At 41.5% G+C, this 72,089-nt stretch overlaps 1 protein-coding gene across 1 annotated transcript; it reads left to right on the top strand.

Moving 5' to 3' along the window:
- The first annotated feature begins 18,793 nt into the window (after positions 1-18,793).
- On the top strand, positions 18,794-55,339 carry LOC148039738 (uncharacterized). The gene is made up of 5 exons (XM_087693574.1): positions 18,794-19,431; positions 23,691-23,727; positions 23,833-24,069; positions 24,186-24,233; positions 54,058-55,339. The coding sequence occupies exons 1-5, from the start codon at positions 19,130-19,132 to the stop codon at positions 54,382-54,384; spliced, it is 951 nt and encodes a 316-aa protein (XP_087549700.1). The 5' UTR covers positions 18,794-19,129; the 3' UTR covers positions 54,385-55,339.
- The last annotated feature ends 16,750 nt before the right edge of the window (positions 55,340-72,089 follow it).

The following is a 72,089-nucleotide window of genomic DNA, read 5'->3' as shown; positions in this document are numbered from 1 at the left end:
TGTGTGCAATTGTATTTATCTAGAGGCTAGAACTATCCACTACAAAGACTTCCCAATGTACTAGGTATGGAACTGTCTAAACCTCATTAGCCAAACTCTTAGTTGCATGCTAAACCCCTTTTTCAAGATGAGTATGCATAGGGGGTCACTCATGAATATATGTATATATAATGTTTAAAACACCATTTTTTACATATAGAAGGGTATCATATAAAGGGATTACTTACAGATCGAATAGAAAAGGGTTGTGTTTTATTTAAGAAAAATTCACAGATTAGAATATTTATAAATAGGCAATGAATGCACATTGTATAGAGAATATATATATAGTGAACCCCCCGAGTATGCATTCAACACATTTGAATAGTGGAGGGTCTCTGAACCTATGGAGGCAATGTTGAATGATGGTCAGAGAATTACTTTTGGTGTAGTTATGGATGTTATTGATGCAAATTCAGGGAATGTATTATTTTTAGATGGCCTCAATGGGTTTGGAAAGACTTTTCTATATAAGTGCTTGCTTGCAAGTGTGTGCAATGGTGGTTATGTAGTAGCATTGGCTACATCCTCGTGCAGCATTTCTACCTTGCTCTTACCAAATGGTCTGACAACTCACTCATAGTTTAAAATCCCAATAGACTTAAATAGTTAGTCTATCCCACTTTAAGGTCCTCCGGAACCTCGTTCTTAGGAAATCCTTCTCATAGCTATAACATTCCTATTCAAAGTGACCTTGCTCAGTTGTTGAGACAGTCAAGCCTTATTTTGTGGGATGAGGTTCCTATGGCCCATCTCTCAATATGCCTTTGAAGGAGTTGATGGAAACTTTAAGAGATGTTATGAGCTATGATACGCCACTTGGTGGAAAAGTTATTTTATTTGAAGAGGATTTTAGGCAGGTCTTGCCAATTGTAGTGAATGGAACACGCAAGAATATTGTTAGTTCTGCACTGTGTTACTCTGATCTATAGCATTATGTGAGGATGTTAGGCTATTTGGGAATATGCAAGTGTCAGCAGCATCAGGCAGCTGGTAATATGGTGGACAATGGGTTCATTTGTTGGATTCAAGGGATAGAAGATGGTTGGGCATTACTAAAAACCGTGATAAGTTGTGTGTTATACTTGGCATGGTGTTAAATGGATACTCTATCGAAACCTTGATTGGTAGTGTCTACGATGACATGTCCAGTGTGGGTGACTATACAATGTATTTCAGTGAGTGATCTATACCTACATCATGGAATACAAAGGTGGCTACTTTGAATGAGTGTGCATTGTAGTTGATGCTAGGGAAGGTTAAGTAGTATTATAGGGCAAACTCGATTGCAGAGACAGATGACTCAATTTTGTACTACATTGAGTATTGAAACACGTTGGACCTTGGAGGTGGATTTCCTCCTCATTATTGTTGCTAAAGGTAAATGCACCTATTATTGTTCTTAGAAACTGTTAACCCTCAAACGAACGAAGGTGGAAAATCTTGAAAAGCTAAAGCAGAAGACAAAGACAAAGGCCAAGGCAAAGAGAAACGGAAGACAAAGACGCACAAGGAGAAGAGTCCTAAATAAGGGAGAAAGGTGCACAAGGAAAAGCGTAAGTCAAAACTTTTGTAAAAGAGCGCAAGCGCATCATGGTTTAATTCAAGGAGCGCCGGGCTCTCACCCGTGCAATTTGTAAATGTAGACGGGCAGTGGAAAGGAAGCTAGGAAGATAGAAGGACAATGGGAAAAAGGGCCTAGGCTACGGCCGGCCATGTAAAAAAGGGGAAAAGGGGATGACCGCCCAAAAGGGATTTAGGGTTTTGTATATAAAGTTGAAAAGTGAATGAGAAGCTCATTCTTGTGTGTGGCCAAAAGTAGCTCTCCTCTTCTTCTTCTTCTTCTTCTTGTTCTTGCTTGCTTGAGCTTGTGCTTGAGAGAGGGAGTGTGATAGTGTGAGCGAGTGAGTGTGTGAGGGTGAGGGACCGAGGAGGAGAAGCTCTCCATCTTCTCCTCTCTTCTTCTCTTCTCTTCTCTTCTCTTCTCTTCTCTTGCTTGCGGCAATGGAGCTTGGCGCATGGAGCTTGAGGATGGAGCGTGCTTGAAGCTTGCACTTGGATCGTGGAGCTATCGAAGTGTGCGGGAGAGGAGGTAACTCGATCAGCATGGAGGTAAGCTCACTACACCCATAGATATGGATGGCGCGTCGGCTATGTGAGAGGTAGCCATTAGTGCTCGGCTTGGAACGCTTGAACAATAAGCAGTCCGTGGGTCTTGGCGGTTGAGCGAAAGCTCCCACATTTTGGTTCCGTTGCCGGGACCAACAGATTCAAGCCTTGAGCGCTTGCGCGCTTCGAATCGAGCATTGGAGTAGGGTTTTCCTTGAATCAGTGCTTGAGGTAGATAGGTAGGAAGCGAGGGGGTTGAAGATGGTATTCGATCTCCTTAGCAAGTAGGTTTTTGGTTTTTGGATTTGGAAAAGCATGTTGGAGTAGTGTAGGTGAATGCTTTGTGATCTGTATGCATTTAGGATAGGAAAAAAAACAAAGAAAAAGAAGCAAACAGTAGGGTTTTCTGTTGCTGTATAACAGGCTAAAACAGGGAAATGGGGGCACAGATCCTTGGAGTGCCGTTTGATTCGAGCACCATAGTGATTCCAGGCATGTCTGGCACTTCCTGGTAGTGTTTTGTACCTATCTGGAAGACCCTAGCCGATTCGGTGTAGTAGACGTTAGTCTAGAGGCATCGCGTGCAACTCGCGGGCCACCGTCCATGCTGTCGGACCAGGCCATCCGAGTCCCAGAATCGGACCAGTCCAAAATCAGACCATTCCAGAATCGGACCGTCCAACTACTTGAATCGGACCACCCTATCCGATCCGACTTCCAGAATCGGACCACTCCAAAAATCGGACCACTTTGAAAATCGGACCACCCTCTTGGTCCGATTCCCAGAATCGGACCACCAGGATCGGACCACTAGGATCGGACCACCAAAATCGGACCAGATCATAATCGGACCATCCTATCCGATCAGACCACTCGGACCAACCCGTTCGATTTTGAAAATCGAACCACTCGGCCACTTGGACACTCGGACTCGAACCACTGGAACCACCCTGTCCGATCGGATGCTCGTCCGATCGAGGCAATCGGACCACCCTGTCCGATCCGATCCCCAGAATCGGACCACTTTTTCGATCCGATTCCCAAAAATCGGACATGACCAAAATCGGACCACTGGGCCGATCGGACCACCCAGAATCGGACGTCCGACTCTGATAATCGGACTCCTAAAAATCGGACATCTGAGAATCAGACAGAAAACTGTCAAAATTGAACAGGTATCTAGAACACAAAATTTGACACATCTAAACCCCGAGATTGACCCCAAAGGCTACGTAGAGCTAAAGGCACATCACAGATCCATCACCGGGCTAAAATTTAGAGCACATAGTTCAAAATTTGGCTATAAACGGTCCTCCAAATTGTGCATGGCTCTTACCGTAATGGCCCTGCGGGCCGGGGGGGACTGCCCCCCCTCCCCCCCCCCACCAGACCCCCACGAAGGGGGCTTTGCCCCCTCCACACCTCCCCCAAGTAGGTTGGAGAGAAAACGCACGCCATGAGAGGTCCTTCAAATTAGACCCCGGTGTAGCAATGGCTCTACACGAGCATGGATTCTCCCTTGCAAAAGAGCAACCAAAAGCCCATGCCTGAATAGAGACAAACAGAGACCCTAGAACCTCAATGGGCCAATCTAGCCATCAAGGGCAAAAAGGCCACACCATGAGAACACAAAGACATTATGTTCATACCATGTCTAGTCAAAGTGAAATGCAACATCAGCAAGCTACAAATGCCAAGATAACTAGACATGACACTCTTGACGAGAGATGTACCTTGAGCAACACTGCACAAACAACCCAAGACATTGGTGGAGAATCCACGTCTGGTCATGCAAGTGGGGACTCAAGGGCATCTGTTAGAAGGCTTAAATTTACAAGCCAGGACCCGGAAGATAAAGACATGTACCACCTGCTTATCTTAGGGTCAAACTCACCACGAAAAGAAAGCATACTATTAATGCTCTGATTGATGAAGGAGCAGATTTTAACATCTTGACCTATGAATCATGGACCCTACTAGGCCAACCAGAGCTCACACCGACTAGTGCAACTCTTAGCCCTTATGGGGGACACCCACAAACACTCATAGGGAAGTGTAAAATCCTTGCGATAATTGAAACGGAAAGCTTGCCTATCCTATTTCATGTTCCTCCAAATAGTGCTAGCTGCGGGAAAGAAACCCTCCTAGGAAGACCCTTCAAAAGGGCGACCAAGTGTGAGGCCGACTATGTAGCACAGAGGATACACCTGACACTACCGGGTGTGAGGATAGTCACAACCTTTAGCAAGGGTGACCTCATCAAACCTCGAGGGAAAGGCAAGCAAGGTGCTGACATAACAGTCAAACCTACAAACGAGGGCAAGGACTTATTGGAAGAGTTGATACAAGCACAGGTCAAACGAAGAGAACCAGTGAGTGAGGCCATACTTGGAACAAAAAGGTCAAGAGACAAGGCCAGGGATTGGGTTTGGACTTACAAATATCATAGAAGACCACGAAAGAAGCCCAAGCCTTATAGATGAAGGTATCGATGGAGAGCTAGCACAACGCCACGATGGATATCCAAGGCGTTGCTTCGTGCTCAAGGGTATTATGCAAGCAACCGATGGATTTGGGTACCAAAACCCCCTGCTAAACCACCTCTGTCAGAAGCCCAAATTATGGCAAAAGCAAAGAGGTGTAGGGGGAAACCTAAACGAAAATCCACGTCTTGAACCAAAAATATTGGAGTGATTGAGCTCTCACGATTGAAATCAAGAAGCCAAACATGACCTATCAAAAAGTAGATCCTCAGTCTAGTGGGCTTAGCAAGCAGATATCAGAGGTAACTATCGAGCGTGCACAAGGTCCACTAGTGCCCAAGGAGCCTTTGACTTCCCAAGAGGATAATGAGCACCATAGGCACAACATTGCTCATGATAAGGTTGATTGCTCAACAAAGCTAATGACAGAATCATCTAACAATCACGAGCAAATTCTCCAGTCAGTGCCAAGCCCACGTAGGAGTCCCAAATCTCCTACATCCTCTTCACCTAAATGGACACGGGAAGCACGGCAGCAGCAGCCTCGTGCCGCTGCTCAACTTACACAAGTGAATGTGCAAAGGGCAACAAAAGGCACGACCACTTCTGATTTGCCTAAGGACTTGACACCGCAGTCTACCAATGGTAGCCAGTCCACTGAACTAGCCACCACTACTTCCAATCAGGGACCACAACAGTCACAATCTTTGGCCGTGACAACACCCCTTGCGAAACTTGTCCTTAGTGGTTTACCTGTGGAGGAGGTGTCGCAACCAACTTCCTCGACAACTCCAGCACTTTCAAAGTGCCTAAAGCTTAGGATGGAGGAGTTAAACTCAAGGGAGTTGGCTGAAGAGCTAGACTCTCCGAAAAGGGAGGTAGTTGTGCTCTCACAACCTAGCGAGGCTATTCAACAGGCCATGGCCATGTCCCATAAGGACACACTAGAGAAAGAGAATGCTGAGGCCCAACCAAGCACATCAACGGTTGATCTAGTCCAGGGTCCTGAGTCGTTGAGCGATGCACCTTCACTGACCAGGAAAAAGAGGAGGAAACAACGAAGACAACAGCAATCACAGGTGGTTGTGAACCCCAAGAGCATTGAGACCAAGAGCAATGGAGAGCTGGGGTATAAAGCATCAAGTCCATCCACCAATGAACCCATTGATGTCTCCCCGGATAGCGGTGAGACCTCAGTCACATCTGTGTGCTCTGAAAAATCAAAGCAGCCTTTGCCATCAACAATTGCTTTCAACACTCAATCCACTGACAATAGAACTCACATCGATCAATCAAGAGTGGATACAACGTCGTCACAACAGGGTGACAAATCTATACCAGTCACATCCGAGAAGAACCATGACAAAATAGCAGCAAAACCTCAGGAAAAATGCACAATCCCTGAGAGCATAAGCAATCCTAGCATTGACCAATCTTGCTCATCTAGGCCTGAACCCGCAGCTATGCTAAAGCCTATACAAAATCCTAGAACCTTGCATGAGATGGCAACTGAGCAAGCCCTCATTGAACATAGAAGTGTCGCAGAATGCTTAGCTGAGTTGGATGCTAAGCTCAAGGTGTTCGCACGAGTCTACGTCCTTGCGGACGTGGGCACCATCCCCAAGGAGCAGCTTGGAGATTACTTGCCCTTCCCTCTATCCTGGGAGGAGCAAGAACATCTTAACGAGCACTACGATAGGCTTCTGCATGAACGCATGCAACTCATCTTTGACGAGGAAGCCGACGAACTGTGCTTAACTGTCACGTTCAATGAAGTGCTCTACCGACCGAATCTCGTAGACATAGAGCAACTAAAGCGACTAACAAAGGGCCGAAGTCAATTTGAACAGTGTTGGTGTGAGAACCGCGTTGCAATGGCCGAACTAGGGGCTCGGATCATGACAATCTCTGAGGAGAGATTGGCCAAATGGCGGTCTCAAAGAGACCCAACCTATGTGGCACCAACTTTCCTTCAAGTGCTAACTGGCATTCAGGGTACGGACTTAGCTGCAACTAGCCTAGAGAGCCCTTTGATTGATAAGGTTCTCACTGAGGAGGAGTTATGCATTGCTAGTAGACTTGGACAAGGTTCCATGCTGCTCGATGTGGCAAAATATCTATCGGTACTAAGTAAGTTGCCACGAGTGCTGGATGCGTGTGCCACGCTCCAGTACAACCCCGAGTTCTACAATTGGTTCTTATCCTCTTGAAGTGACATGGATTCATAAATATGTATATAAATAAACACTGATTTTTGTGTCACCATGTATAAACAATATCAACACACACAAGCAATGATAGTCAAGCGCAGGGAGAAGAGTTGGGTCTGACATGCTAAGCTTCTCAAGTCCTCCTCTCATCACACATTTAAAAGCCGTGTGACCATCCCCACCACCAAGTGAAGGGAATGCAACCCACATTACCGCCATAGGAAGCCTTGACTAACAACTCTGATGATGTAGACAGGGTATAGTCCCTTTCTATACACCTTCTTCCCTTTCTGGTCTATCCTTCCAAGGAGGAGCCTTGCCTAAATCCATGACCGCCAGCCGAGGTAACTCGGCGTGAACCAAGATCTGCTAATGGCAGGAGGCTAAATATACATCACGAGGGCCATCCCTCTACAACAAGCACTGCATGCCCCACCCCTCCCTTTCTCATCCTATGCGCTTGATAACCTGCACTATAATCCCTTACATACGAATGGTCTTATCATGTAACAAATCCTAATTCTTGATTCGCATCTTACAGGCCCCCCGCGAGGAAAACATGGAGAACCAAGGGTAGCTAGCTTGCAAGGATGCTCTCCACAGGTGACGGGAACATGCAGCACACGCCCCTCCGCCGGTGCGCTACGTGCCCACTCTTAAAAGATATGCCAAGAAACGCGGCCCCAAGCAACACCGCCCTAGACGACCGCCGCAGAATCTACGGGCCAGGGGAGTGGACACTCAACGAGGCGCACACAATGTGGCAACACCAATGGCACAAACCCCCAACGTACGCTCAGGCACCAGATGCTCAAGGGCAGAAAGGGCAGCTCGGGATAGGGCAGAATTTAATGAATTGTTTAAAGACATTCTGAAAACAATAGCGGCCCGAGACTACACCATTCATGTCCCAGCCGACATGTTTCCTGCCCAACCTCACGGGAGCCCCGCACCAGCACCGCCCCGGTCGCCTAGCCAACCGGACTCACCCTGCCTAGTACCTATCGACTAAGCCCCTATGATGTACAAGTAGCTTGATAAGTCATCATGCCATAACTTTTTGTTTTTGATGAGTAAAGGGGCAAGATCCCCACTTGTATACACTTCCTTCACCTACCGTTAATGTACGCGACCTTAACAAGTAAGGGGACGAGCATCATAGCATTCTGAAATTTTTTGTTTTAACATGATTGCATTGGTTCGGTGTACTTAACGCAAGCGAGCATATACTCTCAGAAAGTGACAAATGGATGCAGAATGACACAAGTCAATGTCTAGACACGTTTAATATCCAAGTCACCACAAAACCACCAACCCCACAAAGAACCATCATGGAGGAAGTGACAGGAATACCAAGAAACAAAAGCCATGACGGAAACGCAATTGGATGAGAACCCGACACCTCTGCAAAAAAAGCACATATTGCAACTGAGCATGACCAAAGCATAATCATCGATTACCTCCTCCTTCTTGGCCAAGCTCTATGTTCGGGCAAGAGCCACACTCTCAATAAGGGCGAAGGTCTCTTCATCATCCAGGATTCAATTCACAAGATGCTCTGCCCTTGTCCATGCACAGCTCACTCCAAGTGCTACCCCAATTGTTCGATGTCTCACATGTTACAAAGAGGTTTGCAAAATCTTAGGTGTATCTCTTCATCTCAACAATAGTTCCTCTAGCATCAAGGCTGGTGACACAATCATCTCTGTAATATCAATTCTTCATAGCCTTTGAATCCCAACATTTCTCAATCCAAATGAAAGGCTAACAGCCTCAATGTATGGCATTGATTGTATTCACTTTTCTCACCAAAAAAAAAAGAAATAAAGAAAGAAAAAAAAAGGAAAGAAAGAAAGAAAGAAAGAAAAAGAAAAAGAACAAAAAAAAAAAACGCACACGATCACAGCACCACACCTAGGGGTCCTCAAATTAGGTACGTCCAGTGACCTTGGTCGGCTAGCTCCGTCCCTAATTCCCTAGCCCTTTGTACATCCCCCCCAATTGTTCAGGGCACATCAAGGGCAGGACATACCTAACCTATGGTTAGACCTGTCACCTTGAACCACTTGCTATTTCTTTTGCACTCCATCTCAATGCCATTACAATCAACAGTGGTAAGCAAGGCATGAAAGACACTGGAAAAGTACACTATACTTTTCAAGCACTACAAGTAGTCACTAGCTACCAAGAGCTAGACATCAAGGAGCTCAATTATGCTACATGGCCTTGACAAGACCATAATGATGTCTCAAGCAATCTTCAAGTGTACTCCTCGTCTTCATCGACAAAATTTTCCATCAACTTAGCCCCTTGCTTCACTGACCCATTGCTATACAAGGAACCAGGCCGACAGTCTTCTAACTAAGTAATATCTAAGTATGCACAAGCACTCACATAATACCTGCACCGAAGTATATACACAGTTTGGGTCCTCAAGTGTAGGACAATACTCTCAGCTTGCTTAAAGTTCAACCTGTCTCCCAAACTAATTGCATTATGTCTTGTGCACAATAGAGAAGACTGGCACTACCCTTAGGGAGAGACCACATGAGAGGTTTCAATTGCAGGTGTTGAAGACTCCAACTAAAGTGTCGTTCTCTCTTCATCAACACCCAACTCTGAATGCTTATCCCTTACCATCCGACAAGCCCGCAAAGAATCGTGATGTGCAGAATCCCCAACACAGAATAGCCCTACCGCCAACTCCAACAGCCTTCCACCAGCCACCTTGGCCACCAACAGGCCCCTAGGACCATCTGCCACACCACCACCAACACTCCTCCACGGAAACCACAGGCGTCCTTGTCACCCACGTCTTCGGTGCATGCTACACCCCAACACAGAATAGCCCTACCGCCAACTCCAACAGCCTTCCACCAGCCACCTTGGCCACCAACAGGCCCCTAGGACCATCTGCCACACCACCACCAACACTCCTCCACGGAAACCACAGGCGTCCTTGTCACCCACGTCTTCGGTGCATGCTACAGCCTGCTACCTACGACGGTGAGTGCCATTGGACTGGCACTCGTCTAGGAGGGGGTAATGTTAACCCTCAAACGAACGAAGGTGGAAAATCTTGAAAAGCTAAAGCAGAAGACAAAGACAAAGGCCAAGGCAAAGAGAAACGGCAGACAAAGACGCACAAGGAGAAGAGTCCTAAATAAGGGAGAAAGGCGCACAAGGAAAAGCGCAAGTCAAAACTTTTGTAAAAGAGCGCAAGCGCATCATGGTTTAATTCAAGGAGCGCCGGGCTCTCACCCGTGCAATTTGTAAATGTAGACGGGCGGTGGAAAGGAAGCTAGGAAGATAGAAGGACAATGGGAAAAATGGCCTAGGCTACGGCCAACCATGTAAAAAAGGGGAAAAGGGGATGACCGCTCAAAAGGGATTTAGGGTTTTGTATATAAAGTTGAAAAGTGAATGAGAAGCTCATTCTTGTGTGTGGCCAAAAGTAGCTCTCCTCCTCCTCTTCTTCTTCTTCTTCTTCTTCTTCTTCTTCTTCTTCTTCTTCTTCTTCTTGCTTGCTTGAGCTTGTGCTTGAGAGGGGGAGTGTGAGAGTGTGAGGGTGAGAGACCGAGGAGGAGAAGCTCTCCATCTTCTCCTCTCTTCTTCTCTTCTCTTGCTCGCGGCAATGGAGCTTGGAGTGTGGAGCTTGGTTGAGCGAAAGCTCCCACAGAAACCTAAATCCAAGAAGGGGTTTGTGTAATGGTGCACGGTTGATCTGTAAGGCTTTCAATAGAAAGGTGATAGACAGTGAGATAATAACATGAGCAAAAGTGGATGAATGAGTTTTTATTCTTAGGATTACTTTTATTTCCAATCCTATGCAACTACCATTTACTATGAAATGGATGTAGTTTCCCATTCGATTGGTGTTTGGTATGACGATCAACAGGTCGTAGGGGCAGACTCTGGGCTTTATCTGAAAGCCCCAATATCTACGCATGGTTTGTTGTATGTTGCATTTTCAAGGCTGAGATCTTTGCATGGTGTGAAAGTCCTATTGGGCGACAAGGATGGGAACATGACCACAAACATTGTATTCAAGGATGTACTTCGAAAGGTGCAGTGATGTGTGTTGCTATTATCAACTGTGTAGGGTTTCTAGTTTGGCATATGTTGAATCGCTTTTCATGCCATGTTTGGTTAGCATATACTCTTTTGAAAGTGGATTATTTTTCATGTTTGAAAGTGGATTATTTTTCATGTTTAAGTATTTATTCAACTTTTACAGATGCCTACCCTAGAGTGGGGCTATTACCTGACTTTTTTGACTATCAAAAGGAGCTATAGTGCACGTTGCGTGTGGTAATGAGCAATGATATTGTTGGGGGCAAAGGCGCCTCTGCCTAGCCGCCCGTGTATTACTACATTGACAGTACCCGCACCTGCACACTACAAGCGGCGGGCGCCCGTTACCATCACTTTATTCTTTATTCTTTTAGTGACAAATGGATGAAGGGAAGGCCGGTCATACATTGTGACTGTTGGAGTTTCCACATTGTGAGTCTCTCTCTCTCTTGCTCTTGCTCTCCCGCCATAGCTCTCCCATGCAAGCTTCGATCATTCTCACCTTTCACATATCATACGAAGGACGCTTGCAAGAGTTGTTGATCATTTATGTGATGATGTCAACATAAACATTAAGCTCCTGGTTTTTATTGAAGTTGTACATTGTGGATACGCATAATGTTTTTGGGTGCATATGTACAAGGTTAACCACGAGAAGAGGTTTCAACACTCTCACACTGATAAGATACTGAGGCATTGGTTTAAGTATGGGCTCAAGGATTTGGGTTGTTTTGTTACACTGCATCAACGTTTGTCAGTACTACCTGTTGAATGATTCACAAGTGTTCGTTGACCGTGTAACTAAGAATGACTTAGAAATACCATGCCATATTTTCTTATCTAGCTTCTCCCCTTTTATTTTGGAAATGATATGGCATTTGTTAGTTGTTCCACATACTTATGTTGAGATTTTGTTCAGATGCATGTGCCACAAAGAAAGGTAGCACTATCGAATCCCCCATGCGATTACTAGCAGAAATTATGGAATCAACCCATGCTCTACCTTTGCATGTTTTGCTTGAGGGTGGTGATTTTGCCAATGATTCCTCAAAGAAGAGGAAGCTTTATTTCTATCAGGCACCTTTGAAGTGGCGTCTTTTTTGTTGGCATTGGCCATTTGCATGTGGTACTTGGAAACAGTTAGGCATGTATGGATAGAAGATAAGATGTCTTAAACTTGGCCTTCGTGGCTTGCTAATGGAAAGTAGGATGCGAATATGGCGTGATTAGTAGAAAGGGCTAATGATAATGGCATCGAGCTTTGCTTCACCTATGATGCCCTACTTAGAGATGAAAACAATTCACACTTACAGAAAGGTCATTTTGTGGTGCTTGGCCTTTGTTTCAATTGTAATCCATTTTTCAGTATAACATTGCTATTTCTAAGTATCGTTCAAAGCAAGTAGGCGATTTCTTGTTTTTGTGTAAGGGTGAACGCTTATAAGTACAATGCATGGAAGAGATTCTAATTTTTTGTATTCTATGTTGCAAATTTTATAAGTTCCTTTTAGTTTTAAGTTTGATGAGAGAGAGAGAGAGAGAGAGAGAGAGAGAGAGAGAGAGAGAGAGAGAGAGAGAGAGAGAGAGAGAGAGAGAGAGAGAGAAGCATGTATTTAAGGTCATGTAATATGCATAATTTGGTTATCTCAATGTACTTTTCAATATCTCTACAATTAAGAAGAGTTTTTTAGTACAATTGAAGTAGGATCTTTAATCAACCTCGAGTTGGTTTATTCAATAATACATGGAGATATTATTACCAAGCATACATAACTTTCAAATTTTGGGTCACTTTTTAAGGGCATATTTTAAAATGGCACTTGAATAGTGCCAAAATTACAATATGAATCTTAATAATAAGGATGCTACTATAAATATAAAAGTCCAAAAAACCAAACTCTTACACCATTTTGAGTAGGATATATATATTTTTTAATATAGGTTTTCTTTTTTTTTTGGGGGGGGTGGGGGATGCGGGGGTGTGAGCTCTCTATCATGTGGGTTCAAAAGAAGGACTTTGAAAATCCCTCTTTTAGACCTTTTTCACACACAAAGAGGGTATCAAGTTGAGAATGCACATGATCGTAAGGGTTAACATATAGTGAACCTCTTGAGGGTTATTTTAAGTTTTTATACCAATTTGATCATTCATAAGCATAGAGATGGTTTAACGCATATGTTACTAAAACAGAATCAAATGCACAATTAGAAATAGGGTATTATGCAATATATGCATCCAAACTAATTATCATCATGTAGTCTTTGAGCATCGATCCCTAAGGGGCAGCCATTGTGTAAAATGCCAATAGATGCACATAGACTATTCATTTTATCCATCCATTCTAGCAAAATGTGGAAATTATTACATGATGCCCCTTTGTCAAAATATAAAACATTTCAAACTAATACATTAGAAATTGATAAAACCATCCTAAAGAGTTCATAGTTAAATTGCATGATTTGATCCTCAACAAACCTAAACACTCCAATCATATACAAAAGCGAAAATCCTTCTATTTAGTAATCCATCATCTAGAACCAGACACTCTTACACCAACATTATAGTCAAAGTATTTGAGCAAAGATTCATGCTGCCCATGATTACTATGTCCTTTAATCATGGATATAAATAATAGTTCTTGAAATGATATACCTTGAACCACTAAAGGCACAAAGTGGCTATCACAAGTAGGCACTTTTGGGTATTGGTGGAGCTAACCATAAAGGAGTACTACTTTATAGTAGCTATAAAGCACATGTTGATGGTGCTATGAAGAGAGATATATAACTTTAAGTAGTAACATGCTTACTTTTAAGTGCTCGAGTACTACAAGAATAAGAAGAAGAAGGGAAGTAAGAGAAGAATTTACCTTCATGGTTTCTCACTCTCTCTCATTGTCTCACTCCCTATCTCACTCTCTCTCAAGCTTTAGATATAGCGGAAGTAAGTAGGCAGTGAAGGAATCAAGAGCTCAAAAATATTCACAAAAGATGAGAGATTCTATATATTTTATGCATCATATATATAAGGTTTGTTAGGTAAGAAGCCCCGATTCTTGGCCTCTCTCAAGCTTGGTCATGTCTCTTTTACATGCCCATAGTTTTTTAGGTTTGTCATGATGGATGGACTTGCTCATGGGTCTTCATGTTTTGCAAGTCTTTTGTGCATACATGAATAGAAAGTGAAAATATAGAATTGTGACTCCAAGAGAGATTATAATTTACATGAAAGTGAGCATGTTTCTCACTTTTTTATAACAATACATTACAATAGGATCTAACAAAATCTAGTTATCTAATGAAACGTTTTGCTTTGTAATTTCTTAGTGCTTAATAATTTATAATATTTCCCCAAAAAATTTATTGTCACAATTTTTGGCACCCTTTGTGCTTTAGTATGAGGGAGGGATTGATTTGTGCCAAACAAACAATATTGAGACATTATTCTAGAGAAGTGTTCTTGAGGACTGCAAGCTTTTTTATGTCTTTCTTTGTGAACAACCGTATGTAGTGAAGCATGTCTTGCACTATTTGAGTAATACTTTGCACCTTGGGCCATTTTATCCCAAGGGAGATAATTTATGTCATAGTTATATGCTTTTCTAGATTCTAATTGGGTGTATTGTTATGACATTCATGTATCCACAAGTGATTTTTAATTCATCCGTAAAAACACATGCATACCATGGTTGAGCATAAAGCGATGCATTGTAGCCATTTCTAGTTATGAAGTTGAGCTTGCATGAGTACATGGCAACTTTTAAAGTTATGGTTGAGTGTGTTTGGCTCACATGCCTTTTAGTCACTATGGGTGTTGGACAAACATTTGCCACCACCATCTTCAGTGATAATCAAAGCTCAATGGCAGTTTACAAAACCTAGTGTTCCATGTTTGTACTAACCATATTATGGTGCATTATCATTATGCCAAGGAGAAACTAAGCATGTTGAGGTACATTATCATTCAACTTCTATAGGCGGTATGAACTTGGCATATGTTCTAACACAAGACAACCTTATAGGTTTTGTCACAAAGGCTTTGCCTTCCAAGAAGTTTGAAGCTTTTTGTAAAGTTTTCAGCTTACTTCCCTTTCTAGATGATCATAGTCCATCAAGCTTAGCACTTCCTTATACATCAATGTTAGCTCCTTTTCACCACATCACTCTCCAAGGGGATTTGTTATCATATTTTGGTAATTATGCATGTGAACTCACTTAGGACCACCAAGCCACTCCCCCCCCCCCCCCCCCCCCCCCCCCAACTAGGAGGTTTTTTCTCTTGATTTTGTATACATGTCCATTTACTTTAAGACAAACTTAGTTTTGTAAATATTGTCCATTGATACTTCTCAATACACATTGTGTTGCATGTGCTTCAATTTTTTCGCCTCCAAGCTATGTGATCTTGGCTTCCATGTCTTAAGCTAGTTCCGATATGCAAGGCAAATCACCATCTTTCCATATGACTCTCTTGAGGTCTTCGGTGGTGGACTATGCATCTTGCTTAAGAGCTTTGACTTGTTCTTGAAGTTTCTTTCTAACAGCACCCTCCCCTTCTATCTTCACTATCATAATGGTGAAGTTTTGAGCCATCTCCTCATGGTGATGTTCTTTGGCTTGAACTTCTTTGTCATAGTTCTCCTCTTATAGGAGGAGGATGTCTTAGATTTGTTAAAATTATTTCTTTGCAAGGCTAGCTTGTATTGACTACGAGAGATAAATGGTAATGACTAGTCAAAAGATGATGATGATGATAAACTCACTGATGATTGGATGATGTATGACAGGGTAGGTGACATTTGGCAAACCCGATTGTGCCCATGGACACTTTAATGGAGAACTCCAATTTAATAAATGCATGGCATTCACTAGGTTGTGGCTACATTTAGGAAGGCAAACACGATCATTGTAGGAAGCATCAAGGATATCAGTCACTTGATATTGCATGACGAGACATATGATAATGATAGGCTATGTGAATGAGGCCTATTATATATATCATACACACACACACACATAGACACATACTACTATATTATTTTGGTTGTAGGTCTGAGAAGCCTCAAACCTCCAAAGGGCTTCCGGAACCTATCCCCTATTTCAAATTAAAACCCCCTCTCTCTCACACCTATAGGCTCTCTCTCTCTCTCTCTCTCTCTCTCTCTCTCTCTCTCTCTCTCTCTCTCAGATTAAACTTTTTAATTTAAACTTCTCTCTTATTTTTTCTATTTTTCCTCCTCTTTTAATTAAATACTCATAAAAGTCTTTAAAAAATTCATTTTAATTAAAAAAATTAAAAAGATTTTAATTTAAAAATTATTGATATAGTTTTTCGCATACTTTGAGAGAGAGAGAGAGAGGGGAAGAGAGAAGAAAAAAGGAAAAAGAGAGGAGAGAGAGAGAGAGAGAGAGAAGGAAAAGAGAGGAGAGAGGGAGAGAAGAAAAGGAGAGAGAGGAAGAAGAAGTAGAAGAAGAGAGAGAATTACAGACAAAGGAAATATCAAATTTAAAAGAGAGAGAAAAGAAAAAAATTAAAAGAAAATGAAGAGAGAAAGAGAGAGAGAGAGAAGAATAAAAAAGGAAAAAAAGGGTGCACACAGAGTGCCACACGCACACGCACACGCACACGCACACGCACACGCACACGCACACCCACACCCACACCCACACCCACACCCACACCCACACCCACACACACACACACACACACACACACACACACACACACACACACACACACACACACACACACACACACACACACACACACACACACACACACACACACACACACACACACAAATAAGATATACTCACTTGGTGGACCCATAAACATTTTTGCAACAATTATTCTCCAACTTAACGCAACAATGTGGAAAGTTAATGCCCACTATGATATATTATGATCCTTGATAATGTAAAGCCAACTCACTATCACAATAGCTTGATCTCAAACCCTCAAAAGGAGTCTTGAAATACTAGTTAGTAATTCATTTTTCCTTGAATGTCATTTATCATACTCATAATGAGGTAGATTCTGAAGATGATTCACTCATAGCTGGATAGATTTTAAACTGGGAGAAAGGTCAATGTAACATTTCAAACTAGTCAATAGGTGTTCAATAATATTTTACTCATTTGCTCAATGACAAATCAACATACTTTGAAAAAAAAAGGAAAGATGATGACCACAATATATCATTGAGAGCCACTCTAGCAATTTCATATTGGTGGCCATGATGTTGCATTCAGATATATGCATAAAAGCAAGAACTCTAGTTGTGCTAACATGTTTCATACATGACCTCCATAATGGGTAAAAGAAAGTTGGAACATGCTTATTCTAATAATTACACTTAGACAATGAGAAGAATGTTGAGTGAAATGAACTTGTTTGTACATTGCCTTGACAAAGACCTTGACTCGATGTTGAAAAGTACTACACTATGTGCATGGCTTGCTGGTACACACTATAATCATTTGACATATTGGTCAATTTGAAGCATAATTGATTTGATTAAGCTAATGTTGATGGCAATGAGTGTGTAATGGAAGATGCTAAATCCTGGTTGATAATCTCGATGCATAGATTGCATACTACATTGGTTGTTCACTTTCATACAATGAGTATTTAAAGAAGGTAGCACATCCTTTGAGAGGAATCATAGTTTGCACAAAGATCCTAGCTTTTGATCTAGTGGATGGTTAAGCTTTTGGCACCTTTTCCCACATGGCAAGGATGAATCGATGTGGAGAAAAAAGGTAACAATGACTCCTCAGTGCTCGAGAAAAAGTTATTTAATCTAATGAGACAATTTGGATTTATATAAAACGTGAACTTAAATTAAAGGCTTGTCTAACTAGACAACTTGTCGGGTTTGAATTTTCAATAAAAACATGGTTTTTATATCATTGCTTGTAGAAATGAAAAATAAAGCCATGAATTATTTATGGAAATGAGGAAAAAGCCCCTGTAGATTGTGGAATTCATAAAAAGCCCCTCAAGTTTCAAAATGATCAAAATACCCTTGTATACATAGTTTTTAAACAATGCTTTGACATTTGCATAATCCCTTCTTTTATGTAATGAGGACCTACCTTTGGGTGTCTTAAACAATGAATAATAATTACCAATGAAAGAGGTTGAGCATAATGAATTGGTCTAAAGCTATCTTGTTTGTGTATAATGCCACAAGAAACCATCATTCTATCATTTTGTATTCAAGAAAACAAAATTATCCTCATCAAAGCTTGCAAATTATGATGAATTAAATAGTTTTTGCAATGAAATGAAAATTTGTATAGTGGAGGGGAGTAAGCCCATTATCCAAGACATTGCTAAGTTACCAAAAGGTAAACCAAAAGGATTCTCAATCGTCTTAAGGACTTTTTGCAATACACTTAATGTTTCCATTTTTAAAAAAAGTTTTCAAAAAACTATAAGGGTATATCGAGAGTTTGGTAAAATTTCAAGGGTATTGTGAAAGTTTTGACTAAATTGGAGAAGAACATTGGATATTTTGACGAAATATTACATATAGGCTCTGCGATGAGAACAATTCTTGTAGAACTCATGCAGACACATACTCTTGCTCATAGCCACGAAATTTAACAAGTTGGGCTATGCTCTCGACCTTAATATGAGGGTATTTTGGTAATTCTTAAAATTTGAGGTGAAATTCTGTCACCCATCAAGCAGAAGAGGTATTTTGATAAATTCCCCTATCAATTTAGCAAGGCTCGAGTTTTGGAAACGGTTGTGAATTGTGATCGTCGATAGAAATCGAAACGGATAATTGATAACTATAATTCAATTAATTAATTAAATAACGGCAAAGTTTAAGAAGGTTTTGAAACTTTGACCCTTGGGATTACTGTGTTGCATAGTGGGTGCATTGGAATTTGCTCTGTTCCTCGAAGGAGAGCACAAAAACAGAAAACGCGAAACAGTCTGTCTGTTTGATCCTTGTGGGCGCTTCTTCCTGCCCTGTTCTCGGAAGACCCATCTCCTGTCTGTCGCCAATCTGCCTCAGACCAAAAACCCTAAAGTCGACTGAATCACAGAGACAGGCATACAAACACAGAGAGAGAGAGAGAGAGAGAGAGAGAGAGAGAGAGAGAGAGAGAGAGAGAGATGTGGCTTCTCTGACACCCAGCGTTCCTTCAGAGGACCCATCGCGGGCTCTCCTCCTCCTCTTCCCCCCTCTCTCTGCCATGGGGGCAGTCACCTCCTCTGTCGCTGCTAGATTCGCCTTCTTCCCTCCCACACCGCCATCGTACCGCGTTGTCAAGGACGAGACCACTGGCAAATTGAAGCTTTCCGATGTTCCTGAGCGGGATAATGTGGATGTTCTGACTCTTAATACGAAAAGGGGCCACAATATTGTGGCGATGTACGTTCGGCAACCCTCGGCGCGCCTCACCTTGCTGTATTCCCATGGCAATGCTGCCGATCTTGGCCAGATGTACGAGCTTTTTGTGGAGTTGAGCATTCATCTGCGTGTAAACTTGATGGGGTACTCTTCTTGAATTCTAACCCGATTGATTTCCAATGGGATATCATTTGTTCTGCAGAAGGTTGTGAAATCACATTTTAAGGTTATTGCAAAGAGCTTCGATGATATCTCTATTGAGTACCGGTAAATATAGATCTGTCACTTTGCATCTTCGAACTGTAGTCCTTAGAGGATATGCCATGAGAAGCCTGATACACGCACAGAGGTGCAGAGTCTTCCTATCGTGTTCATGGTTTGAAACCACCCATAAGAATCCGTCTTCCAGCAAACAAAACCTGACTATTTGGAACTCCTAAGTAGCCAGATTTGCACGAGGACTTATGTTGATACCTAGTCACGAGGAATTTCTCTCAGCTCGTGAACCTTTGATTAATAAGCCATACCTAGTTGATAGGAGCTCCTCTTCTACTTACTTAGGGAGTTCACATTGAGCAATGCATCTTGAAAGTGCCCCAGCTGCTTTGTGAAGCTTCTGTAAACAATATCTCCTAGTCGTTGTGAAAGAAAACCGAAAAGAAGGAATGCTTTTGCTTACACTGTCACTCATGATGATGGAGGAGAGTGTGAACACACCAGGGTCTATAGAGAAAACATGTAGTATATGAACAACTACATGACTAACAAATAAACTCAGAAATAGAAAGAGAATGAATAAAATGAATTCAATGAACAAACAGAGTATGTGAGAAATGTCCAAGATTATATGGTAAAGTGTACTTTTAAGTTTTGTGAATTTATAAATTGCTGTAAATAGTGCTTAATCAGGTTATTTACCACCCTATCCGAGGAGAAAGATTGGTTACATGGTTACATTGCCCAGAGATGAGAGAGAATGTTAAGGGGAGAGAAAATTCAGACATGCTTCGTGAAGAACTGAAGAAAATCTGTCATTTATTGTTGCTACTCTGTCTCAACAGCTTGTAGATGCAAAGAATTGAAGGAAATCAGTCATTTATTGTTGCTGCCTTGTCAATCTCAATAGCTTGTAGATGTTGTTACTTGTTGTTGATTAGTCTTCTCCTGCCCTTGGCTGCCTCAAAAGATCCTTGCAAATCAGACCATCAATATCTCTTTCCTCTCTCTTGCAAGCTCAAAACACTAAAAATGTGTCTCTAGTCTCTAAAGACGTTTTTCGGTCTTGCATGGGTATTTTTGACAAGTGACAGTTTTCCCAAATGGTTTTTCTAGCATTATCCATAATTAAATATTAATTTTAAGTCTTAAAATATTAAAAATTAATCTAATAATTATTTCGGTGCTTTGAAAAATAATATGACTGGCCAATAAGTAAATTGGCTTGGTAACTTCCATTCTTGAGTGTCTTTACGTTATCTTTGACCATTAGATTGACTTTAGGTACCATTAAACGTCACTTCTCTAGTGTTACCAACAACTGACACTTGTAGCCAAATGAATGACCTAGGTCAACAATTGGCACTAGATATCACCAAGTACCTGCGCGGCATAACTTATAGCAACTTTTGCCTTTGACATCCTGTGGTTTTCTGGAGTCTCGAGCTCGTAAATTTACTCAAATCCCAATTACACCTTATATGTGCAACATTTACTTAACCATGTGATTAAAAATTAATCCATATGTTAAGTGAGATTTCAAAAATATATGTCCTCATGACAAGAGAGTTGTGAGATTATTAAAACTAGAAGGCACAAGAAGAGGCAGACATATCTTCCTCTTCCTTACAAATGATGAGTCCTTCTGAGCCTTTGTCTTTATCTTTGCTTTGGAGGGTTTGAATTAGGGTGGAAGTTGGAGTCAGATGAGGATTATGACTCGTTGTATGAATTTGTACCTTGCTTGTTTTTCTTCTCCTTGTTTTTTTGCAATGCTGCTAATTGCTTGCAATCCTTGTGGAGATGTCTGTTTTTACTACAGTGATAACATTGGGCCTTTTTGTGCTCTCTTCTAGTCATCCCTATCGAAAGTTGTAAAAGCCTCCAATTGGCTAACATATCCGGATGGAAGCATGCACAGTTCCCACGTCTGTAATGCATAAACAGGACATAAATAGTGCCTCATAATAATGATGTACCACATGATACTCATGTAAAGTATACATTAGTTGCAAACCACATGTATCTTAGGCAAATATACTTCTCTTGCATGACTTGCAAATGTACATTGCATACCATCCATGTGTCCCATACATACCTTACAAATGCACATCACATCTAAATGTAAATTCCATGTATTCCATATGCTCCATACATACCAATAGCGTTGCAAATGTACAGTTTCAGAGCTTAGATGCAAATCATGCACATCTACATACTAACTCATAGTGACTTATACATTGGATAGTGATTCCAATGGCAAAAATACTGTCAGCACATAGTATCCTAGATGCAAACTTACTACATGAGAGATCCACTATATAATTGAGCTGTCCATCACGAAGGGAACTGAGGTGCAGCTTTCTCCTTGAGCATTAGGAGATACTTTGGACCTTCTATGTTTTGCTGAACTGAACGAGCCCGATCCTAAGTCGGCTCTAACTAGAATACATCAAGGTAAAGTGCAATATTGAGGATGATTTTCCAAGTCACCCTCCTCCATCCATTTGCGTCTATTAGTAGGCGAAACAAAATGGAAACTTCACCAAGAAGCACATGGAAACTTTACCTCTTAACTCTTCATGCCCCAAAACCATCACTAGTTCTGGGCCTTTTTCCTTTTGGATCACACAGATCCCTAGAACTTTCACATTTGTTGCCAATTGCTAGTCATGCTACCTTGTGCCTCAAGCATCATGCCAACATTACTATACATAAGATTTTGTATCCCATATGTGACTTGCCATACTTGAATACATTGGGCCTTGCATATTATGCATAGATGGCTGCATACCAAATACATTTGATCCTTCTATGCCCATGGCTGAAGCATTACTAGTCAAACAGGTGAAAATAGACCAAGCGCAACCAAAGGATTGTGAAGCTAAAAAATATGCATTACACATTAAGTCTTCACTGGCTCATTGAAACAGCCCTTGACATGAAGAGTCTCTCTCTCTACTGCTGTTTTCTCTCAGCAAATTTTGAAGGATAGCATTGATTTACTGATTTCAGACCTAATTACTGCTGTAATTAGGATTCATCAGCTGTCTTGAATTGCTTGCAATCAAATCTCACCCATGCATGAAGGGGATTTGCTGACAATCTGAGAAATTGCAGCAGATCTATGAAGTATTTCTGATCTACAGCAAGGATGACTGCATGCAAGAGGAGAAGACCAATTTGTATTCACAGTGCTCTAATCGATGGACAAATTTGGGGATTTTGTTACTGGTCATTCTGGATAGTCAAATGTTCTAGATTATGTAGGAGAGTTGGCTGAATCAATAGAGGAAGTGGAGAGTCGAGGGCTTATCTCTTGAGTTTGTGGCAAGGTCTTTCATATTCTTGGGGATTTCAGCCAGGTTCTCAGCTGTACTACAAGATTGTGGAATATAACTTAAAGAAATACTGCAAGGGCTACCAGTATTGGGGTCAATTAGGTGACAGCTGTCTATTTCAAAATGGTAAAGTGTCTGTTTCAGTTTATGTTAAATAATAAATTACTGCTTGCTGTATTTTGCTCCTCTCCGTCAAGGAAGGCTGGTTTCAGTTCATATCTTGACAGAAATGATCAAATTTTGTATTGATTTTCTTTATAAAATTAAGGATTACTTTCAGAGTTCAAAAATAAAAACAAGAACCTTGGGAAGGAGATCCTCAAAAGACCACATTACCTTGTCTCAAATGGATTATGAATAAAAGGAAAGAGAGAATTCACTGGGATGTTTTGGTGGCATAATGCGAGTAATGTAGAGTCTTCTTGATTACGAGTAATGTAGAGTCTTGTGTGATTTCTGAGAATGTGTGAGAATCAGCAACCATAAAATTGGTTGTAGATAATAGAGTTTGCAATAAGAGAAATGTGCGATTCCTAGGCTGTTTCAACTAGGACACTCTTTTTACCACGTGGTGCACTTAAAAGTACTTATCTGCACTCTGTTCACTTCGTGATGTGTGTATAAACAAAGGTAACAAGAACTGGGTTCTTGTCACTTTGTGAGCTGTGTATAATAAAAGGTATAAGGCAAGGATATTGTATAATCTTATCATCCTTTGCCAATGGTCATAGAAAGTTTTCTTACTGATATTTCCTAAGGCAAAGGAAGCTCAGCTTTCTTCTCGTCTTCTAGCCAAACTTTTTCAACAACACATCTGAAGTTTGCTTCTCTACTCCTCATTGACAGGTATGATTATGCGGGATATGGACAGTCCACAGGAAAGGTATAACCAACAGAACTTTTATATCCAGTCTCTACTTTTTCAATCAGTCAAGAAAGTCATTTTATGTTTGATGGCTTATTTTGTTCACTTTTTGAACTTGAACAGCCAAGTGAGTATAATACCTATGCTGATATTGAGGCTGTATATGAGTGTCTTGAACGTGATTATGGGGCAAAGCAGGAGGACATTATACTTTATGGGCAGTCTGTAGGGAGTGGACCAACTTTAGACTTAGCAACACGGCTCCCACGGTTGAGGGCTGTGGTGCTTCACAGTCCCATTTTGTCAGGATTACGAGTTATGTACCCTGTTAAACGAACATACTGGTTTGACATATACAAGGTTAGTGCATAAAAATGGTTTAGTAGTAATTTATACCGCGAACTCAATCTGTGTTGTCGTTACAACACTTTCATCACTGCTTATTCCTGACTAACTGTTATGCCTATGTTCTGCAGAATATTGATAAAATTGTCCATGTGACTTGTCCAGTGCTGGTCATGCATGTGAGTATCCCAATTGGTACCTTGTTTCCACTTGTTGTCGACTTTGCAATCATTGTATAGACTGGTTCAGGTACATGTTACTTGAAAGTTGCAAGGGAATTTTTTACAATGTCAAACTTTTAATGGTACATATGGATCGGCAAAGCGGTGAGCACCTTGTCTTTGACTTTAAAGTGAGACTTGGCCATCTGGCTACAATCCATCTTGGATGCACAACTGCGTGGCTGCCCAGCTAGATTTAGCATTGCTAGTAGTGCTACCAGTGAACCTGAGAATTCTTTTAGTGCAAAACTTTTGAAGTTAAGCTGAGTGTATGAGAATCCCCATTTTTGTTCTGGAGATACAATTATTGAGAGATAATACAGTGACTTGGTTCACAAAGGAATTAAGTGTCAAGTTGCAATAATGGCTAGATGACCTCTTTGAAGAAACTGACATCATGACAAGACTGCATTGGAATGTGGTGATGGTTAGATGACCTCTTTAAAGAAACTAACATCATGACAAGACCACATTGGGGATGCAACAATTAAGAATGACCTCTTTGAAGAAACCAACATCATGACAAGACCACATTGGAATGCAATCATTGAGAATGTTGCAAGCAGCAAGCTTTTTAAGAACGTAGTTCCCTACGTTTGGATAGAATTTAGTTAACAATTGGTTATCTGAATCCTTCTAAAGAACTTCCTAATGGAAGGAAGAATTTGATGAGTGTGAACTATATTGGCATAAAGGGTAATTAAAAATAATCGGTAAACTTATTTGGCTCTAGAATAACCCCAAAGAGGAAAAATTAAATTACTTCTTCAATTTGAGTTTGGCAGTGTGAGACATGGCAGCGGAAGAGAAATACTCCAACAAGAACAAACGATGAAGACAATGAAGAGAGAACTCAGCTGAATGCTGAACACAATGATCAGTCCCTCCATGTGCTGCAGTGTGTAGCTGTAGTGACAGAAACCTTAAAACACTCTTGGGTGGCGTAACCCTAAAGAAACTTTGAAAATAATATTGGGTGACATATCAGGCCAAAAAGATGGATAGACCCAAAAATAGCGACAATAGACAATAGGATCAAAAGTGACCAAAATGAGTGGACCCGGATGTAAAAATGGAAGCATGAAAGAATACTGAAATAGATTGTTGAACACAAGATAGAAGAGAGAGAAAAGAGAAAACACAAGAACACTGCAAAGGAGAACTCAAAGATGTGCTCGGGAAATGAAATCCGTATACCAAACACAGGACAAATCATGTACAGTAGTGAGTCAATGGCTGCATGGGCATTGGAACCGGCTTCCCCTCTCCAAAGGGCATGCACCAGATCTACAAGTGATGAATGATAAGAGCGTGGATGAGGAGCCTAAGTAAATAAGCCAAAAGAATGCCATAAATGTTATCAGGTCGGCCAGCATCAAATGCCAAAATCACCATCAATGTGACCACAAAAAAAAAACCTAAATATCACTAGAATACCTAGTCCACTGGGGGACATGCCCAAACTCACACGAGTTGACTATACAGCTAACACCCTTTGTGCGACCAGGGGTGATCTGATACAATACAATGATAAGGACTTAGCATAGGCCATACAACAAAGACCACCAAAATAGAACCATAGATACGTAAGTAGTGGTTGATCAAGCCACCACCAAGGTGTCTTAGAGAGAACCAGATTATCGATATCGATCGTTCTAGAACATGAAAAAGAGAAGAATCACAGTATCTCTTTGTATTTGTCATCAATGCCGTGTAGTAGCATACATGATTATCCTATCAAAAATGCCTTTGAGCATATGTGAATATGAAGTTCTTGCCTTTGGCCAAGACCGCAAAAGTGTCCCCTCATGTGAGCTTGGACGAGGAGCCAATCCTGCTCTCTGTCAAGCAACAAGCAATAGCCCAATATGAACATGGAAGTCAATCCCAGCTCTAGGATTTTAAAATTTGCTAAACTTTGGTTGATGCATTAGGAAAGTTCCTCTTAGAAACTTGTGCACTTGTCTTGTATAGATGAGGTGTACTTGCCCCACCTCACCATCGTTTCACTCTCTCTCTCTAGCATCGGAGAGTTGTGAGGGATGACCGCATCACCTGCACTAGAAAGTAGGAGGCACTGCCAAGCCCTTCCCACAATCTGAAGAAGATGACTCTTTCTATACCTTGGCCGTTGCCTTGGGCGGAGGATCCAAGTCGGGGTCGAAGGAGGTGGATGACTTAGCGGAGGAGTATGTATCTTGTTGCTTCTTCTTTCCCTTCTTTCTTGAAGTAGCTAATTGTTTGTAATCCTTGCGCAAATGTCCTTTCTTACCACAATGATACCATCGGGCCTTTGACTTTTTCTAGTCACTTCTCTTTGAAGATGCAAAGGCTTCATTGGAGCCACTATACTAGGATGGAAGCTGTTGTTGTAACCGACGAAGCAAAAATGACTAAATAGTATCCTTCGGCCCAAACTTCATTTGTTGGAGTTGTTTATAAAGGGTAATTGCATGCATGGTCGAGGGAGCCTCGTACAACATTTAAAGCTTCGCCCATATCGCTGATGTAATCTTGGAGGAGGTGACCATTGAAAGAACTTCTTTGGAGATATAGTGAAGAAGAGCAGAATATGCACGAGCATCATCGTTATCCCATGTGAGCACTTTTTCATAGTTGTCCTCATTGAAATCAGCTGGAAGAGGAGTGGGATGCTTAGGACGCTTAGAAGCTTTAGAAACAATATATTTGTTAGGTAGGTATAGAGATTGCATGTGTAACCAGCAAGCTATGGCAGATGAAACTTCATGGAGAGAGAGAGAGAGAGAGAGAGAGAGAGAGAGAATACTGTTGCACATATACATTGAAAGAAATAGATTGATAATGATAGATGAGATATATGGGATGAAAGGCGAGCGAGCACCCGGATGGTTACAAATGTATCATTGAACACGTTGATTGGATGCGTGAGGGTGCCAACATGAGCCCTTTAACTTTTTCCATGAAATTTCAAGAGATTTTGAATGAAATTTCATGTGAACAAGCCCCAACAAATGTTTAAACCTTAAAATAAAATAAAATTAAGGTTTAATGTGATAAACCTTCTCTCTTTGGTTTGTGGCATTGTCGAGGCAGGTAACAAAGGCCTTGATGATGTGGCTGTCAAATAGGTAGGTTGATCCATAGCAGGTACACATGGAGATAGATACACGAGAGAGTTGATGGCCGTGCTTGCGTGTGTGGCGATTGCAAAGACAGAGGTGGCACACGCAAATCGTGGTGGACAAGGATGATGTGTGCATGGATGTTGAGGCACCAACAATTGATGGTATCCACAACAAGGTATTGCAGGTAGGAATAGTTTGGTGCATAGATCTTGGACACATGGTCTGATAGTAGCACGAGAGCTTGACTAGCATTAGTCTTCCAAGGTGGAGCTCATGCAACATTGACGGCAGCATTGGAAACATGGCAAAAGGTTTGGGCGGCTGTGCGGGACAGGGAGACACCTCTTTCTTCTTCTTCTTCTTCTTCTTCTTCTTCTTCTTCTTCTTCTTCTAGCATGGAGGAGTTCTTAACATGCTTTGTAGCAAGTAGGGTCTTGGTCAACACTTGGTGAACACACAGGGTGGAGTTATCAAGGTAGCATAAATATGACAGCTGGCAACATTTGATAGTGCTCTGATACCATTGTTGGGTATGGGGATTGCGTGTGTAATTGACATGCTATGGCGGATGAAACTTCATGAGAGAGAGAAAGAAAGAAAAGAAAGTTATTTTAACGTCTACAAAAGGCCAAGTTGGCCTATGAGACCAAAAGGTTACATACAAAATGTCTGGGAAGTTTTCCAAGTCCCAGTAGAGCTACTATCTAGTGTTATGGTGAACTAGGTGAGTAGGTACAAAATGGCATACAGACTCCATACAATCTAGATGCACTTCAAGTGCAGTGTGGAACTGCTCATGGAGCGTGGTCATCTTAAGATGTCCCACATATACAAACAGAAAGAAATAGATTGATAATGATAAATGAGATATATGGGATGAAAGTACAAGTGATAGAGCTTGAATATATAGGCTAAGGTATGGACCTACACATTTGACCCTTATTTAATGCTAAGTGGTGTAAAAGGGGGTGACACCTAAATACACACTTTTACACACACATATAGTACCATAACCATTTCTGCACAAACCGCTTGCATAACAACACTCCATGTTAGGTAATCAGGGCCATGTTATTTGTCATTAGAAGAATATTGGAAGGGGAGCCATTTGGAGAGGATAGAAAGGAAAGGAAAGAAGAGGAGGAGAGAGAGAGTATCAGCCTAAGCAGAATACAAATTGCATTGATAGGAGGTCACACTGTAGAGATAGCTAATCACAAAATAATTGTTGCAAAAGGACAAAATCTGGTCAAATATAGCAAGAAGGTGAAGATTACAGCCAATAGAACCTGGAAATACAGTCATCCAGACTGTAGGAGTGAAAACGCAGACAATAGGTATTAAATGCAGCAATACCACAATAAAAGAATACAAAAATAAAAAATGCAGATTGTTGGAGACAAAACATAGACAGTAGGAGCAATTAATATAGTAAACACATATTGTAGAGGTTGGAAGCCAGGTGATTTGCAATAGATAGGTGTTGCTAGGTTGGAAGGAGGTGGTGGAAGGCAAGGGAAATCACTAATCAGTGGTAGAGAACCTGTAATTGGCAAAAAACAATAGCAGGAGCATAGATCTTGAAATCTGATACAGTGTCAGAAGTGGATGCTGTCACGGAGATTTTTGAGATGCTTTAATCTTGTTGATAGCATTTGATTAAGTTATTAATCAAAATGTGCAAGGTTGTTTAGCATGTGTTGCACATGGCAGTTATTTCAATGGTAAAAGGCCAAGGACCCTGACGATGCAGTGAGTGCCAAAGGCAAAAGTTATAATAAGTTATGCCTATCAAGTACTAGGTGGTACCCGGTGTTCGATTTTGGCCTCGATCGATACTGGTCACTAATGTCAATGGTGACATTAGAGACTAGGCATCAAACAATTAATTAATGCTGGTCTAAGGGCTAATAATTGCTTAGGGATACTTGGAAGACAAATTGGCCTAGTCAATTTAATTATTGGATAGTGAAAGTAATTTTTTGAGCACCAGAATAATTATTAAATTGATTTTTAGAATTAATAAAAATTAAATTAATAAGTTGGGTAATGCTAGAAAATGGGATTAGAAGAGTGCCACTTGGCAAAACTTACCCATGCAAGTGGAAAAAACGTTTCTAGGGGCTGATGGAAGTTTATTTTAGCCATTGTGAGGGGGAAGGTTGTTAAAGAGCAAGGAGAGGTTGCTAATGTGATTTGCAGGCACCAGGGATAAGTCCAACATCATGTGATAGCAGTTTGGAGTCCTCCAAGAGCAAGTGATAGTAGCCTAAGGTTCTTTTGGTGCAGATGATAGTATGCATACGAGAGGGGACATCAGTCTCTTTGGTGGTTCTAAGTTATAGGTGACAGCTTCTATGGCTGTTTGAGTAGGGCAGCGGTAGCTTTTTAGTGTTTCCCGCGATGAAACTTTAAAATTTCTCTCTCTATAGCATTCTCTCCCATCCCCCAGCCATCTTTCAAGTTGTCTCAGTATTTTCCAGTAGTTTGAGCCATTAGAGGAAGAGATTTCAATCAATCTCTATTGTAAACCCTAATTTACAGTAGAAATTAGGATTTGACAACCAACTCGAGATGTGTGCTCAAAGTTGAGAGCCAGGACTTGAATTCGAGTAGCTATAATTGAGGAATTTTAGAGAGATTCAAGAGGCCAGTCAGCCAATATTAAATTTGGGGTTGGATTTGTCTTTCAAGGAGCAGAGTAAAGGCCAATCCTTGAGCAAATCAAGGGGAAAATTGGTTTGGGGAACATTGTTGGTCATTTATGATAGCAAGGGGCATTTGGATTAGTGGAGGAGGTCAGTGGATTTCACTTGTATTCCAATTATTTGCAATAAAAAGTTAAAGAAATACCATGTTTGAGTTTAAAGTGGTAATATTTGAATCTTCAGTTTATGTGAATTTTGTGCTTGCTAGTATTAATCAAGTTTCACCACCCTCTCCAAGAAGGAAGGCTGGTTTTAGATGTAGCAATGAAAGCATGAAAGAATGCTGAAATAGATTGCTGAACATGAGAGAGAGAGAGAGAGAGAGAGAGAGAGAGAGAGAGAGAGAGAGAGAGAGAGAACACAATAACAGTGCAAAGGAGAATTTGTGCTAAGGAAATGGAATCCATATACCAAATATGAGACAATCGTGTATAACAGTGAGTCAGTGGTTGCATGGGTATTGGCATTGGCTCCCTCTCTCCACACGGTATACACTAGATTTGTAAGTAATGAATGATAGAGTGTGGAGGAGGAGCCTAGATAAATTGGCCAAAAGAATGCCATAAATGGCATCAGGTTGGCCAACATAAAATCCCAAAATCACCATCAATATGACCACAAAAAAACCTAAATATTACCAGAATACCCATCCCATTGGGACACATGCCTAGACTCACACATGAGCTGACTACATTGCTAACATTGGACAATATTCCTATTGTCCCTCATTGATTCAGCGTAGGGCTCACAACCAAGAGATGATCATGACCACTAATACATCCTCTTGGATCCTAGATGTGGTGCTCGAACTCTAAAGGGACACAAAAGATAAAGAATCAAAGGAAATAAAAGAGCCTTCATGAAGATATCCTCCACATTATGTATTGTGGGATATTAAACCAGCTTCAGCTCGTCTTGGTTGTGCTCCTGTGTGAGGAGAATACCTTAGGGTTTGTAGAGAAAACAGAAAGTGCATATGAACTCGACTAAAACAATTGAACTTAGAAACTCAAGAAAACATGAAACATAGAAGTGTAAAGTGAAGGAGTAACTCAATAAATTGAATGAAATAATATGTCCAAAGAGCGGAGAAAAACTCAAAGCACTCTATCTCTAGGAGTAGATTGAGTAGAGAAAATTGATGGAGACAACATTTGGGTGATCGTGAAGCAACACACCGCCAAAGCTTGGTTGTCATAGGATGCCATGATAGGTGGAGAGGAAGAAAATGCAGTTGTAGCAATGCTGGAGAAGTTAACAGCAGTAAAAGACAGCCTTTGGAGGGAAAAAAATAGCTGTTTGGATGATCCAGAAACCGAGTAGAAGAGCAAACTAATGAAAAATGCAGCCAACACACTCCCATGATGGTGATGTTAGCAAGGTTGTCATACCAATAGTGCAATGCAATAGATCTGATGTTGGAAATGCTGGATGAGGGGCTGCAAATTGGTCTCCACAGTTGGAATAGGTTGAGGCAGCAAGGGTAGTGTTATTGATTTGCTTGTAAATTTTGATTGGCATGTACATTAGTTGATGTGAAAATTGCTTTTTTGAATGGTGACCTTGACGAGGAGATTTTTGTCATTCAAGCTCTTGGCTTTGTTTAGAATGGCTCGGAGAGCAATGTATGCCAATTTCATAATGGTGTCTATGGTTTGAAATAGATACCTAGGGCATGGTGTGAGAAAATACATGCATATTTGATTGCTCTTAGCTTCAATAATTCACACACTGAAAGCACACCTTATGTTCACAAACATGGATTTTGCTATTGTAAAGGCACATAGACTTTGGGCCTCTTCTATCCTATAGGCACTTCTCTTTGCTTGTATGCCTTTATAGATAGTGGTTGGGCTAGTTATCTTGATATGCAAGTATTCACTACTAGTGGTAAGTGTTTCATGCTTGGTGATTCATCTCTCTCTTGGCCAAGCAAGAAGCAGTCTATAGTGCCCGTATCTAGTAGTGAAATTGAACATAGGACAGCATTTACACCTACATTGGAATGTGTATAGCCACTTGGCACTATGGCCTAGACCTTCTTTTGGTTGATCTTAGTATGGGACAATGGTTACCCACTTCTATCTATGCTGATAGTCAAAGCGCCATGGTAGTTGTGAGGAATATGGTTTTTCATGCTTGCACTATGCGCATTGAGGTGCATTATCATTATGTTAGAGAGAGGCTCCATGTAGGGGAGATTGACTTAGTTTATATTCCTACACAAGACAACTCCGTAGATGTATTTATAAAAGCTCTCTCTAGAGAGAAGTTTGAGGCCTTTCGCAATGCTTTACGCTTACCACCATGATGCCATTGATTTACTGATTCTCTATATTCGTTCACATCATTCACTTGATGGGGGGTTTGTTATACTTGTGTTCCTTCGTAGTTCTGGTATAAACCAGCCTTCCTTCAGTGGATGGGTGGTAATTTCGTGATTACAACTTAATTACACCACCAAGCATTTATTGTAAAACTGAAAATACAAACTTACCTACTAATCTTTGCACAATGGACACGTGGTTGGCCCTAAAATTAGCTCCCCTTTCGGTATTTCTTTAGGTTTATTAACATAGAAGTTGATTTATAATAGGATTCTCCCAATCCCCTTCGCAATCCAAACTTCCCTTGTTGTCCAAAGTGACCAGCAAGTCTTCAATTTGATTTGCCCCTTGATTCGGGCAATCGATTGGCCTTCACCCATTTCAAGAAGAGTGGAAATGCCCCAAATTTGATGGTTGGTTGGTGGTACTCCACCCGATTTCAGCTGAAAATCACCTTCAGCCTTGAATAATTCAGGTCTTGGAGTCTTCAATGTTTGACATGCTTCTTGAGGCAGTTGCCAAATCCTAATTTTTGCTATAAATTAGGGTTTACAGTAGAGATTCACCAAAATCTCCACCTCTAATGGTTGGATTGTTGTAAAACTTGGAGCAAAGTAGGGAAATGGTTGGAGAAAGAAAGAGAATGCTGTAGAGAGAGAAAATATAGAGATTTCTCATTAGAATTTAGTGAAATTGAGCTGTGGACCTAGTTTTCCAGCCCCAAATGGATTCACCAACAGTAAACGCAGCATCAGAGGCTGTAATCTTTAGGAGAAAGTACATTAGCTGTGATCACCAGCTTCCCCTGGTCAATAATATGCAATTGTCTTCACCAAGATGGTCTCCAATGGTTGAGAAATGGTCCTAAAAGTAGGCAGTAGTAGCCCAACCTCTCTTTCCAACAACTCCAAAATACAAAAACGAGACTTGCTTGCCCTTGAACCCCAATTCAGCTTTCCCAAAATTACATGGAAAAGTTTTGCTAAGTGGCAGCCTTTCAAACTAAAATTCCAGCATTATCCAGCCTATTAAATTAATTTCAAAATATAAAGTTTAAAAATTAATTTAATGCTTAGTTTTGTGTCTAGAAAAATAATTTAACCAGCCATAAATTAAATTGGCTAGGCCATCCATCTCTTGAGTGTCCTCATGCCATTTTTGATCATTATATTGGCTTTAAGTATTATTAAACACGTCTCTAGTGATGCCAATTGACACTTATGGCCAAATAAATGACTTAGGCCAATAACTAGTACAAGATACCACCTAGTATCTGTGCGACATAAGTAACTGCAACTTTTGCCTTTGACATTCGTTGATTCCCTTGGATCTCGGGCTTATTAATTTGCACTAATCTTAGTTACACCTCGCATGTGCAACATTTATTTAAACGTGTGATTAAGCATTAATCCATATGTTAAGTGAGACTTGGAAAAATATATGTCCTTATGACAGACCTCCCTCGTAAAATCCTTGCAATCATCCCCGATTGCACTGCTAGATGCATCAAAAGCAAAGTATTGTACTTGAATTTCTACAAGGCATCATAGTCAACACAACATTGTGCTTTACTGTTCAATCATTCTATATGCCCAATACATGTTGAAAATTTCCAGCCAACATAACATGACATTAGACTCAAAGAATCTCCAAAACATTGCCAAATCATCATGCGATGAATCCATTAATCATGAGCTCAATTAATTTGACAAAACTAAACCATTGAATAGCATAAACTAAACCATGGCTGAAACATCAATGGCATCATAACATATGCTACTATCCATAAAATCAGCAGAATGCAGCGAAAATTGATGACCACACACTGAAAACCAGCATTCGATAATCAGCTTTTGATGATCATTAACTAATGCAAATGTATAGTTTCAGAGTTGTAGATAATAACCATTCCATATGCATACCAAGCATAGTGCCTAGGACATTGAATAGTGATCTCCTGGCAAACATGCTGTCAACTATAGTACCATGAATGTATGATGAATACATCCAAGATCCACTACATCTAGAGCTGTCCATCACTGAGGAATGGAGGTGCTAACTCTCTCACAAGCTTTAGGTAATACTCTGGATCTCTGTTCTACTGAACGTGATCGAGCGCGATCTAAAGTCGGCTCTAACTGGAAAGCATCAAGGTAAAGTTGCAACAACTGAGGATGGTCTGCCAAGTCATCCTTCTCCATCCATTTGATATCCATTGGTGAATAGTTTTGAAACTTCACCAAGTGTCATTTGGAAACCTAACTCTTGATCTTCCGTTCCTTGTGTACAAAAATCTGCTCTAGTACATCATTGAGCTCTTTAACCTCATGCTCAATTTCAGGAGATACATGCTTTGGCACATCACCATGAAAAGGCCTAAGCAAGCTCACATGAAAGGCATTGTGTATCCGCCAGTGTGGAGGGAATTTTAACCTATAACATGCATCACTGTGTTAGTAGTCTTGTTTATTATGCCTTATCATCTCCTGTATGTGAGCTTCAGTTTGAGTCAAACGAGGACTTTTGGAGCTCTGATAGGTTTGTCATGTGTTTTGGTGGGGGAGGCTTCTCATTCTAGAGTGGTTATTTGGGTGCATTTCTTTTGTTTGTTGGGTTCCAAATGCGTTTTCCATGAGTAGTTCTGTATTTCCCAGGTTGTTCACATCTGTCGGACATTGTCCTTGCCAGTTGGATTTTTTGGTGTCCATTTGGCATTTTTTGGGCATTATTATGCCACGATCAGCATTAAATGCTGGTCGGCTAGTAATTATGACATTTCCAAATTTTAGTAGGCTAGTTTAGGGGGTTTGTGGTTATTTACAGCCATTTTTGGCAGTCACCTTGGTAGGTGCACACTCTGATTCCATCATCTTCCTTCGTCTTCGGTGTTGTTGTTATCATTAGCTTGATCTGGTGCCCTCATCATTGACGCGTTGGACTGTGTGTACGGACCGATCACTCCATCATCATTGTATTAGCATTCTTCTTCAGTTAGTGGAATATTCTTTGCTCATCTTTTGCTCCCCCTCTCTCTCTCTCTCTCTCTCTCTCTCTCTCTCTCTCTCTTTGCTACTCTATGTTCATATTTCTCTTCCATTGTGCACTCTCACACATTGATTCTCTCCAACACTTGAAATGGCTGGTAGTGTTGCATACTCAGCCTTGGATATAATCTCTCTTTGCTCTTTCTCTTTTTCAATTGTGCATTTTCAAAATGTAGCAATTCATAATCGCCCTTTGTAAAGTACAAAGCACGCTTGTAACGATCAATTGCTCTCGTTTGCTTATCCTATGAGCTTTGAAGCACATACTTAACCTTTTGATAAGTTGCATCCATGCTCTTATCTCCTGTGTACAAAATAGGGGGTGGTTTTTTACCACCCTCTACCATCTTAAAAGGAGCCTTATCAGCGGAACTATGCAATGTATTGTTATATGCAAACTCAACCAATGGCAAATATTGTTCCCACTGCACTTAATGGTTTGATATATAGCACTTTAAAAGATCTAAAAGTTAGTCTCCTCGGATTGACCATGAGTTTGTGGATGGAAGGATGAAGAGAATTTTAGTATTGTGTCCATATTCTCAAACAATTCTTTTTAAAATAAACTTGTTATCTGTGTATCATGATCACTAATGATTGACTCTAGCATACCATGGTGCTTAAACACATGCTGCATAAAAAGACGTGCCATGTGATCAGCCTTTATCTTTTTCCTTACTGGAACGAAGTGGATTTGCTGAAATTTCCACTACTATCCATTTGAATAAATTGCAGATCTCATGAACATTCCGAAGATGTGGCCATGAATAAATTGCATCAACCTTAGCAGGATCCATATGTATGCCATTAGCCAATACAATATGGCCCAAAAAGTGAATCTGATGCAAAAAGAATTCACTTTTCTTGTCAATAATTGATACTTGCGGATCTCATTGAATACTATTGCCAAATGTTTTCGATGCTCTGTCTCATTCTTCAAAAAGACAATGTCATGAAAGAAAGTGCCTAGAAATTCCCTATGTTGTTGAAAGATGCGATCCTGTTGGAGCTTTACGCGGAGTTGAGAGTGAAGGTGACGGATAACACACACACAGAGTAGAGAGAGAGAGCTGTAGAAAGAAGAGTGAGCACGACACCTTACTTTTTCGGTACAATGACTAGTGTACCTCTTTAGGTTTTAGATATAAATGTGCTAAGGGTGTGTTTACACTCGAGGATATATAAAAGGCATGATGGCCCTTTATTCCCAACAACCTCCCATCTAAAGGCAATGTGCCTTAAGAGGAGAAAATAATCAGCTAAGTCTAGGTATGTACAAAGCTGAAATACATATACCTATCCAACTCCCAATGAGCAAACCGCTCTGCTAGAAGACCCTTCGTGAGAAGATCTACAGGATTATCATCCGTATGCACTTTGACAAGCTCAATGCTCTTGCTCTCAAGTACATCTCTAATAAAGTGATACATCACCTGTATGTGCTTCGTCTTTGCATGAAAGACGGGATTCTGTGCTAGCATGATAGCACTCTGACTATCACAATGGAGAACAGGTAACTCTATAATGCCAAGCTCTCCCACCAGATGTGAAAGCCATAAAGCCTCCTTGCATGCCTTAGTGGCAGCCACATACTTTGCCTTTGTAGTAGACAATGCAACACACTTTTGTAGCTTGGAGATCCAAGAGACTGCTCCTCCTGTGAAGGTAAACACATACCCAAAAGTGAACTTTCTGCAGTTCGCATGACCAACATAGTCTGTGTCAGAGTGCAGCGGTGCGGAAGCGTAGGACTGAGAGAGAGAGAACGCAGAGAGAGAAGGGAGAGAAAGAGACAGTGTACACTGAAGATCTGCTGTATAAAGAATGCTGAATACAAAGATATACACGGGCGCAGTGCGCTGGACTGCGTGTCTCCACCTCGACGATGCGACCTGCTGTCCACCTCGAAGTCTGCTGCAGTCTGCACTGTCTGCTGTCTGAAATCTGCGAACAGAGACAGAGATCTGCACGGCACCGGTCTGTAATCTGCGACAGAGAATGAATAGGAAGACTGCTGGAGACCTCAGGTATAAATAGCCGAAATCTGCCCAAAGAATAGGACAGGTCGGCTGCATTAAATGCAGCCGACTGGGCTGCAGGCAGTCGGACTGCCACGTGGCAGTCCGACTGCACAGTCCGACTGTGCAGCCCTGGCTATGATCTCTCTAACACCCCCTCTCAGAGCCTGGGCAGGGCAGAAGCCTGAGGGATCTGGAATGTTGCCGAAGTAGAGCCTGAGGAAGAGCCTTCGTAAACAAATCCGCAAGATTGTCCTCCGTCTTGCAATACTCCACAGTGATGGTCTCATCCAGAAGCTTTTCTCGGATGAAGTGGTACTGGATCTCAATGTGCTTCGTCCGGGCATGAAAAACAGGGTTCCTTGCCAAGGCAATGCAACTCTCATTGTCACATCGCAGCAATGTAGGACGAGTCTGGGGGCACCCAAGCTCCTCCAACAATCTCCGAAGCCACACAACCTTGCATGTGGTGGAAGATGCGGCTCGATATTCCGCCTCAGTAGACGAAAGGGCTACCGTGGGCTGCTTCTTGCTACTCCATGAAATAACTCCTGCACCCAAAGTAAAGCAGTAACCTGTTGTAGACCGCCTGTGGTCCACGTCACCGGCCCAATCCGAGTCGCTCCAACCTGCAAGTACAAGATCTGACCCATCTGTCCCTGCGGGGTAATGAATCCCCAAATCAGACGTCCCCCTCAGATACCGAAGTATCCTCTGAGCAGCCTGCCAATGCACCGTCTTAGGTTCACTCATGAACCCTGCCAAGAGCCCAACAGCAAAACATAGATCAACCCTCGTGTTGAGAAGCCAAATCAAAGACCCTATCAACTGTCGATAGCGGGAAGCATCCGCCAAAGGAGAAGCTGAGTGGGAAGTGGCCTTCCAGTTCGGATCCATAGGAGTAGAGAGGGCCCGACAATCTTCCATCTCAAAGGACACCAAGAGCTCCTGTACATATCTCTGTTGAGAGAGAAAGATCCCCCTCTGAGACTGAAAAATCTCATGTCCTAAAAAGAAATGGAGTAGCCCCAAATCCGTCATCTCGAACGTCCGATGTAAAGCTGACTTTGTCTCCTGGACCTGCTGTGCATCATCACCTGTGACAATCAAATCATCAACATATAATACAAACAGCACACAACCATCTTCGGAAGTGTGAACATACAGCTGCGGATCGGTCTTGGACCGCCGATATCCCAACTGAATCTGGAGGAACGAATCAATCTTCTCGTTCCAAGCTCGCGGGGCCTGCTTGAGACCATACAGGGCCTTCTTCAACCTGTAGACTTTCCCGTCCGAAGAACCAAAGCCAGGAGGCTGCTCAACGTAGATCTCCTCCTTCAAATCACCATTCAGGAAGGCCGACTTCACATCCAGCTGATAAACAGGCCATCTCCTATGGCCAGCCAAAGCAAGAACAGCTCTAATGGTTGCCATACGAGCTGTAGGGGCAAAGGTGTCATGACAGTCAATCCCTGGGCGCTGGGCAAAACCCTTAGCAACAAGGCGAGCCTTGTGCTTATCCAAAGTACCATCACTGAGATATTTGGTCTTGAAGACCCACTTGACTCCAATCACCTTCTTCTTCGGGGGGCGTGGCACAAGTGACCAAGTACCATTCCTCTCAAAAGCCTCCAACTCAGCTTCCATAGCTTTCTTCCATGGGGCGGACAGTAAAGCCTCCTTCACGGAGGTGGGCTCTCGATCCTGCATAACTCGGGACATCAAACAATAATTGGAGCACACAAGCTCCGAAGAATGCGCCTGGTGCCTCCGTGACCGCCGCGGACCATCCTGCGGTCCCCACTCCTCAGGAACCCCCTCGATCCCTGAATCACGGAGTGTGTCACGGGCCCAGCGAGGAGAAGGCCGAACCTCCCCTCGTCGTTCTCCATCAGTAGAAGACTCTGGAATGTCCACCGGTGGTAACTCCTCAGAAGGATCCGGTGGAACAGTAGACTCTGTGTCAGAAACAGAATCATAATCAAACGGCACAGGCTCCAGTGGAACTGTAGAAGGAGCCAAACTCTCCCCTGGATCTCCAAGAACGGGATGCTCCTCACCCGTTGAAGAAGCCGGAACCTCCACAAACCGCACATCACGGCTAGTATATACATCCCGCTTGACGGGATCATACAGTCGGTAGCCTTGGGACTGGGAGCTGTAGCCAACAAATACCTGTTTGCGGGAAGCCGCTTCGAATTTGTCACGGTGAGCTTTGGGAATGTGAACATAGGCATCAGACCCAAAGACCCGAAAGTAAGAAACATCTGGCTTCGACCCAAAATACGCCTCAAATGGAGTCATCCCTTCCACAGCCGAAGTAGGAGATCGATTAAGGATGTGGACTGCAGTAGCCACAGCCTCGGCCCACAGAACCTGAGGGGTTTGTCGGTGCTCCATCATGGTGCGCGCCATCTCGATCACACTGTGGTTCTTCCGTTCGAGAATACCATTTTCTTGTGGAGTATTCGTATTGGCAAACTCCTGGTGAATTCCTCTATCTGCACAAAACCGAGCAAATTCATTAGACACAAATTTACCTCCCTTATCGGATCGCAAGGTCTTCAACTTCCGGCCTGATCGGTTCTCCTCAAAGAGAAGCCAATCCCTGAAGTGCGAGAAAGCTTCTGATTTTAGTGCCAAAAAATAGGCCCATGTCATCCTGCTATAGTCATCCACGATCAGCATGAAGTACGAGCTCCCACGCAGGGACTCATTCCTCATAGGGCCACATAGATCCGTAGATACTAACTCCATCGGTGAAGTAGACCGCCGCGAAGCGGTGTGGGGAATGGCATCTCTATGCTGTTTCCCCCGTATGCAGGAGACACATGGCTGCTGGCTCACCACTATATCCGGCAACCCTCGAACAAGCTGTCCCCGTGACGCCTTCCGAAGATAGTCATAGTTTAGGTGACCAAACCTAGCATGCCATAACTCTGACTGAGACAATGAGGTAAGAAGAAGAGTAGAAAGGGCAGTGGAAGACTTCAGTTTGTAAATGCCGTTCTCCTCATATCCAGATGATAGAACCTTCCTCGATTCACGATCAAGGACTCGCACTGTAGAACTGTCAAACTCCACCAGAAGACCAAGGGAGCAAATCTTATGGACTGAAAGGAGATGGTACCCCAATCCTGGTACATGCAAAACCTCTGAGGTATGGGTGCCACCTCGTCCATCCGGAATAAGCTGCATTTTACCCCGACCTGCAATAGAAACTGAAGAGCTGTCTCCAATGAGAACCTGCCCACGCGAAGGTCGCAGCTGGGCAACACCATCTGATGAAGGAGTCATGTGCCGTGAGGCACCACTATCAATAATCCACTCTCGAGATTGGGAAGCCGCCATCGCAGCATCAGAAGCATTCGGTGAAGCGTCCTCAATGACAACTAAGTGTAGAAATGCAGCTGATGAGGGTGCAGCCACCGCTCCAGAATCCTTGGTTTCCTTCTTCTTGGTGTCCTTCGAGTCTTTGTCAGGGCAATCCTTCTTCCAATGGCCAGTCTTTCCACAAATATGGCATGTGGAGTCTTTGTCCTTGTCCTTCTCCTTGTCCTTCTTGGACTTGTTATCCCCCTTCTTCTTCTTTTGGTCCTTCCCCTTCTTCTGAGAGGCTTGACCTGTCAACTCCTCCGTCTTGGAAGCATTCTGTCCCTTTAGCTGTTCCTCTTGGTCCAAGACCATAGGAACCAACTCTTCCCACCGAAGAGTAGACTCTCGCCCCGAAGCAATAAGGGCAGAGTAGAATGTACCGAATCGTGGCGGCAACTGGGACAAGAGTGTAATCGCCATGTCTTCGGAGGAAATTGGCTTCCCCGCATTCTGAACCTGCATCTGTAGCTGCCTTAGCTTGTTAATGTGTTCCCTTAGCGAAGAAGACTTATTGACGGACAAAGTCCGCATCTGTACCTCCAAAGAAACCCTCTTCATCAGGGTCATCCGATTGTACATTTGATCAAGCTCCAGCCATATCTCACGAGCCACCGTCAAGTGCTCGATGTGAGCGATCACGGCTGTAGTGCATGATAGAAAGAGAAAGGATCGAATCCTGGCATTCAGTTTGTCCCAATGAGACTGGGCCCTGGACAACTCCGCACGAGCATCGGAAGAGAGTTTGGATTCATCTCTTACCGAAGGCCGGTCAATATCTTCCTGTACCAACTCCGCCAAATCATAGGACTCTAGAATGGCCAACATCAAAACGCGCCAAATGCGGTAGTTGTCGCCGTCGAGCTTCTGATCTGTAGGAAGAGCCGGTAGGACAGGGCACCTTCCGGTCCATAATCGCCTGGAACTCCAGGTCCATCTCTGTAGACATCTTCACCTGCAATGCCTTCTCAAACGCAAAAGCAGCCCCCTCTGACTGAGTAGACTCAGCCTGCTAAGGCTCTTCAGCGTCCCGAAGCTCCTTCACCCGCCGGAGGCGATGAAAAAGCAAAACCTGCACTTTTAGGTTGAAAACTCAAACTTTCTCCGCGACAAACAGCAGTAAACAGCAGCAAATCCACCACCTGTACTCCTTTCCTGTGCGTCCACACCCGTTTCAGCCTCGTTCCAAGGCGCAGCCCTCCTGTCTGCCCTTAAACGCAAAAAACGCAAATTTGTGTCGCGATGGAAACTCCTCTTCAGGTTGATTCTGCGCTCAGTCAGCCCTCAAACACTGCTCTGATACCATGTCAGAGTGCAGTGGTGCGGAAGCGTAGGACTGAGAGAGAGAGAACGCAGAGAGAGAAGGGAGAGAAAGAGACAGTGTACACTGAAGATCTGCTGTATAAAGAATGCTGAATACAAAGATATACACGGGCGCAGTGCGCTGGACTGCGTGTCTCCACCTCGACGATGCGACCTGCTGTCCACCTCGAAGTCTGCTGCAGTCTGCACTGTCTGCTGTCTGAAATCTGCGAACAGAGACAGAGATCTGCACGGCACCGGTCTGTAATCTGCGACAGAGAATGAATAGGAAGACTGCTGGAGACCTCAGGTATAAATAGCCGAAATCTGCCCAAAGAATAGGACAGGTCGCCGACTGGGCTGCAGGCAGTCGGACTGCCACGTGGCAGTCCGACTGCACAGTCCGACTGTGCAGCCCTGGTGCAGCCCTGGCTATGATCTCTCTAACAGTCTGCATCCGTAAAGCCAACAATAGATGCCTTCTGCTTTCCAAAGCAGATTCACAAATCCTTTGTGCCTTTGAGGTATCTCATAATACCTTTCACTGCTTCCCAATGCTTTTTACCAAGGTTTGCCATGTATCTGCTAACCACTCCCACTGCAAAGGCAATGACAGGACATGTAGCAACCATAACATACATCAAACTGCCAACAGCTGAAGCATATGGTATCTTGGCCATTTCAACCTTCTCATCATCAGATGTAGGGCTGTTCTCTGTACCGAGTTTCACCTATGGAGGCAATGGAACCCTTATTGTTTTCCCCCCCTCCATATTGAAACATTGCAAAACCTTGGAGATATACTCTTGTTGAGATAGATAGAGTAATCCTTTTGACCTATCTCTGAGTATTCGCGTGCCAAGAATGTGATTTGCATCACCAAGATCCTTCATGTCAAAACTGCCATGAAGACTTTGCTTCAGTGAGTCCAAGACATGAGTATCCTTGCCAGTAATCAGCATGTCATCAACATATAGAACCAAGATAATCTGGCTGCCATTTGCTGTCTTCTTGGTGTACAAGCAGTGATCCACTTGACTCCTATGAAAACCTTGAGACTGCATAAATGTATCAAACTTATGATACCATTCTCTTGGTGCTTGTTTCAGCCCATACAAACTCCTTTCGAGTTTACATACCATCTTCTCTTTTCCTTTTGCCACAAACCCTTTAGATTGTTGTATATATATATATCTCCATGCAGATCACCATGTAAGAATGCAGTCTTTACATCCATTTGTATGAGCTCCATATATTCAGCTGCAACCAAGCCCAAAATGGTTCTCAATGTAGTCATCTTGATTACAGGAGAGAAGATCTCATCAAAGTCAACTCCATGTTTCTGCTTGTACCCCTTCGCAACCAATCTTGCTTTGTACTTTGGTGAGGAATCAGAAGTGACCTTCATCTTGTAAACCCATTTGCATGGAAGGGTTTTCTGCCCTTTAGGCAACTGCACCAAGTCCCAAGTGCCATTTTTCTCAAGAGATTCCATCTCTGACAACATGGCTTTATACCATTTTTTGCTATCCTGTTTGTCCATTGCTTCCTTGAAGCAAGATGATTCACCACTGTCTGTCAACATGACATAATCAGCCACATTGTTTGCACAAGGAACGAATCTATCAGGTTTTCTAGTAGCCCTAGATAATCTCCTAACGCAATGATCATTGTTTGTTGGCTGTTGAGCTTGCAAATTTCCATTTTCAGCTTGCTTTCCAGGCATTTCAGCCTGCAAATCAGTATTAACAGCTTGCTGTCTTGGCTGTTCATGCACATCCAGTGGCCCATCATTATGGGCAATGGCTGACTGATCATTTCCAGCATTATTTTCTGCATTTGCAGGTTCATTTACAGCAGGTATTTGCTGTTGTACAGCAGGCACATTTTGCTGTCCAAAAGGTATTTCTTCCTGGAATACAACCCTAGGGACTTCCTCTGTTCTTCCGAGCTATTTGTGCATGTGATCTTCCCGGAAGATAACATCAATGTTGCGTACTACTTTTCTTTTCTCAGGATTCCATAATCTATATCCCATTTCACCCTCGTCACCATATCCTAGGAAAATACATCTACAGGACTTTGGCTCAAGTTTGCTGCGTTTTTCCTTACGTATGTGCATCAATGCTTCGCAGGCAAACACTTTTAAGTGTGCATACGAAGGTGGCTTGCTTGATTACGCTTCTTGGGGAACTCCCCTCCCCCCTCCCCCTCCCCCCAAAGACCTATTTGGTGACCGATTAATCAAGTGTACGGCTGTCATAACAGCCTCTGCCCAAAACCCATGAGGTAAAGCAACATGTGACAGCATTGTCCGGACCTTATCTTGAATGGTTTGATTCATATGCTCTGCAACACCATTTTGGGGCGGATTATGAGGTCACAAAATGCCTAAAAGGCCTTGGACATATATTCCCCACCATTGTTAGAGTGAAGACACTTAAGTGTCTTATCAGTCTGATTTTTAACCAATGCCAAGAAATTTTTAAACTTGTCAAGCACTTCGTCCTTGCTATGAATAGGGTAAACCCATATCTTCCATGTAGCATCATTAACAAAGGTGATAAAGTATTTTTTTCCCCCTAAAGATAACCCTGGCATCTGACATACATCGGAATGTACTAAGTCTAGAGGAGAAGATTTCAATGAAAGAGACTTCTTATGAGACGTTTGTGCATGTTTACCATAAACACAATGATCACAATGGTTAAAATCAGCATAACGAAGACAAGACAAATAACCCAAATGAGAAAGTACTTTCGTTCCAGTTTGATTCATGTGTCCCAACCGGCCATGCCACAAAGAAACACTTGGCTGCTCGGTCACGGCAACGACATGGCCACGCACACTAGATATATGGAGAGCAAGGTATCACTTTTATAACCTTTGGCCATCACTCTAGATCCCATACAGATATTTCATTTCCCATCACCAAAGGTGGTATGAAATCCATTGTCATCTAGCTACCCTGTGCTAATCAAGCTTTTCTTGAGCTGAGGTACATGCCGTACATGCTGAAGTGGGAAGACAAAACCATGCTGAAGCTGTAAGTGCACACTACCAATACCTGCAATGTCACATGCATAGTTGTCCCCAAGATGGACAACACCATGTCGACCCCCTGTATAGTCAGAAAACCACTCACGATGAGGGGTGACATGAAAGGAAACACCTGAATCTAGAATCCAAGTATGCATGTGATCATCCGTATCTGCAAGTAAAGCATGTGTACTAAAGTGTGAAGAGACAAAGAGTACGTCATTTCCACTGTCACTGTCATGAGTGACTACATTCACCTCTTTGATTTTAACACTGCTCTTCTCAGGTTGACTCTCTTTCTTCTCTTCCTTACTATCATCTGTTTTCTTGTCCTTTTTTTTTTTCATTCCATTTGTAGTAGTCACGTTTAAAGTGACCCTTCTTGCCACAATGATGGCCTACCCCTAGTATGCAAAGCACTGGAAGACTTATTGGATGCATTGTTCTGCCGATTCATTTGTTCCATGAGTAGAGCACTCTCTACATCAACATATAGAAGGATCGCATTAGAATTGCTCATAGTAGTCCTGAATGTATCCCAACTCTCTGGCAAAGTGCAAATCAAGAATGTAGCCTTAAATTCTTCATCAATCGTGAACTTCAAGGCAACCAGCTGGCTGAAAATGGAGTTAAACTCACTCAAGTGAGTAGACATTGCGGTACCCTCTTTCATACGCAAATCCACAAGCTTTTTCAGCCAATAAACTTTGCTTGCGGCACTCTTTTGTGTATAGAGTTCTTCCAGTTGAGTCCAAATAGCATATGCAGAATCCAAACCTTCAATGCTAAACAACAAGGCATTAGAAATCGATAGCTCGATGGTTGAGCGTGCAAGCTCATTTAACTCATCCCAGTCTTCTTGTTCCATATCTGCGGGCTTTACCCCTTTGGTCTTAATCGGCCTTGCCAGCTTCTTTTGCAACAGGATATTATAGCACTGTTTTTGCCAGATTGCAAAGTTATGTGCTCCTTCAAGCTTCTTAATGTGCATGAGATGACTGCTGTCATTGCTGCTAGCCATGATTTTCAGTCCCAATGTGACAAAAAAATGCAGCAAATGCAAGCCCAAACTGTCAAACAAGTGACCAAGGTACAAACAAGTACCAACCAACAATAAATAACCATGTCAAAGCAGAAATTTCAGACCTGCAAATAAATTTCCAGAACCACTAAACCTTGTGCTACAGCACTCCACAACTGATTACAGTTGTTTCAAGGGCAAATGGATCCCATTACATGAGAAGTCTCAAAATTTAGCTGCAATTTCTATCGTACATGTATCCAAGGGCACAAAATTTGACACGCACAGTCAAAACCCCCAAATTTTTTTTGCTCAAAGCATCAACCATACATCTGCACTGTCTTTGACATGCATAGAATAGACTAATTTTGCCAAAATAGAGCAATTTCAGCAAAACCCCCAAAATTTTCCAAGTGCTAGATGTCCAAATTGCTTGGAATTAAACCGCATGTACATAAAATGACCAAATGGCGCACAAATTTCGTCCAAATAGCAAATGCCCCAAATTGCACGGGGTCCAATGTGCATCAATGTCGAGAAATTGGGTAAATTTCAGCCCGATTCTTGCATGTACATGAAAAGCCCCAAATGTTGGAGGCAAAATGTCACAAATTTTTGCAATTTCTGAGACAAATATCACTGTTGTGTCTTGCTCGCGTCAAATCTGGACAAATTCCCAAATTTCTTGGGTCCGATATGCACAAATTTCAGTGGAATTGAAAAAGATTTACTAAAATGTGAAAAGGCCCAAAAATTGCCGAGCAAATGTGCACCGATTTTGCAATTTTTGAGTTAGATTGTCTAGTTCTGCATTAAAGTCCCCAAATCTGGGAAAAGCCCTAAATTTTCAGGAGCAAATGTGCACAAATTTGTATTCTATGCTCATACATGCGAACGTCCGGTAGGAAAAGGGAAGGAAACCTTGTTTTAAAAAAAAAAAGATTTTAGAAAAAGAAAAAAAATGTTGACGACGGCCCTCCTGGTCTTGTCGAGCACATTGCAGCCTGTCTCGTCGGATCGCCCGTTGCAGCCCGTCCCATCCCGTCCGCTGCTTGGTCTTGGTCGTGTGCAGCTCCCTCGTGACCCCCATCGACCTGCAACAATTGTCGCCTATCGCCTACTCTCCAACAGCCCGCCTTCTGTAGTCCACGACCTCACGACTAGCTACTAGCCCTTGACTGTTTCTTGCAATGTTTGGCCTGAGCCTGCTGATCGCCTCAACCACGTCTCCTGCAGCCTACGACTTGTTCCGTTTGCCTATCACCTGAGGCGTGTCACCTCACGCCATTTACCTCATGCTCGTTACACGCTCTGATACCAGTTTGTTGGAGCTTGATGTGGAGCTGAGAGTGAACGTGACGGATAACACACACACAGAGTAGAGAGAGAGAGTAGTAGAAAGGAGAGTCACCTTACTTGTTCGGTACAATGACTAGTGTACCTCTGTAGGTTTTAGATAGATATATATGAAAGTACAAATGTGCTAAGGGTGTGTTCACACCCGAGCGCACATAATAGGCACGATGGCCCTTTGTTCCCAATAGATCCATCATTCTATTGAGTGTGGCAAGAGCATTCGTAAGCCCAAATGGCATGACAAAAACTCATACAAACCAAAATATTTTTGGTAGGGTGTTTTGGATGCATTCTTATATCTAATCCAAATTTGATGGTAACCACTTTTCAAATCTATGCGGTTGAAAATGGCTATCCCTTGCAGTCTGTCCAAGATATCATCGATCCTAGGGATCGAAAATTTGTTTTTTATTGTGATTTGTTCAAAGCATGATAGTCAATGCACATGTGCCATGACCCATCCTTCTTCTGCACTAGAAGCACTAGAGAACAAAATGGAGATGAATTGGGTTGAATCAACCCTTTCTCTAACAGCTCATTAACTAGATTCATTATCTCCTCTTGTTAAGTTGCATGATCAAATCTATGCCATGATCCTCAGGCCTTTAAGGTAGCAAGTTTGAATCAACCCTTTCTCTAACAGCTCATTAACTAGATTCATTATCTCCTCTTGTTAAGTTGCATGATCAAATCTATGCCATGATCCTCAGGCCTTTAAGGTAGCAAGTGTCCCCGAAGTGACTAAAAAAAGCAAGCAACATAATTTGCAAAAATGACATGTGATCTTTATCCAAAGGAGTCGCATTCCCAACATTTTCATTATCACTCTTATCCTTAGTGAAAACCAAGTGAGCTAAAAGATGATTTTTCATTACGTTGGAAATAGCAAAAGCAGATATAACAGGGATAGATTTTCCTTTCAACTTTACATCCAAAGTATGAAGTTTGCCTCTATGAAAGAGGGTCGCAATCTTATCATGAGTATCAATCACTGCATGCACACGATGGTACCAAGGCATACCAAGCAAGACATCACATTCTTCCAAAGGAGCAATAAAGAACTCTTTGTTGTCCACATAACTCTGAATGTGCAAATGAAGCTTTCCAAGGATAGGAGTGACTGGCTTTGCATGTCCCTTGTATGCCATACCATTCTCACCCATGGACTCCATCTCATCCTCTTTGATGCCTAAATGAGCTGCTATATAAAGAGAGATGAAATTTGATTGTGTCCTTGGATCAATAAAAATTAATGCATACCGATCTCTAATTTTGCCCCATGTCCTATAAAATTCAGTATTATCATCATTGGGCTGATCTACCACTATATTAGACACTAAACTAGTAGTGGTTTTGTCTTCTTCTTTCCCCCGTTATCATCTTTTTCAGCTTGCTGCTTATTAGGACAACTCCTTGTCGTGTCCTTTCTGCTCACAAATAAAGCATTTATTTGCAGCCATCAATTCCTTATGTCTTGCATCATTTTTCCCACTCTTTCTTTGCCATCTGTTCCCCTTTCCATCCCCTATTTTCAGATATGCTGCCCTGATTTTCAGCCTTTATTTTAGGTTTTCCCTTTTTCTCCGTCTTAGCCTTTTTGACATGTGACTTGGCATCAATGTCTTGGAACCCTGCATTCTTCCATGAAGCAATGCATTAGTTGTAGTAGTAGTTTCTATGAGCTGAGACATGATAGAAACAATGGACTATATGTAAAAATCCCGTATACCCTTTGGCAAATCACAAATATACTTCTCTACTTGCTCATGGAGGGGTATTGACCAATAAGAAGTAATAGGCAGTAAAGCATTCCAAAACTTCTTATTATATCGATCCAAGTTATTGCAATCCTTGGAATCCAACAGATTCCTTGTTGTCATAATGTCTACTTTAAAGTTACTTGTCAACCAATTTGAAGGAAACATTTGCTTGAACTTGACCCAAGTGGTAGGTGCCTTTCTCTGAATAAGAAGTATAGACCACTACCATAGTAGTTAGGTATGAAAGGTACGATACAGTATGGTATGATAAAACACGGTACTAAATGGTACCTTATGATTTTATAAGGTACGGTACAATATTAGTATAATTTTTTTTAACATGATTTAAAAAAACCATAAATCATTAAATGATAGAAAATATGTTTAAAGTGGAAACAATCATTTCATTACAAAATAAGATAAATACATAGGGGTGACTATCGTGGTCGCATGGGCTACGCAAAACATATGATATAACTATAGACTACAGTCTAGACTCTAGTGTGTCATATTGGCATCATGCATGTGGATACAATGATAGTAGATATAAAAAAGAGAGAGACCTATGAATCTATGATGAGGCATCATCATCATTATTATAATCATCATCATCATCAAAATATTTGAGTGCTCATCATCAAGAAAGTCTGAAGATGACTCCTCTGCATCGGATGATGAGACACACTCATACTCATCCTCACTAATGAGGTTACCATCATCAGCAAGTGATGGCTCCCTAGGTGGTGGCTATGTAGGCAAGGGGGGAATGTCATCATGAGGCACAGGATATGGGCTACTAGAGTCCCACCTTACATATGTCTGTAAGCCACTCAAACCACCTCTCCTCGATGCTGGAGGGCGTCAAATGACCATGCCCTTGCTACCACCTACTCGAATTCCTCGCCCATGAGCACGGTAACTGCGAGTGTCACGAGTATCTGCTGCTATAAGCTCTCTATAGAGCTCTGCAAAAATGATCTCCTTCTCCTTGTTCATCTTTTGATGTACACTCGGAAGAGTGTCACCCGTCAACTTGAATGTATCAATATTCACCTACACAATGTACGCAAGATTATAAATGTTGAAGTCTAAATTGTAAAGTATAAACTTCAAAGATCAAAGTTTAAAACAACAAATTTTAAATTTTATGGTTAAGTGTTTAAACTTTACCTGCTTCGGACTACCCATGCTTCTCATTATGCGTAAGTTAGTGCGGTAATAGACTAGCCGCTCTAATTGTCGTGTGCTAAGCCGATTGTGAATCTTTGTGTGAATGAGAGAATATTCACTCCGGTTTTTCTCACATGCACCCAAAGAGCAATCCTAGGCAAGGATCCTTATGGCTAAGGGTTGAAGGGTCTCCAATGCGTATCCAAAGTTTTGCCACCAAAGTAAAGGCTTTACAAGTGACTCTCTCCTTCAACAAGTGGGAGAAGAAAAAGCCACATGCCCTCTCTGATCTGCATAGCATCCTGGCTCCTTCAACACTGCTTTGTGGTCATCCATACACAGGGACCACACGAGTCAAATAAACAAGTTGGTCTAAATGGAATTTTTTATTATCCATGACCATGAGCGACTTGTAGGCCGGATGTACCAATGCGGCAAAACTATGGATGGGCTTATACATCCATGCCCATCCATGGTACCTCCACTAATGAAGCTCTAAAGAAGTGAACGAGAAGACCCATGGTGGACCCCTCGCAATCACTCATATGTAATACCCTATAAAAGGGAGTCACGACAATGACAATGGCATGGAGTTTTTGCCAAAATTGCTCATTAAGGCACAAGCGCTGCATGGATTTGGCCTCAATGGTCATCCACTCATTCCATAGAGTAGACACCGGACCGCATCTCATAAAGGCGCTCCAGCAATAACCATATGTAAGCAAAGCGAGTTGAAAAAGGCTTCTTCAATTCCAGTGTGTTATGCTCACAATACATGCAAGCATCTTTACCTTTACTGTGAAGGTGACAACTGATGTAGCTTTGTGGACCACCCTTTTCACCCACTTGAGCTTCCAAATGTCCTCCATAAGCAAGTCCAAACAATGATTTGCACATGGAGTCTACACAATTGTGGGAAACTCGGCCTCAAGCAAATGGCCCATGCACCGACAATTCGATGCATTATCGGTATCCACCTACAACCACAATTTACAAATTACAAGCAAGTATACTAAGTTCTAACACTACTTGGAGGTTAGAGAGAGAAAGAGAGACTTGAGAGTTGAGCCTTTCAAGTTTCAACTTTCAAGATTCAAGAATAAAGAGAGATGGGATTGGGGCTTGGGGGGAAAGAGAGAATCGAGATAGATATTAGAGAGAATTTAGAAAAGGCAATACTTGCATGTCCAATGGTGGGAGTTGAACTTCTTTGTGTCCCTCTCCACATGGATCGTGTGCAAATTGAAGGTCTCGTGCTTCTCATGAGTCATGGTGCTGATGATGGATGAAGAGACCTGAGAGAGAGAGAGAGAGAGAGAGAGAGAGAGAGAGAGAGAGAGAGAGAGAGAGAGAGATGCTTGAGTTAGGACTCTTGAAACTTGAAAGTTAAAAGAGAGGGAGAGGCTCGAGGGTTGGGGTAAAGTTGAAAGAGTAAGAGTGAGAGAGAGGGGATGGGAGATAAGAATGGCAAATGCTTTGATAGGGTGCGGGGGATAGAGGGGATGGGAGATGAGATTTGAGAATGGCAAATGCTTTTCTTTGTTGAAGTATAGATTCTACTCCTCAGAGTACTAAAACTCCCCTTAGGATTATGCGATAAGTACCAAGCTATCACACAAATGCCAAAGTATGCTTAATTTCACTCAAATCAGTACTCAACCAAGAAATAACAGCAATGCATTGCTGTACCACATCTGCCTCATAATGCGTGTTCTCGAAAGTACAAATTACTACAACATAATGCTGATTCTTACCAAAATTTATTGAAAATTTCTAAAATTTTCTCCTTAATTTGATTGTAACAACAATTAAAGGTTGCTGTACTACTTGTTTGCTGCCTTGGAATGTGTGTCAAGCAAAAGACATGAATTTCTTTCTAAATTTTTTTAAAAATTGAGTAAATTTGTACCTTGCAGCTCGAATTTCTGCAGTAATGTCACCTTGGGGTACATGCCAACAACGAACAACAGATGGAATCTATCTTGTGATGTGTGCCAGAGCCTCTTGGGCAAAAAACCCCAAATTTCCTACACAAATGTCGATGAAATTGTGTAATGTCGGGGTTTCCAATGAAGATTTGCATGTGGGACTGCAAATCAAGCAAAAGCCCCAAAATTTATGGGGGGAATGCCAAAGGCATTGTGAAATTTCTTTGAATTGGTTGTCAATTTCAACTCTGGGAGTGAAAATTGACTAAAGCCCCAAATTTTGGGCTGCACGAGCTGAGATTTGGAAAGAGATGATCAAAATGGATGGGAAATTGCAGAAATTAAATAAAACAACCCCAAATCTGAAAATTAGGGTTCTTGCAAATTTTAGGGTTTGCAAAAAGTCGCAGGTCGGGCTGAGAATATGGCGGGCATAGGTGAGAAAATAAGGGGCAGAGCTGAAAACAGTAGCAGGTCCTCCAAAATAGTAGCTCCTTGGATTCTTTTCTCCCCCTTAAGGCATATTGCCTTTAGGTGGTAGGTTGTTGGGAATAAAGGACCATTGTGCCTTTTATATGTGCACGGGTGTGAACACACCCTTAGCACATTTGTTCTTTCATATATATATATATATATATATATATATATACATACATACATACATATATATATATATACACATATACACACACACACACACACACACACACACACACACACACACACATATATATATATATATATATATATATATAAAATATAATATTATATATATGTATATATATATGTATATATATACATATATATATACATATATATCTTTGCTGTGAGAAAGCATTGTGTGTCTCGATCCTGGCGCTCTCTGTCTTAACATTTGGCTCATGATCTCTTGTCATGTTGTTGGAATTAGAGTGCCAGCCATGGCTCATGGAATTCCATGGCGAATTGAAGAGAGAGTGAGAGAGAGAAGGGGGAAAAATCTAGATTCCAATGTGCTTTAAAAGATGAGGCCCTTTTTCCTTAGAATTGAATATTCACACAGCACACAATTGCTGGGTGCTTTCTTCAAACAATGGCTTGGGTTGTGCAAGAACATGCCCCACACACATGGTAAGATGCAGAAGATGACTTTGCCAATAATGGGACCATTGTGCAAAAATGTTCTTGAAAGGGCGAAACCCACAATGTGGTGGTGGGCAACACCATTTTGTTTGCCAATGGGATCTGAACCTGCTTCACTAGGGAAAAAGCTAATGCATTGAAGACCAAAGATTAAGGCTTGCTTATAAGATGAGGCAACCAAACACCCCTTTTGAAATATGCCGAAAGGTGTGCTGACACACATCGAGCATAAATCACCCAGAACTTGTGCGTAGACCAGAAAACTTGCATTTCAATGGACCAACCACAATTTGATCAGATGAGATGTATGCTGTACTTTATTGTGATGGGGATCATTTTACTGCTGAAGTCACTGGCTACTATACTTAAAAATGTGGTGTTTAAACCTGGCAGGGATTAGAGCTCTGAGTGACAGGAAAGTGATTCTAATAGATGTCTCAGAATTTCAGTATCCAGTGAGGAAGCTAAGCCTGTGCATTACTTTATATATTGAATATTTGTGCAGGGAACATCTGATGAAGTTGTGGACTGCTCCCATGGGAAGCAGCTGTGGGAACTATGCAAGGACAAGTATGAGCCACTTTGGCTGAAAGGAGGGGGGCACTGTAATTTGGAACTGTATCCAGAGTACATACGACATCTGCGGAAGTTTGTATCTTCTTTGGAAAAATCTTCTCTGCATCGTAATGGATCAAGGAAGAGCACAGATCGTCCTGAGCATTCAAGAAGAAGTGTTGATCGACAAGAGCATTCAAGGAAAAGCACAGACCGACATGACCAGTCCAGGAAAAGTGCAGATCAGTCCAGAAAAAGCACAGATCAAAAGATCTAATCCCACACATGAAGTTGAATGCTGCAAACCACCATGAAAAGAGTTTTATGGTACACTGTTTTGATCATAGTGGGTATCTAATCATATGAAAAGGCTTTCTATCTGATGCGAGTTATGGTGCTCTTAACTCCTGATATTATTGTGTCTAGAATCACGGTTTCACTTGGAATTTCATGTTATAGGAGGCTGCATGTGGATTTCTTAATCTGTGGATTAGCTGTCTGGATGGAGATCACAGAAACATGGTGATGGGTTTTGTTCTTTGAAAGGAGTCGGAGTTAGGATGCTGACACAAAGAAGGTAGGTTTCTTGTCCGTGATGTAAATTGGTGGAGAACCCCTGTGGCAGCTGATTGGTACAACGAGTTGCAGTTTTGCTGGTCATCTGTCCTAGTATCCTGAATGTGGTTGTTCCACATGACCAAATGTGTATTTTAGGGACTTGTTATGCACAGCCCATGTGAAAATTTTCATGATACTACAGTTTGAGGTATTTGTGAATCCCATAGAAGTCAAGTTGTGGGCGAGTATGGCCTTTGATTTGTTGAAGGGGTCTGAAATGAGAGCAGTCAATCAGATTTGACTTTACATATTTGAAGCTTTTATCATCCAACCATGCGTTACTGGTTGGAATTCTTTTATCTCAGCCAGACTGTTTTTCCCCTTCTCAGTGGGAAATTTCAACAAGAGTTGCTGGGGAGAAACCTTGCCACATACCTGCAGTTGAGACTTAAGTCTTTGTTTGATTCAAGTCAAATTCAGTATGCAGTTAATTCACCTCTGTTTGTTTGCCACATACCTGCATTTGAGACTCGGAGTCTTTTTTTGATTCATATCCAATATCATTACGCAGTTAATTCACCTCTATTACTATACATGATGTTAAAATTAATGACAGTGTACACTGTAGTCATTAATTGGCATGTAACTTCCATGAAAGTTTGATGTAAAACAAATGTTCAAAAGTGCAACCTATTCCTGTATAGAAGTGTATCTTTACAGCTAGCCTTGGATTAGTCAGCAAGTTCTTTCATATTTGAAGCTGTCTTGTTTGTCTATGTAGCAGGGACAGTCTATTGCAGGAAAGTAGGGGAAGGACCAGAGTCTTTTCAACTTCCTTACTAGTGAAACTCCCTGAAGTGTCCCCTAAGTGAAATACAGAAGCTGTGCATGAAACAAGTGAGTCTAATTGAAAGCTGTCAAGCTTGTCCATGACCATCAAAATTGATGATTTGAGTTGAAAAGGCAAAATACTATCTTGACTCATCCTTAGTCTCAATAGTAGATGTGGATAAAATGTCAGTCAATTGCCATTTCTACTTAAAGGCTGATGTAACAGCAAGCAACACAACTTATCTACAGTTTTGTTTTATAGATGTGCATGCAAGATAAAACATAAAAGATAAAACATGATAAAGGCAGCTATTTGCTGTGCTTTCCATAGTGGTAACTCTTTACATCCATGGTGGCTCTATGACTTGTGTCTGAGGAAGTCTGTTACGTTGTCAGCTGCAGACATTGCCTCTTTAGCATATGGTAAACTTTCTTCTCTTCAGTAAGCCACCATCTCTTATAGGAGGATTGAAAGAAGACTTTGTTGTGCCATTATTGAATGGTTGTGAAAGGCCTACCCCACTCTGTAAATATCTACACTAAACTTGGTCTGATGGAAATTTGGCGATTTGGCATTAAATATCTTCATGGCACTTCAAATGAATTCTCTTTTAGTGCTGCATGGAGACACTGAGTTGGTTGGATGGGAGTGCAACACCCATGTCATTATTAAGGTATGTGGAACACGTTGATAATAGTGCTAGAATAATGTGGTTATCCTTGCCAATGTTGTATGAATTGGAAAAAGTATGGAGGTGTCGTGCAAGGATGAGAACAGTGGTGCAAACCATTGACTTTTGAGATCTTTGAGAATAAGTATTATGGAATATTGCTGGGGGTGCCATGTTTCAGATTAACAAACTTTGCAGGATGAAGATTAGGATAGTTTTGATTGCTTATGATAGTACAGATATGTTGGAGTATGTGCTCTTTGAAGTATTAAGACAGTCTTCTTATTATGCATGCCATGACCTAAATGGAACAATTCAACTTTGAGAGTAGTTAAATGAGGCCACAAACCAATAATCTTACAATAAGAATCACATGACTTTATGGAGGGAACCTTCAATCCAAGACGGTTTATCATTATGCTCTTTCTTAAGAGGCTGAGATGATCTTTGTATTGTGCATATCATGACTTAAATGAAACACTTCAACTTTGTGACTGGTTAAGTGAGGCCACAAAACCAATGATCTTAAAATAAAAATCACATGACTCATGTAGTGGACCTTCAATCCAAGTACCATTACATTTCTCTAGAGGCTAAGACAATCTTTGTGTTTTGTATGTTGTGACCTAATTGAAAAATTTGACTTGAGATGAGTTCAGCGAGGCCAAATGAAACCAACAATCTAAAGAATAAGAATCATGTCATTTGACTTTGAAGGATCTACTTAACGGTGGTATTGATGAAAAACAAGAGGATACTAAAACTTATCTAGGTTGGTTAGAGGGTTCATGCATGCCACCCTTTACCTACAAATGTATATGTTAAGAGTTGTGTAATCTTCTTACACTCAACAAACATGAAGGTAGACAATTGTGGAAACACTAATGTAAGCCAAGAAGAAAATGCAATTGACCAAAATGTATCCTTTGAAATGCGAAGTAGTACAAGGCTAGTTTGAGTTGGTAAGATAAATTTAGTCATTTTGTACATGTAAATGTCAAATTCTTTGCTCACAAAGAAATATCATGAAGTCCTTGTCAAGATAAAAGGTTAGCTGCACAAAAGAATAGAAATCTTGATGTAGAGACTGGGCTTTGCAATAAAGATTGAATCGAATGCCAAAAAAGGAAAATAACTAGTGCATAAGAAGATTTTGAATTCTTACTATATAATGAAGAGGATGGCAAAAGGAAAAAATACCTAAGGCATATGACCACACAAGAATGAAGTCCACTTGCATAACAATCCCCTTGACTATTAGGACCAAGAAGTGTAAAATCAAGTTCCCCAACCTCAAGACAAACATCTAACTCATGATGAGTCATGCATATGGCTCATACACACCATAATAAGTCATCTATGCTATAATAGTTTTTCACAACTTGATCATTATCATGAGATGAAATTTTGTTTCTCTTTATCCTCTTATACATCCCTTTCAACATTCAAAGAAATTGAGATTGTCAGTGAACCTATTGATAATGAATATTAATGTTCCAAATTGGAGTAATGTACAAAAAGAACATGGCTATAGCAATATAAGCTGTAAGCACTCCATTTGATAAGTGTTGTGCTTCATTGATATACTTGGGGCTCATTTCCATCGTTGTTAGAGATATTTAAGGAGGGTAATAGATAGATCTAAATAGGGACAAGAGTCAATGTGAATGCTCTATGAATGTTTGTTAATATATGGTCCATGGGAGTGACATGGAGTTCATAGTAGTTAAGCATTATTGAACACAAATTTCTCTAGCTCAATTATTTCGTGTTCCAAAAGAGCAACTTACTAACCTTTTAAAAATTAGATAGGGAACATAGCACTTTATAAAATTAGCTTGATAAAATTTGGCAGTTAAGAATTTGCATATGATGTAGAGAGAATATTTTAGTGTTGGATTGTTGAGAAAAGACTTTTCAAGTTGATAAGAAGCTTCTCATACTTAACATCTCATCATGTCTCTACTACCATTTGTATCTAGAGAAGAGGGAGAGAATGCCTTAGCATTAGCCAAAAAGGCATATGCTTTATGGATGGTGTGAAAATCTGTGTAATTTATGGGATAAAATTACACATCGGGGTAATTCAAATGGTTAACCATGACATTAATGGCACCATGATGATTGTTTCTCAAATTGTCACGATTGTCTATAATTTTAAGGATTCACTTATCATGAGCTCATCTAGTATCATTTACTTGTGATCCATTATTTGTGAATGTCCTAGACAACAAGGATAATTTTGTAGATCAAGAGGTTTGCTTGATGAAGGGTTACTTTGCATGGCAACAGAAGCTCCTTTGAGGTTTAGGTGACTTTTGTGAAAAGGGTTGTCCAATATGGATTTCCTATGTTTGAAAACTATAGTATAAATGTTGTAAATGGGAGTTTTCTTATGTAGCTTGCAAAGAGTTCTTGTTACTTTTGGCTTGTGTAATTGGGCTAGACCTCTTAGCATCTCTCTCTCTTTTTGTGTGTGTGTGTCTCTCTCTCTATGTACACACATACATATGCATGCACACACACATATGCATCATGTCATTGTTCCTACCATGTAAAAAGTTCTCCTCTTCTCTCTACCTGTTGACACACAAGCTTTCATTTTGGGGTGTCAATAAATAGAAATCCAAGGAATAACATGTGATTTGAAAACCAAAAATGAATGTATGTGTGAGTCTTCAAGTTCCAAAGAATATATGAAATTTTCTAGGAGAATGTATGATGATTATAGAGCTTACTACAATTCTATTTATGATGTGACAAAAACTTGCATAATCTAGACAAACCATGGAGGTTGAATGTTTTCTAGTTGATGCCCAAAATTTGCTCTTTTCTAGCCATTTTTACCTTGCAGATTTGACCTGGTCATGCTTTGAGCTATGTTGGTGTAAGTTTAATTACAATCCAAATTTTGGTTCCCTTGAAACATTTTGATTGTTTTAATGCTTTTATTTTATATTGCATGTAACACCAAAGTTGCTTGATTATGTCATTGCGTGGCAAGCCACCCAATCAAACTCATATTCACCCAACATTTTTGGTCTCTACCTTGTTTGACTTTGAACATGCTTGGTGGTCAAACCATCTAGTTTCTCTTGTGTGTCTTTGTGCCACCCACGAGGGAGGCCTCCTTAACATGAGAAAAATGTAATCTTCTTTTGTAATGTGGTTTAATTAATTATATAAAAAGGTTAATGTGGGTGATTCCTTACATATTTACCTCCCCTCTTATTTTGATATCCTTTTGTACCTCGTCGTACACTTTGGTTGTTATTTCCTTGATTTCATATTCAATCTTCTTATCACATGTAGCCACATTGGTTGCTAGGTTTCCTCTACCTTCATCAAGCATGTAAGAACTTGTGCAAGTGAGTCCTTCAAAACCACATTCTCCAATTCTAGGTGACATAGGCATTCCTCTCATGGTTTGACTTTGGCTTGGGTGGTATTGCCAAGATTGCTAAGAAAGTCTCTGGGTAGATCTCCATGTTAGGGCAAGTCTGTATACCATTTTGTACCTACTCACTTAGTTCACCATAACAACAAATAGTAGCTTTACTGGGACTTGGAAAACTTCCGAGACATTTTGTATGTAACCTTTTGGTCTCATAGGCCAACTTGGCCTCTTGTAGACGTTAATATAACTTTCTTTCTTCTCTCTCTCTCTCTCTCTCTCTCTCTCTCTCTCTCTCTCTCTCTCTCTCTCTCTCTCTCTCTCTCTCGCTCAGATCTCACACCTTTTTCTAATCCTTCTCATCACTTCCCCCTATGGTGCAATAGTAACACCTAAGGGTGAGATTTAGACTTGAGCTCTAGACGCATTTCAAGTGCAGCATGGAACTGCTCATGGAGCGTGGTCTGTGGGGATTGATTAGGCATGGAGATCGAGGCAGACTGTCCTACTCGCAAAGGAGAGAGAGAGAGAGAGAGAGAGAGAGAGAGAGAGAGAGAGAGAGAGAGAGAGAGAGAGAGAGAGCTTGGTAAGTGCTTCTTTAGGTGTTTTGAGCTTGCTTGGCTAAGTTTTGACACTGTATTTACTATTCTAGCAGTGCAGACACGAACCTTTCTTTACTAAGAAGTTTTATGCCTATCATATCTACTAGTCTTTTGGGTATACTATATGTCTAGGGTGATGTCTAGCATTGATGTATGCACTTGGATATGATTATGACACGATTCAAAACTTGGAATCTATATTTGGTGTTCTCGGGATTTGGTTAGTTGCTTCTGAGCTTCAGCAAGTACTCACTTATGGCATTGAAGATTCATTGGATACTTATGCTCCTAGATGCATCTTTGATGCACTTGGGATTCTCGGATGCTTTGATGTCTATGTCATGAGCTTTGCTTGCTCATTTTGCATTATGGATTTTCTTCCAATGGGAGATGCTTGTACTTGGCACAACTTGATTCTTTGAGACAGTGGAACTCTTGATCCATGTATATACTTTCTTGTATGCTATTGGATGTAGTTACTTTTGCTTGTGGGTTTTATTTGATTCAGTATGGTTTGGACATTAGCACTTACCTCTGTCAATAGTTTGTCAATGATATATACATGCATATTGGTGATGTACTGAGAGTATCATTGCTCTTTGCTCAGTTAGTTGTGCATTTGGCAAATCTCTGTAGTTTCTCTTGAGATCTTTTACATGCATGATATATATGCTTATGGGATGTATTGTCTATTGACAATTTTTCTTTGGTAGTACCGGTGGTCTATGCTTATTCACTGCTGCTAGCTACATCTTTTCTATCTTGATTGTACTCGAATATCCTTGCTTTCTTTCTATCTATTTGCCCATAGTTGGATTGACATACAATGTTACATTTTTTACAACAACACTGTAATTAATGTTTTTAGCATTCTTTTAGAGAGTAGGCACATTGCTTTGGTATTCTATTGATTGCAGTTTGTGGACAACTATACCCTCCTATGTTCCCACCCTTTTGGATAAGTTTTGGAGTTGTTTTGTTGTGAATACGACAACCCATACTCTTGTCATTTGTAGACATTTTTAGTCATTATGGTAGGTTCTCATGCATCCGTCCCGATAGTGCTATTTTCAACATTGAAAAGCTTAATGGCAATAACTTCCAATATTGGAAAACATAGATATGGCAAGTCTTAGTGTAGAAGAGGTAAGTTAAGCTATTGAAGTTAGAGGGCATAAAGCCCAAGCTTTATGACATAGAGGATTGAGCAAAACTTGATGAGCTATGCAAGTCCACTATAATTTAGTCATTATATCAAAGCAAGTGTATTTCAATGTCATTGACACCAAGGATATTGCTTATGCATTATTGAAAAGGATTTGTGATCTTTATGACAAGCAGAGTCTTGCTTCTCAGTTATATTGGTTGAAGAAGCTTGTGGATCTTTGCATGATTGAGGGCATGCGTATATCTACTCATTTGAATGAGTTCCATTTTATTTTGAGCCACCTTGTTTCACATCTATCAAGTTTGAGGATAATATCAAGCCTTTGTTCTTGCTTGTCACACTACTTAAGCCATTAGACACCTTTCATATTGCTATGAGTGCTAATCCCCCTAAGGGAGATTTTAAATGTAGTGATGTAGAGAATACTCTATTAATAGAAGGAGTAAATAGGAAGAATATTGATGCAGCTTTGCACTTCTCATGCATTGATTGTGAGAGAAATGGTGGAAATGGGAATAATGATCATTGTACAGACTCATAGCCTAACAAGGGTAAGTCTCAGTTTGGTGGATAATCTTAAGTCCCACGGACATAGGCCATCTCTTACATGTCATTATTGTGGGTAGAAAGGTCATACTGCCATAAAATGCACGATGAGAAAGCAAGGGGAAAGTATAGGAAAATGCAAAGTCCATTGACACTCAGTTGACCGATGCACCATCTACTTACTCTCAATGTTAGCTTCTTGATTCGGGGGACTTTCTTCCAGGTTCCGTGCATTGCCATTAGTTTCATAGCTGCCATACTATTACAGTTTCAACTAGACTAGAAGATGATACTACATTGGATATCATTGGTTGGGGGGGGGGGGGGTAAAGGCACTTGTGTCTAGCCATCCATGTATTAGTTACACTCTAGTACACATGCATACTCGCACACCTGTACATTGGAGGTGGCAGATGCCCATCACTGTCACTTCATTGTTTAATTTTTTAGTGTGACGTTTGAATAAAGGGAAGGCCGATCACACATTGTGACTATTGGAGTTCCTACATCCTCTCTCTCTCTCTCTCTCTCTCTCTCTCTCTCTCTCTTACTTCTGCTTTGTGCTTCCACTTTTCAGGGCTCACTCCAATTGGTATTAGAGCCATCTTCATGTGAGCTCGAGCTTGGTTTAGCTTGCATTCGAAAGTTTATTCATTGGTAGCAATGACTTCTCATTCGAAGTATACTTTTGATACTCAATGCCTTCTAGGATACTCCTAGCTGTATTGGACCCCTTCCAAGCCTTCCTTGACAACCCTTGGAGCTTGCCTTGCCCCGCCCCCCGCCCCCATTTGCCTCAACACACCTTGTAACATCCGCAGGACATGATGCATGATTTTGGCTTGATATTCCCAAATCAGTCTGCTACTACTCCGGTCTCTAAATGGTTCTTGGCACTCTTGGCAACCTTGGTGATCATTGGCAACACCTCTTGACACTTCTATTTGGAATTTAGCATTGATCTTGAGCTCTACATTCACTATCATTGTTGTCCACAGTTTTGGCATAGCCTGTGTCTTGAGTTCTACAATGCCTCTACAGGCTTAACTGATGTTTCTATTGATGCCCATTGGTATTTGATCACTTGTGGACGTTATGTCAATGCATTGGAAATAATTTTGGGCTATTAGACCACTTCATTTGCTCATGTTGGGGTCATATATTTGCTGTTGTTTTATAACAGGGCTGAAGCTTATTTTATTAGTGAAAGCATATACCTATTGCTCCTAGGGGCTTACCATTATTCAGGGGATGTACCGATGCTTATGGATGATGTGATATGCTTTCTCATGGTTCTGAAATGCATTTGAGCAATGGTTGAAGCTCATTTTGATTGACATTGTCTATCATTTGCTGCAATAGGCATCCACTTGAGACAATTTATGCCTATTATCCTTGGGTGATCCTCAGGCTATCCGCTTAGATGTTAGATGTATGATATGGATGCTATATGTCCTGGCTATGTACGATGTGTTGGGGGTAAAGGCGCCTTCGCCTAGTTGCCCGTGTATTACTACACTGACAGTACCTGCCGCTGCACACTGCAGGTGGCGAGCGCCCATCACAGTCACTTATTCTTTATTCTTTTAGTGACAGTTTGAATAAAGGAAGGCCCGACCACACATTGTGGTTGTTGGAGTTCCCACTTTGAGTTTCACTCTCTCTCTTGCTCTTGCTCTCTCCATCCGCCATAGCTCTCACCGCCAAGCTTATTCCTCCTAGGTTCCACTTCCCTTTCAACTGGTATTAGACCAAAGGCATTGGAGCTTGCCCGGCATTCTCTTTAGCCCAGATTTGAAGAGCTTCAACTCGAGCTTCAATGGTAGCCATGGTACCTTCATTTGCAGGTATGTTTTGATCTCCTGCCTCCTCCCCGAGCTTTCGGACATTCATTGACATCTTCTAGGGCTGCATCGGAGCCCCCTCGACATTGCCAAGTGCTCCAGAGCATTGTTGAAGACCCCTCAGCCCCCAGGAACAACGAGCACAAAATGCAACACATTTTTAGGGGGCTGGGCTGACCTGCTTCTAGCATTTTCCACCGTCTCTTCCTCGGCTTCCCGGCACTCTTGGCAACCTTCCCGATTATTGTTGGACTCCTCGGCACTAGTGCTTGGCTCCTGGTGATCGATTTGAGTGCTTCACCCTTCATCCCTTGCTATATACACAGTCCCAAGACTATCAAATTGGGGCAACACTTGACATTTACTCTTTGATGCTTCTTGGCATTGCACATTTGATGCCTATTGATGCCCGGTGATGCCCGACGGATGTAATGGGATGCTATGTCTATGCTTTGGGACTGATTTGGAGTAGATTTGGACACCATTTGAGCTTCATTTAACAGTAAATATGCTACTGTAATATAGTGGGCTGAAGCTCATTTACTTGGTGTATGCATTGGTTCTTGGATATGGGGTGCTTACTGGAGGATTGAATGATCATACCGATGTATTTCGAGATTGTCAGATGCTTCTTTTTGGTTTCGGAATGCTTTTGAGCTTGGAATAGGCTTTGCTTTGGTTGTTATTCATTGGTATTTGGCTTCAGTTGGCATGCTTTGGACCGGTTTATGCCTATTGTCACTGCTTGACATTTAGGCTTCTTGCATTTATACTTTGGTCAAATATGGATTCCACTTGATTTGCCCATGCTTGATAGTTACTTGGAGCTTCGTCTTCAGATGTATTTGAGCATTTTGGACCTACTGGGCATTACATTTGGTTGTCAGTTACATGTTCTTTGAATGCTTTTAGGCTTATGCTTTACGGGTCTGAGATAGCTTGGGATTTGTGCTCCGGATGTACCCTACTGGGATTTGGCATGTCTGATGCTATGTATTCGATGTATTAGAGCGTTGCTTGCTCTCTTTGCATTTGACTTAACTTCCAGTGGGAGCCTCTTGGTATATTCGGATGTATACAGAGTCTTATTTACACTTGAGCTTGAGCTTGTGGGATAGTTAGATGCATTTGCTCTCTTGAGAGCTTTACATCTGTAGTTAGTTTGTAATGGGCTGATTTGATATGCCTATTGGGGTAGGTACCTATCTTTGTCACATCTTTGTCAGTTTTGTATGCATCTTGGATGGTTATGTATTGAGATTCTTGCTCTTTCAGTTGTGCTTGTGCTTGGTCTCTTCTCTTACCCCGAGACCCATTACATACATGACTTCTAGACCTATGATATGTCTCTTGCCTGACATGTTATTGGTTTGACAGTTCTTGGTACCTTCTTGCCCCTTGACACTCACTATTGGATGTATCTTGCTACCTAGCAGTTGTAGTGACATATGTATTAGTGATTGCTTCACCTTGGGACAGTTTTACATATTGCTGTCATTTATTACAACAAGCTGAAATTTGCAGATTTTGAGCACTTTTATGAGGGTAATGCTTACTATTTGATGCTATCTTGGTCATATTTGGTGGACAAGTGCTTCTCTTGGTGATATCCACTCTTTTAGCCAGTTTTAGCAGTGGTTTTAGTGCATTTTTTGCTAATTACAGCAACCTGCAATTTTGCCTTTTTGCTTTGATTTGGGACAGTATGGATGGTCATCTGAAGAAAGACACATCTCTCTTTAACATTGCCAAGTTGGATGGTACCAACTATGGGTATTGGAAGTCCCAGATATGGCAGGTTTTGGTGCAGAAATTGCAGATTAAACCCTTGTGTTTCAAGGGTGTTAAACCTAAGGATATGGATGATGATGTTTGGATGGAAGTTGATGAGCCATGCAAGTCTACCACTATCTTGTCACTCTCAAAAGAGGTCCATCATAATGTTGTTGAAGATGAGAATCAGTGTATGGGATTTATGGGAGAAGATTCAGGAGCCTTATGGATAGCAGTTTTGCGTCACAGATGTATTGGCTGAAGCAGTTAATGGAACTTTGCATGAAGGAGGGGACCTCCCTATCATCTCATTTCAATTAGATTCATGCTATCATGAAGAGTTTGTTGTCACAGGGTATTGAGTTCAAAGAAAACTTGCACCCATTGTTTTTGCTTGGCACCTTACCTGAATCATGGGATGTCTTCCGTATTGCCATATGTACGAACAAGCTTGATGAAAATCAAAGATGCTGAGAGTGATTTATTGACTGAGGAAATCAACATGAGAAACAATGATGCTTCCCGCTCTTCACATGCATTGACTGTTAGAGGTGGCAGACATGGTAGGCATGATAATGATCATAAGGGCAGGGACTCTCAGAAGTCCACGTCCAAGTCACGTGGTCGCAGTAACAGAAGTCTGATCTTACATGTCATTATTGTGGGAAAGCAGGACATATTAGGCCATAGTGCCATAAAATGCACGATGATAAGTGCAAGGAAAAGGAAAAAGAGAAAATGTAGGAAAAGTCTTCTGAGCGCAACATTGTACTTGTTGCAAAGTCCAGTGTGAAGATAGAAGAGGTTAATGTCATGCATGACACTGATTCAAATGATGATTACATACTTGTAGCTTCTTCATGCGATGCCTTATAGGCTTCCGAGATACATTCTATGTATGTGCAGTGCTGGCTCTTGAATTTGGGTGCATCATTTTATGTGACACCATGTAGAGATTAGTTTCATACCTATCATACCATCTCTGGTTCTATGCGTCTTCGTGATGACAGGTCTCTTGACATTGTGGGCATTGGAGATGTTAGGCTGCAATTTTCTTCAGGTAGTTCCTTTGTTTTGCATGATGTACGCCATGTACCTGCGTTGACTCACAGCCTTATGTCAGTTGGACAACTTGATGATGCAGGGTATTTTGTATCTTTTGGAAACTCTGCATGGAAGATTACTCGTGGCAGGATTGTGCTTGCAAGAGGTGCCAAGTCTGGTAGCCTCTATCCCTTACTTGTATCTAGAGCTACCTTCTTGGATCATGTTTTGTCTGTGGGTTTTATCCCCCATGTATCTCTTTGGCATGCTCGTTTGGGGCATATGTCCCCTTAAAGGAATGAAAATTCTCCGTGCTTTGCAGTATCTTTTGCCTTTTGACTCTTCACATTTTGATTCTTGTGATCATTGTTTGTATGGTAGGCAGACTAGAAATACACATAAAAAGTCTAGTAAGAAACGCATGGGTGAGCCCTTGGCTCTTGTGCACTCAGATGTATGTGGGCACATGCCCTGTCACTCACTCGGTGGGGCAAAGTACTTTGTTACTTTCATAGATGATTACTCACGTAAGGTTTGGGCTTATCCCATAAAGAGAAAATCCAATGTCTTAGTTGGCTTGGATTGGTAGAGAACCAGTCTGAAAAAATGGTAAAATGCCTAAGGTCAGATAATGGGGGTGAGTATGTATCACGTGCTTTTGAGCAATTTTGTGATGAGCGGGATATTAAGCATCATTTGATCGCCCCTTATACCCCTCCCTAGAATGGTATGGCTAAACACATGAATAGGACCATTAAGGACATGGTCCGTAGCATGCTTAGCCAGGCTAGCTTACTGCAACACTTTTGGGCTAAGGCAGTTACTATTGCAGTACATCTCATTAACAGGTCGCCTAACAGTGGTATTGACTTGCAGGTTGCAAAGGAGGTATGGGCAGGCAGGCCCCCCCTCTTATGATCATTTGCATGTCTTTGGATGTGAGGCATTTTGCCATGTTCCCAAGGACAAACACAATAAGCTGGATCCTAAAAGTGTCAAATGCATTTTCATTGGCTATGGAGATGTAGGAGAGATGGGTTACCGTCTATGGGATCCGTAGGTGCAGAAAGTGATCTGTAGCCATGATGTCATCTTTCATGAGGACAAAATGCATATGCAGCTTGAGAAAGTGGTTGAGGTACGGAGATTTATCTTTCACGAGGAGCCACTTGCTCCCGTTTAGCTCGCTTCACGGCCAGCTAGACAGCGTGTAGTATCACTTGATGCTCATGGCCCAGATGTTAGAGATGCTAATGTTAGACAGGATGTCGATCAGGCAACAGAGCCTAGGTTGAGGCATTCTACTAGAGATAGATGACCTCCAGACTGTTTTGCATCCTCTGTGGATTATGTACTGGTTATAGATGCAGGAGAGCCTCTCACTTATGATGAGGCTATGCACAGGAGTGATTGTTACTCTTGGGAGAGGGCTATGCAGTCTGAGCTTGACTCATTGCATAAGAATCAGGCTTGGGATTTGGTTTCCTTGCCTCAGGGTAAGAAGGCTTGGACATGCAAGTGGGTGTACAAGCTGAAAGGTACCCCTGGACACCCCAAGCTAGCATATAAGGCTCGATTGGTTGCTAAGGGTTTTAAGCAGGATCATGGTGTTGACTTTGATGAAGTCTTTTCTCTTGTGGTCAAGATGACCACCCTATGCTTAGTCTTGACCTTGGTTGCATAGCTTGACCTAGACTTGTACCAGATGGATGTCAAGATAGCTTTTTTACATGGGGACTTGCATGATGAGATTTACATGGAGCAACCTAAGGGCTTTTGCAGAACTTGGCAGGGAACACCTAGTGTGCATGCTAAAGAAGAGTCTATATGGATTGAAGCAGGCGTATAGGGAATGGTACCATAAGTTTGATGCATTCATGCAGTCATAGGGCTACAGCCAGTGCTATGGATCCGTGCTTGTACAGAAGAAAGCTCGTGACGGCTCTTTACTGATTTTGGTACTCTATGTGGATGACATGATTTTAGCAGGGACAGCTCATGAGGATCTAGATGCTCTTAAGGCTCAGCTCAAGAAGAGCTTTGAGATGAAAGATCTGGGATATGCCTTTCATATACTTGGTATGTGCATTACATGCATGATAGATCTCAGGGACTCCTCTATCTGTCATAGAGGGAGTACATTCATAAAGTCCTTGAGCGCTTCCACATGCAGGATGTTAAGCCTATTGGCTGCCCATTACCTTCTCATGTGAAGGTTTCATAGGCCGATTGTCCGCAGACAGATGAGCAGAGGGCCGAGATGGCCAAGATTCCCTATGCATCAGTCGTGGGCAGTCTTATGTATGCCATGATAGCCACCCGTCCAAATATAGCTTTTGCAGTTGGGGTTGTGGCACGTTATATGGCTACACCTGGCAAGAAACATTGGGATGCCATGAAGGGTATCATGAGGTACCTGAAGGGCACAACATATATGTGCCTTTGCTATGGCAGCCAGGATAAAGGAGTCATGGGGTACATTGACTCTGATTATGCAAGACATGCAGATAGTAGGAAGTCCACTTCTGACTATGTGTTCACTTATGTTGGAGGGGCTATCTCTTGGTGGATGTCCAGGGCATAGAAGTGTATGGCTCTTTCTACTATAGAGGCCAAGTATATTGCAGCCATAGAGGCTTGCAAGGAGGCTATCTGGTTAGGCTATTTGATTGCAGACCTTGGTATGACAAATGCTATGGCTACACTGCATTCAGATTCTACGAGTGCCATTCAGTTGGCCAAGAATCCGGTCTTCCATGCGAAGACGAAACATATTGAGATGAGGTATCACTTCATTCGCGAGGTCATTGAGGACAATTTTGTTGACCTTGTCAAGATTCCGACTGAGCAGAATCATGCAGACTTGCTCACAAAGAGCCTCACTACCGAGCGCTTTGACTTCCTCAGGAGATTGATGGGCATTGGATGAGATGACCTCTTTTTCCTCATCCTGTTGTACATGTGTAGATGTTGTACCATCTTTTCTTTTTTCTCTCTCACTGGGGGAGATTCCCTTTAAGTGGAAGGTTGTTGGGGGTAAAGGTGCCTCCGCCTAGCCGCCCGTGTATTACTACATTGACAATACCTGCCACTGCATATTGCAGGTGGTGGGCGCCCATCACAGTGACTTATTCTTTATTCTTTTAGTGATAGTTTGAATAAAGGAAGGCCCAGCCACACATTGTGGTTGTTGGAGTTCCCACTTTGAGTTTCACTCTCTCTCTTGCTCTTGCTCTCCATCCGCCATAGCTCTCACTGCCAAGCTTCTTTCTCTTGTGTTTCACTCTCCTTTCACGATGGATATTTGGGCTTTGTCTTCACTTGCATTGAATTATTCTAGAGTTTTGAATATTGACATTGACTTTCATTCATTGTAATATATGGCTATTTGATACTCCAATAAGAGCTTTGCAAGTTATTGGTTTGGATGCTCCTGTATATATGCTACTTGTATCTTGGATGTACGGATGCCTTCCACATGATGTTTTGAGCTTTAATTGCTCATCTAGCATTCAAATTTTGTTCCAATGGGAGCCACTACTAGACACTTGGATATTACATCAAGCATTTGGTTACCTTGTTTAGCTCGAGGGTCTTCCACTAAGAATATGGGACTTGGTGACACATACAACAACAGTTTTAGGGCCATTTGTAGTAATCATAATAGCATGCTTTGACAGTTTGTGCACTTGTTTGCCTTCATTATGGTAGGTGGCCTGACTGATAGTGCTATCTTTAATATTGACAAGATGGATGGCACCAACTACAGCTACTAGAAGACCAAAATATGGCAAGTTTTAGTGTAGAAAATGCAGGTTAGTCCTTTGAAATATAAGGGTGTAAAGCCCAAACTTATTAATGCAGAGGATTGGGTTGAATTAGATGAGCTATGTAAATCCACCATTATATTGTCCCTCTCTAAGTAGGTGTTCTATAATGTTGTCTGTGATGGGAAGTTTGCATGGGACTTATGGGAAAAGATTTGACCAAGAAGAGTCCCAATTCTCAGATGTATTGGCTAAAACAACTCATGGACCTTCGCATGGAGGACACTTCTATGTCTGCTCACTTACATGAGTTTCATTCCATTATTAGTCATTTGTTCTCGCAAGGGATTGAAATTAAAGGTACTCTACTCTCCTTGTTCCTCTTAGTTACACTAACTAAATCATGGGATACATTTTGTGCTGCTATGTGTGCCAAATTGCCTACTAGTGGGGTATAGTTGCAAGATGTAGAGGATGCACTTTTGTGATTGAAGAGGTTAATAAAAAGAATTGTCGATGCTTCTCACATCTTTCATGATTTAACAATTAGAGAAAATAATGGTAGGAGTAGTAATGCCCTCCACCGTGGAAGAGATTCTGAATAGTCTCACTCTTAGTCATGTGGACATATCTCGCAGTAAGTCCCATGACCATCAATCCTCATTGTCCTTTCATTACTATGGGAAAGCAAGACATATTTGACCACAGTGGCACAAAATGCACGAAGACAAGCACAAGGAAAAAGGCAAGGGTAAAGTATAGGATAACAATAACGATTGTAGCATTGTCCCTACCAAGTCTAGTGTTAAGATTGAAGAGATTAATGTTGTCCAAATTGATTCTGATGATGATTTCATACTTACACTTTTTCTTCTCTTGATACTTCACACCTGACTGATGCTTTGTCAAAGTATACTTAGTGTTGGCTGATAGATCTAGGGGATTCCTTTCATGTGTCCCCTCACAAAGAGTGGTTTCACTCCAATCATTATATTATTGGATCTGTTCGTTTAGGTATTGGCCTGGGATTAGAGATAGCTGGTATTGGTGATGTCCAACTCTTGTAATCATTGTTTATATGGCAAGCTGACACGTAATATACATAAAAAGTCAGTTATGACATGCACAGGCATACCATTGGCTCTCATTCATTTAGATGTATGTAGTCCTATACCCTAGAAGTCATTAGGTGGTGTGAAATATTTCATTACCTTCATTGATGATGACTATAAGTATAAGGTCTGGGCATATCCTATTAAGTGAAAATTGGAAGTCTTCACTAATTTCAGCGTTGGCTTGCTTTAGTTGAGAATAAATCTAGGTATAGGCTGAAGGGTGAATATGTCTCTAAGGCCTTTGAGAAGTTTTGTGATGTAAGGGGTATTAAAGCATTGGTTGACATCTTCATATACCCCACCCCCCCTGATTGGTATGGTTGAGCACATGAATATGCCAATTCAAGATCGAGTTCCCAGTATGCTTAGCCAGGTATGCTTACCACAACATTTTTGGGATGGGGTAGTTACTACTACTGTACACTTGATAAATCAGTCTCCATATATTGCTCTTGACCATCAAGTTGCAGAGGAGGTATGGTTTGAAAAACCTCTCTCATATGCTCATTTGCATGTCTTTGATTGTGAGGCTTTCTGCCATGTATCCAAGAATAAGCACAATAAGACGAATCCTTAGTTTAGGAAATGCATATTTCTTGGTTATGGAGATGCAGGCGAGATGGGCTATTGCCTATAGTTATTTGGTGTAACCATTAGTGCAGTATTGAA

The sequence above is a fragment of the Lygodium microphyllum genome, chromosome 2, assembly GCF_053477565.2.
Source record: "Lygodium microphyllum isolate KBCC chromosome 2, Lygodium_microphyllum_v1.1.10, whole genome shotgun sequence".
NCBI lineage: Eukaryota > Viridiplantae > Streptophyta > Polypodiopsida > Schizaeales > Lygodiaceae > Lygodium > Lygodium microphyllum.
The sequence above is the reverse complement of the archived record's forward strand: the minus strand, read 5'-3'. Positions and strand labels throughout refer to the sequence as shown.

What these genes read in the sequence shown, in the direction of transcription:
- LOC148039738 (XM_087693574.1), top strand. Translation starts at nt 19,130, where the DNA reads ATGGGGGCAGTCACCTCCTCTGTCGCTGCTAGATTCGCCTTCTTCCCT. An exon ending in CTGCGTGTAAACTTGATGGG is followed by an intron (nt 19,432 to 23,690) that starts GTACTCTTCTTG and finishes CCTCATTGACAG; the next exon opens with GTATGATTATGCGGGATATG. An exon ending in ATGGACAGTCCACAGGAAAG is followed by an intron (nt 23,728 to 23,832) that starts GTATAACCAACA and finishes GAACTTGAACAG; the next exon opens with CCAAGTGAGTATAATACCTA.